Raw genomic sequence first — 65590 nt, 5'->3', positions numbered from 1 at the left:
ACATCCCATTAAAACTGAACATCTTATGTGCATGTTTATTTGTGTGTTAATAGTACTTTAACTTATGATTCTATAAGCTTCCTATTGTGTTCTCAATAAGCTTCATATTGGCTTCTGTTATGGCCAAATATCAACTCGGAAGATGATTGCATAAATCTCGCCTTAATTCAAGGAAAGGACCGATCTCCGGGATCGTCCTCGCCCATTACGTGGACCTCGCCATCTATGTGGCCCAGGAAGTGAGGACCAGCAACAGATGGACCCGGGTCAGCAGAAGGGTCCTCGCCCAGTAAGGGTCCTCGCCCAGTATGGACCTTCGTCATAGGCATGTGTCGGCCTCGCGGCCCAATGACTGGCGGTCCGTCTTCAAGGAGTCCTCGCCCTCTGTGATGAAGCCTCGCCTAATGCTTACCTTCCTCGCCATCAGCATGGTCCAGGGCACAAGGCCCGGCACCAGGTAAGACCCGGTCTTCAGCCAAGTTCTCGCCCGATATGGAATCTCGCCCTTAACGTGGGTCAAGTCACGCGGCCCAGGTCTTCGATGGGGTCCTCGTCCTCAGCTATTGAGTCCTCGCCCAATACGCTTCTTCCTCGCCCAGTGCGGAATGGACCAGATACGCCTGCTTCTCAGGCCTGATTATTATTGTTTTATCTTGGGCCCAGGTCCACCATTAGCCTCGCCCTAAGAGAGGACGGAGGGCTAGCCCATACAGCTGAGTCTGAGGAGGTCCACCTGGGCTAGTGCTGGTCAGCCCACCTAGTTCCATGCTCCTCGGAGGAGGCTGGGCTCCAGAAGCCCACGTCCGTCTGATCTAAGGCGGTGGCCCATCGCTGGAACCAAGGAATGAGAAACCTATTCTGATTAGGTTACTTGTTCCCCAAGAACTACGTCTGGCTTGATCCCTATAAATAGGGTACGTAGGCACATTGTTTGGGGAGAGGTCGCAACCCTTGCAAGAGCGAATACACCTTCGATCTTGTGAGAAAACCCTAATCCCCCAAACGATCTCAGCCAAAACCAAAATCACCACCCATACTCCGTCGTCCGCCGTCATCGTCCACCACAAGTTCCAGCAACCCTCCCCGAATCTTGTTATCACCAGATTCCTCCGTTAACAATTGGCGCTAGAAGGAGGGGCTTTTTGACATCTATTGGAGGAAGGATGTCACATGAGATGAAGAACGACGTTGTCAATCTATGGAAGGGAAGGAAGACCTCGGAGACTCCGGCTACCAATCAGCTACCGTCGCCTCTCTTGACGTCCGGAACCAGCTATCAGGAACATCTTGAAGGAAAGGATATTCTGAGGACATGGAACGCTGGACATCAGAATTATTATCAGGAAAGTTCATATTCTCCTTCTCTAAATTTGTGGTTATATTTTCTGTTTTGATATTTGCGTAACAGTCCTGGAATCGACAAGATCACTCCCAAGACTCGGGGGTGGCAATGGTACGTTCCCTCCGACCACGCTATCATGTAAGCATGCTATTAACAACAAATTTAGAACCTTTTGTATATCTTTTTTCGAATCTATATATTTGTGTCTTGTTTGGAGCGTCAAGACCAGGGACAACCTCCCTGCTGCTTTGGAATCCGTCTTCATGTGTAATCGAGACACATGTTTGACACCCTCGGGATGCCTGGACAACCATCTTCATAAGATGGTTCGAAAGAATTCCTATGCCCTGGTGGCCCGTACTTCCGGTAAACCATCAGGAAGACCCTCAGGGGTGCAGCTTTGGAAAACCCTCAGGGGTTGGAGTTTTTATTCGAAAATATTTTTTATTTGTTCGTCCCCAAGTGCGGTGGAGGGCGACGACCCACCTACTTGGATGCCTGGGATCTAAGTGGATGATGTCCCTACTGTCCCAGAGGTTTATGTTCCCCAAGTGTGGTGGAGGGCGACGGCCCACCTACTTGGATGCCTAGGATTTAAGTGGATGTTGTCCCTACTGTCCTAGATGCCTGGGATTTAAGTAGATGATTTCCCTACTGTCCCGGAGGTTGTTCGTCCCCAAGTGCGGTGGAGAGCGACGACCCACCTACTTGGATGCCTGGGATCTAAGTGGATGATGTCCCTACTGTCCCAGAGGTTTATGTTCCCCAAGTGTGGTGGAGGGCGACGACCCACCTACTTGGATGCCTAGGATCTAAGTGGATGATGTCCCTACTGTCCTAGATGCCTGGGATTTAAGTAGATGATTTCCCTACTGTCCCGGAGGTTGTTCGTCCCCAAGTGCGGTGGAGAGCGACGACCCACCTACTTGGATGCCTGGGATCTAAGTGGATGATGTCCCTACTGTCCCAGAGGTTTATGTTCCCCAAGTGTGGTGGAGGGCGACGACCCACCTACTTGGATGCCTAGGATCTAAGTGGATGATGTCCCTACTGTCCTAGATGCCCGGGATTTAAGTAGATGATTTCCCTACTGTCCCGGAGGTTGATCGTCCCCAAGTGCGGTGGAGGGCGACGACCCACCTACTTGGATGCCTAGGATTTAAGTGGATGTTGTCCCTACTGTCCTAGATGCCTGGGATTTAAGTAGATGATTTCCCTACTGTCCCGGAGGTTGTTCGTCCCCAAGTGCGGTGGAGAGCGACGACCCACCTACTTGGATGCCTGGGATCTAAGTGGATGATGTCCCTACTGTCCCAGAGGTTTATGTTCCCCAAGTGTGGTGGAGGGCGACGACCCACCTACTTGGATGCCTAGGATCTAAGTGGATGATGTCCCTACTGTCCTAGATGCTTGGGATTTAAGTAGATGATTTCCCTACTGTCCCGGAGGTTGATCGTCCCCAAGTGCGGTGGAGGGCGACGACCCATCTACTTGGATGCCTAGGATTTAAGTGGATGTTGTCCCTACTGTCCTAGATGCCTGGGATTTAAGTAGATGATTTCCCTACTCTCCCGGAGGTTGTTTGTCCCCAAGTAAGGTGGAGGGCGACGACCTACCTTCTTGGATGCCTAGGATTCAAGTAGATGATGTCCCTACTGTCCTGGATGCCTGGCATTTAAGTAGACGAGGTCCCTACTGTCCCGGAGGAGGTACGTCTGAACTCTTTGTATTCTGAACTCGTTTTCAGCGAAAGGTCGCGACTCTTCAAGGGAAGCCGACCGTTGAGTAACTCGGAGAAGCTTTGAAACGAAGAAGAAGAACCTCGCCCCCTGCTACAGGCGAGGACAAAGGAAAAGACGAAGTAAGTAAGCAAGAATAAGACGCAAAGACCAGAGGCACAGTCCTCGCCCGTTGAAGAGTCCTCGCCCTGAATGCTAGCGAAGCAATGTTCGGATGCATGAGGACGGCGACTGCATATGAGAACAAGGGAGAACTTCACCTTTTGCTAAAGGCGAGGACGAGGACACTCGGATAAGGGAGATGCGTGAAGTGAGGATGAAAGTAAACAAGGGGAAGGACAGTCCTCGCCCTTTTAGATTTCACGAGAAAGAATATTGAAGTCCGCGCCCCATCAAGGTCCTCGCCATATCTGCCTATCTCAAACGTAGGAAAGCAACCAAAAACAAGAAGAGTCCTCGCCTGATATCCTAATGATGAGTGGTCAAGGGAGGGGTGAATCCTCGTCTTCATTTATGAGCATACAAGGAAGAATAAAAATAAGAGGCTAAGACCCTCGCCCGAGGATGGATCCTCGCCCTGTGCAGCTATCTTAAAGATGAGTGGTCAAGGGAAGGATGAACCCTCGAGGTGCAAGCAGGTATAAATATTCTCAAAAAGACATGGCGAAGACGATGAAGCAAGATAAATTAAAAGCACGGGACTACAACAACAAAAGAGTTAGAATTCAAATACAACTGGCAAGGCCAATTACAGAGAGCTCGCACTCCAAATGTATTTAGGACTGTTCAAAATAAAAAGTTCATTCTTTCTGATGCTCAGTGGTGATGGCCTCACCGTCGCCCTTGTCTCCTGCCTCGCCCTGTGTGGTCTCGCCACCTTTCTTGGCCAACGCCTCCTTCTCTGAAAGGATCTTCGTCTCAAGATCCTTCCTCGCCTTCTCAATGGCGGTAGCATTAGCCTCTTTGAAGCCCACCATGAAAGCAGGAGTAGAAGGGGCGAAGAACGTCGTCCAGTCGTAGTCAGGGTCCGCAGCCAAGAAATTGATAAGATATTCCGAGAACCCAAGGCGGTATGCGTCGCTCAGCTCCTTGGATTTGGAGGCTTTCTCGCCCTCAAGCTCAGACTGGAGACCTGCGATGGTAGAGTTGGCGAGGTTGGCGGCTGAAGTTGAGGACTCAGTGAGTTCATTGAGGGTATCCTGAACATTCCTGATCTGGGCATCCCTTGTCTTGATATCATCTTTGTATTTCTTCTGGAGGTCTTTCAGACGATCCGCGGACGTTGTTGCCTCGCTCTTTAGCTTCGTGTTCGCCTTTTCCAGCTCTGCTATGTGAGCATTTTTGGCGGCAAGGACGTTGAGGCCCTGAAAAAACGCCTCGCCCAATCCTAACTTGAAGCCATGTTCAGCTTCATCAGCTTTCTTTGACGACCAGACTTTGACGTCCACAGCATCATAGTTGTCTTCGGCCAAAACACTGAAGGCGACAGACACAACAGAGGGGGTCGACTCCTCGCCCTTTCTTGGTTTCTTTTTTGAGGCTGCAACTTCCTCTTCGTTCCCCCGTTTTTGCTTGTTCCTCGCCCTCAATCCTTTCTCCGGTGGAGGGGTCTGGTTCCGGCGAAGAGTAGGAGTGGCATTCACAGAGATAGTGGGGCGAGGCTGTGAAACAGGAACTTGCCTGCCAGCAAAAGGGTTATTACCAAAAGGAAGTTCGGCCATCTTTCCTGAAAAGAATCCAAGTGCAAACATTAGGCGACGAATATATGATTGGCAAGGGACATGTATTAAGGAAAAAAAAGTAAAGCGTGAAAAAAGATAAAGGGCGAGACGCAAGTAGGCAAAGGGCGACGCTTCTACCTTTACCAGTTAAGGACGCTAATGACCTTTTAAGGCACTCTAGAGCTTTCTTCGACCTATTCCTCTTATCGAATTTTATCAGAGGGACTTGGCCAAAACCCTTGTGATAAAAGCCATGTTCGCGAAGCGATTCCGGAGTAACAATCTCGTCGAGCTTCTTCTGGGCGGCATCAAGGTTGTCAATAGCCTGGGCACGAGTCAAGAGCTCGCCCTCGAGGTCGGTTTGTTGAGGTTTATCTGATAAGGAGTTAAAGTTAGGTACAGATGATAGGCGAGAAGGTGAGAAGAAGGCGATGAAGATTATACTTACAAGGGTTAAGATTAAAAGACACCCTTTGGCGAGGAATGTCGTAGAGGTAGAACTAATCTGGCTTCCAGAATTTCATGTTGCTAGGATTTCCAACGGAGAAGCCTTTCTTGTGATGGCAAGGGTGGAGCGTTAGATAGAAAAAGCCATAATCGTCGCCTGTCTTCCTTAATGAGAGAAAGTGATCCATCTCAAGCATTGAGGGTTCAGGGAACCCAAGGCGGCGATACAATATGTAGATACCTATGGCAAGCCTCCAGCTGTTGGGACCGACTTGGATTGGGACGACGTCATAATGGTTTACCAACTTTAGCAACCACGGGTGCATAGGCCATCCGAAACCCAGCTCCGCAAGCTTATTAGTTACCACCATGCGAGGACATGGGAGACCGTCAAAGTTGAACCTGTGCATCCTCATGAAGCGGCGAGGCCTATACCACTTGCCTTGGAGATTGTAGTACTCAATCATCCACATTATTTCGTCCGAGGAAATTTGCGAAGAGAGTCCCGCACAGGTTACTGTCTTATTGACATTGCGCTGTCGATTCCTCTCTTTCTCTGGGACGTCTTCGTCAAAGTCAAAATCATAGTCGTAATTGAAGGTCTCTGGAATAAAAGGGTTATTGGCAGGCGAAGGGCATTCCATCTCATAACGAATTGGCGAGGCAGATATAGCGTCTGCATCATCCTCGCCCTCAGATAAGTGTTTACTACGGCTTGATTCCCCAGTTTCAGTTTCATTATTGTCCTCGTCCTCTATATCTTCCTCGCCCTTTGAGTAATCAGCGTAGGCATCTCTGACCACTTGAAGCTGCTTCCCCTCGCCAACTCCCAAGAGGGGGCGAGAATGACCGGAACGTTCGAGGTTTTTGAAGAGGGAATCTGGAGAATCATCATCCATCTGGGGATTGTACACACTATCTTCGTCGCTCGAAGAGATGCTGAGAACTTCGAGTGGATCTGGCCGACGAGAAGGACTCGCCTCGTCCTGATGAGCCCTCAGCCACGCCTGATCTAAGTCGTGGTCAGCTTTTGGGTCGACGTGAAGAGATGACCACGAATCGACCTGAGCATTAGCATTGGGAGGAGATTGTTGAGAGTTCGTCATCTGAAAGAGAGATGGCGGGAAAGGAATCAATAGTGATATTTAGTATGGGGCTACAGATAAGGAAGAAAAGAGGAAATAAAGTCACGAAGGGCGACGACGCTGGTAATAGGTCCTCGCCTTAAGTAAGCATGTTATCGATTTGATAAAGCCTTCGCCTGCAATTACTCTAACTCTTGCGAGCAACATTTATGTTAATAATTGGGAAACCCTAGGTGCCTACGTGGACAAATAAAATTGGATTTGAAAAGGAAGTAAGTGAACATGCGTACCTGCAATTTCTGAAAGCGGTAGAAGGTGCGAGGCTTTGAGAAAAGCGTCGCCTGATGCTACCAATTCAGGAGAATAATCCAGCAGCACTTCGTGTGTATACTTTTGGAATGAAAGGAGCTGCTCTTATATAGAGGAAGGATGAGGCGGGAAAATTACTGACATCAAAGCCACGTGGCACGCCCCGAATGGCCAGTTTTCTCACGCTTCGAGGTAGGACTTTTGAATCCTGTTGGCGTCTCTTGTGTAGCCAATGTGATTTTTCCACCATTTTTGCAAGAATCTCTGAGCCAAGACGAAAATTTTGATATATGACGGGCAACAACAGGCGAGCACTTACCATCTTCCTCGCCCGATGCTTCTTTAAACCCTTTCGCACTTATGTTACAAGGAACTGGGGGGTAGTCGTTATAGCCAAATTTTGAGTCATCCTTCGAAGATAACGTCTACCTCAGCGGATGATCATCCTCGCCCTCAGCAGATGATCGTCCTCTCACTCAGCTGATGAGCTTCGTCTACCTCGACTGATGATCGTCCTCGCCCTCAGCAGATGATCGTCCTCTCCCTCAGCCGATGAGCTTCGTCTACCTCAGCTGATAAGCTCGTCCTGAGCTGATGATCGTCCTCGCCCTCAGCAGATGATCGTCCTCTCCCTCAGCTGATGATCGTCGTCTACCTCAGCTGATAAGCTTCGTCCTGAGCTGATGATCGTCCTCGCCCTCAGCAGATGATCGTCCTCTCCCTTAGCTGATAAGCTTCGTCTACCTCAGCTGATGATCATCCTCGCCCTCAGCAGATGATCGTCCTCTCACTCAGCTGATGAGCTTCGTCTACCTCGACTGATGATCATCCTCGCCCTCAGCAGATGATCGTCATCTCCCTCAGCCGATGAGCTTCGTCTACCTCAGCTGATGATCGTCCTCGCCCTCAGCAGATGATCATCCTCTCACTCAGCTGATGAGCTCGTCTACCGCAGCTGATGATCGTCCTCTCACTCAGCTATCGATCGTCCTCTCACTCAGCTGTTAACCATCTTTTCACTCAACTGATCGTCTCGCTCAGCTAAGCCTCACCTTCAGCTCGACCCCTTAACGGAGTCCTCGCTTGAGGGGCGTCCTCGCCCGTTGCTGATTCTAGCAATTAGCTAACCGGAGTGGAAGACTTATACCATCCTCGCCTTCAATGAGTCCTCTCCTGGAGTCATGTCCGGAATGTGATACTTGATTATCTAAATGACTTGGCTCTTTGATGGAGTCCTCGCCCAAGGATGGAGCTCGCCAGAGTACTATTACAGGAAACCAGCCAACTAACCATCTTCCTCGCCTGAAGCTTCTTTAAACCCTTTCGCACTTATGCTTCAAGGGCTTAGGGGGTAGTTGTTATGGCCAAATATCAACTCGGAAGATGATTGCATAAATCTCGCCTTAATTCAAGGAAAGGACCGATCTCCGGGATCGTCCTCGCCCATTACGTGGACCTCGCCATCTATGTGGCCCAGGAAGTGAGGACCAGCAACAGATGGACCCGGGTCAGCAGAAGGGTCCTCGCCCAGTAAGGGTCCTCGCCCAGTATGGACCTTCGTCATAGGCATGTGTCGGCCTCGCGGCCCAATGACTGGCGGTCCGTCTTCAAGGAGTCCTCGCCCTCTGTGATGAAGCCTCGCCTAATGCTTACCTTCCTCGCCATCAGCATGGTCCAGGGCACAAGGCCCGGCACCAGGTAAGACCCGGTCTTCAGCCAAGTTCTCGCCCGATATGGAATCTCGCCCTTAACGTGGGTCAAGTCACGCGGCCCAGGTCTTCGATGGGGTCCTCGTCCTCAGCTATTGAGTCCTCGCCCAATACGCTTCTTCCTCGCCCAGTGCGGAATGGACCAGATACGCCTGCTTCTCAGGCCTGATTATTATTGTTTTATCTTGGGCCCAGGTCCACCATTAGCCTCGCCCTAAGAGAGGACGGAGGGCTAGCCCATACAGCTGAGTCTGAGGAGGTCCACCTGGGCTAGTGCTGGTCAGCCCACCTAGTTCCATGCTCCTCGGAGGAGGCTGGGCTCCAGAAGCCCACGTCCGTCTGATCTAAGGCGGTGGCCCATCGCTGGAACCAAGGAATGAGAAACCTATTCTGATTAGGTTACTTGTTCCCCAAGAACTACGTCTGGCTTGATCCCTATAAATAGGGTACGTAGGCACATTGTTTGGGGAGAGGTCGCAACCCTTGCAAGAGCGAATACACCTTCGATCTTGTGAGAAAACCCTAATCCCCCAAACGATCTCAGCCAAAACCAAAATCACCACCCATACTCCGTCGTCCGCCGTCATCGTCCACCACAAGTTCCAGCAACCCTCCCCGAATCTTGTTATCACCAGATTCCTCCGTTAACAATTGGCGCTAGAAGGAGGGGCTTTTTGACATCTATTGGAGGAAGGATGTCACATGAGATGAAGAACGACGTTGTCAATCTATGGAAGGGAAGGAAGACCTCGGAGACTCCGGCTACCAATCAGCTACCGTCGCCTCTCTTGACGTCCGGAACCAGCTATCAGGAACATCTTGAAGGAAAGGATATTCTGAGGACATGGAACGCTGGACATCAGAATTATTATCAGGAAAGTTCATATTCTCCTTCTCTAAATTTGTGGTTATATTTTCTGTTTTGATATTTGCGTAACAGTCCTGGAATCGACAAGATCACTCCCAAGACTCGGGGGTGGCAATGGTACGTTCCCTCCGACCACGCTATCATGTAAGCATGCTATTAACAACAAATTTAGAACCTTTTGTATATCTTTTTTCGAATCTATATATTTGTGTCTTGTTTGGAGCGTCAAGACCAGGGACAACCTCCCTGCTGCTTTGGAATCCGTCTTCATGTGTAATCGAGACACATGTTTGACACCCTCGGGATGCCTGGACAACCATCTTCATAAGATGGTTCGAAAGAATTCCTATGCCCTGGTGGCCCGTACTTCCGGTAAACCATCAGGAAGACCCTCAGGGGTGCAGCTTTGGAAAACCCTCAGGGGTTGGAGTTTTTATTCGAAAATATTTTTTATTTGTTCGTCCCCAAGTGCGGTGGAGGGCGACGACCCACCTACTTGGATGCCTGGGATCTAAGTGGATGATGTCCCTACTGTCCCAGAGGTTTATGTTCCCCAAGTGTGGTGGAGGGCGACGGCCCACCTACTTGGATGCCTAGGATTTAAGTGGATGTTGTCCCTACTGTCCTAGATGCCTGGGATTTAAGTAGATGATTTCCCTACTGTCCCGGAGGTTGTTCGTCCCCAAGTGCGGTGGAGAGCGACGACCCACCTACTTGGATGCCTGGGATCTAAGTGGATGATGTCCCTACTGTCCCAGAGGTTTATGTTCCCCAAGTGTGGTGGAGGGCGACGACCCACCTACTTGGATGCCTAGGATCTAAGTGGATGATGTCCCTACTGTCCTAGATGCCTGGGATTTAAGTAGATGATTTCCCTACTGTCCCGGAGGTTGTTCGTCCCCAAGTGCGGTGGAGAGCGACGACCCACCTACTTGGATGCCTGGGATCTAAGTGGATGATGTCCCTACTGTCCCAGAGGTTTATGTTCCCCAAGTGTGGTGGAGGGCGACGACCCACCTACTTGGATGCCTAGGATCTAAGTGGATGATGTCCCTACTGTCCTAGATGCCCGGGATTTAAGTAGATGATTTCCCTACTGTCCCGGAGGTTGATCGTCCCCAAGTGCGGTGGAGGGCGACGACCCACCTACTTGGATGCCTAGGATTTAAGTGGATGTTGTCCCTACTGTCCTAGATGCCTGGGATTTAAGTAGATGATTTCCCTACTGTCCCGGAGGTTGTTCGTCCCCAAGTGCGGTGGAGAGCGACGACCCACCTACTTGGATGCCTGGGATCTAAGTGGATGATGTCCCTACTGTCCCAGAGGTTTATGTTCCCCAAGTGTGGTGGAGGGCGACGACCCACCTACTTGGATGCCTAGGATCTAAGTGGATGATGTCCCTACTGTCCTAGATGCTTGGGATTTAAGTAGATGATTTCCCTACTGTCCCGGAGGTTGATCGTCCCCAAGTGCGGTGGAGGGCGACGACCCATCTACTTGGATGCCTAGGATTTAAGTGGATGTTGTCCCTACTGTCCTAGATGCCTGGGATTTAAGTAGATGATTTCCCTACTCTCCCGGAGGTTGTTTGTCCCCAAGTAAGGTGGAGGGCGACGACCTACCTTCTTGGATGCCTAGGATTCAAGTAGATGATGTCCCTACTGTCCTGGATGCCTGGCATTTAAGTAGACGAGGTCCCTACTGTCCCGGAGGAGGTACGTCTGAACTCTTTGTATTCTGAACTCGTTTTCAGCGAAAGGTCGCGACTCTTCAAGGGAAGCCGACCGTTGAGTAACTCGGAGAAGCTTTGAAACGAAGAAGAAGAACCTCGCCCCCTGCTACAGGCGAGGACAAAGGAAAAGACGAAGTAAGTAAGCAAGAATAAGACGCAAAGACCAGAGGCACAGTCCTCGCCCGTTGAAGAGTCCTCGCCCTGAATGCTAGCGAAGCAATGTTCGGATGCATGAGGACGGCGACTGCATATGAGAACAAGGGAGAACTTCACCTTTTGCTAAAGGCGAGGACGAGGACACTCGGATAAGGGAGATGCGTGAAGTGAGGATGAAAGTAAACAAGGGGAAGGACAGTCCTCGCCCTTTTAGATTTCACGAGAAAGAATATTGAAGTCCGCGCCCCATCAAGGTCCTCGCCATATCTGCCTATCTCAAACGTAGGAAAGCAACCAAAAACAAGAAGAGTCCTCGCCTGATATCCTAATGATGAGTGGTCAAGGGAGGGGTGAATCCTCGTCTTCATTTATGAGCATACAAGGAAGAATAAAAATAAGAGGCTAAGACCCTCGCCCGAGGATGGATCCTCGCCCTGTGCAGCTATCTTAAAGATGAGTGGTCAAGGGAAGGATGAACCCTCGAGGTGCAAGCAGGTATAAATATTCTCAAAAAGACATGGCGAAGACGATGAAGCAAGATAAATTAAAAGCACGGGACTACAACAACAAAAGAGTTAGAATTCAAATACAACTGGCAAGGCCAATTACAGAGAGCTCGCACTCCAAATGTATTTAGGACTGTTCAAAATAAAAAGTTCATTCTTTCTGATGCTCAGTGGTGATGGCCTCACCGTCGCCCTTGTCTCCTGCCTCGCCCTGTGTGGTCTCGCCACCTTTCTTGGCCAACGCCTCCTTCTCTGAAAGGATCTTCGTCTCAAGATCCTTCCTCGCCTTCTCAATGGCGGTAGCATTAGCCTCTTTGAAGCCCACCATGAAAGCAGGAGTAGAAGGGGCGAAGAACGTCGTCCAGTCGTAGTCAGGGTCCGCAGCCAAGAAATTGATAAGATATTCCGAGAACCCAAGGCGGTATGCGTCGCTCAGCTCCTTGGATTTGGAGGCTTTCTCGCCCTCAAGCTCAGACTGGAGACCTGCGATGGTAGAGTTGGCGAGGTTGGCGGCTGAAGTTGAGGACTCAGTGAGTTCATTGAGGGTATCCTGAACATTCCTGATCTGGGCATCCCTTGTCTTGATATCATCTTTGTATTTCTTCTGGAGGTCTTTCAGACGATCCGCGGACGTTGTTGCCTCGCTCTTTAGCTTCGTGTTCGCCTTTTCCAGCTCTGCTATGTGAGCATTTTTGGCGGCAAGGACGTTGAGGCCCTGAAAAAACGCCTCGCCCAATCCTAACTTGAAGCCATGTTCAGCTTCATCAGCTTTCTTTGACGACCAGACTTTGACGTCCACAGCATCATAGTTGTCTTCGGCCAAAACACTGAAGGCGACAGACACAACAGAGGGGGTCGACTCCTCGCCCTTTCTTGGTTTCTTTTTTGAGGCTGCAACTTCCTCTTCGTTCCCCCGTTTTTGCTTGTTCCTCGCCCTCAATCCTTTCTCCGGTGGAGGGGTCTGGTTCCGGCGAAGAGTAGGAGTGGCATTCACAGAGATAGTGGGGCGAGGCTGTGAAACAGGAACTTGCCTGCCAGCAAAAGGGTTATTACCAAAAGGAAGTTCGGCCATCTTTCCTGAAAAGAATCCAAGTGCAAACATTAGGCGACGAATATATGATTGGCAAGGGACATGTATTAAGGAAAAAAAAGTAAAGCGTGAAAAAAGATAAAGGGCGAGACGCAAGTAGGCAAAGGGCGACGCTTCTACCTTTACCAGTTAAGGACGCTAATGACCTTTTAAGGCACTCTAGAGCTTTCTTCGACCTATTCCTCTTATCGAATTTTATCAGAGGGACTTGGCCAAAACCCTTGTGATAAAAGCCATGTTCGCGAAGCGATTCCGGAGTAACAATCTCGTCGAGCTTCTTCTGGGCGGCATCAAGGTTGTCAATAGCCTGGGCACGAGTCAAGAGCTCGCCCTCGAGGTCGGTTTGTTGAGGTTTATCTGATAAGGAGTTAAAGTTAGGTACAGATGATAGGCGAGAAGGTGAGAAGAAGGCGATGAAGATTATACTTACAAGGGTTAAGATTAAAAGACACCCTTTGGCGAGGAATGTCGTAGAGGTAGAACTAATCTGGCTTCCAGAATTTCATGTTGCTAGGATTTCCAACGGAGAAGCCTTTCTTGTGATGGCAAGGGTGGAGCGTTAGATAGAAAAAGCCATAATCGTCGCCTGTCTTCCTTAATGAGAGAAAGTGATCCATCTCAAGCATTGAGGGTTCAGGGAACCCAAGGCGGCGATACAATATGTAGATACCTATGGCAAGCCTCCAGCTGTTGGGACCGACTTGGATTGGGACGACGTCATAATGGTTTACCAACTTTAGCAACCACGGGTGCATAGGCCATCCGAAACCCAGCTCCGCAAGCTTATTAGTTACCACCATGCGAGGACATGGGAGACCGTCAAAGTTGAACCTGTGCATCCTCATGAAGCGGCGAGGCCTATACCACTTGCCTTGGAGATTGTAGTACTCAATCATCCACATTATTTCGTCCGAGGAAATTTGCGAAGAGAGTCCCGCACAGGTTACTGTCTTATTGACATTGCGCTGTCGATTCCTCTCTTTCTCTGGGACGTCTTCGTCAAAGTCAAAATCATAGTCGTAATTGAAGGTCTCTGGAATAAAAGGGTTATTGGCAGGCGAAGGGCATTCCATCTCATAACGAATTGGCGAGGCAGATATAGCGTCTGCATCATCCTCGCCCTCAGATAAGTGTTTACTACGGCTTGATTCCCCAGTTTCAGTTTCATTATTGTCCTCGTCCTCTATATCTTCCTCGCCCTTTGAGTAATCAGCGTAGGCATCTCTGACCACTTGAAGCTGCTTCCCCTCGCCAACTCCCAAGAGGGGGCGAGAATGACCGGAACGTTCGAGGTTTTTGAAGAGGGAATCTGGAGAATCATCATCCATCTGGGGATTGTACACACTATCTTCGTCGCTCGAAGAGATGCTGAGAACTTCGAGTGGATCTGGCCGACGAGAAGGACTCGCCTCGTCCTGATGAGCCCTCAGCCACGCCTGATCTAAGTCGTGGTCAGCTTTTGGGTCGACGTGAAGAGATGACCACGAATCGACCTGAGCATTAGCATTGGGAGGAGATTGTTGAGAGTTCGTCATCTGAAAGAGAGATGGCGGGAAAGGAATCAATAGTGATATTTAGTATGGGGCTACAGATAAGGAAGAAAAGAGGAAATAAAGTCACGAAGGGCGACGACGCTGGTAATAGGTCCTCGCCTTAAGTAAGCATGTTATCGATTTGATAAAGCCTTCGCCTGCAATTACTCTAACTCTTGCGAGCAACATTTATGTTAATAATTGGGAAACCCTAGGTGCCTACGTGGACAAATAAAATTGGATTTGAAAAGGAAGTAAGTGAACATGCGTACCTGCAATTTCTGAAAGCGGTAGAAGGTGCGAGGCTTTGAGAAAAGCGTCGCCTGATGCTACCAATTCAGGAGAATAATCCAGCAGCACTTCGTGTGTATACTTTTGGAATGAAAGGAGCTGCTCTTATATAGAGGAAGGATGAGGCGGGAAAATTACTGACATCAAAGCCACGTGGCACGCCCCGAATGGCCAGTTTTCTCACGCTTCGAGGTAGGACTTTTGAATCCTGTTGGCGTCTCTTGTGTAGCCAATGTGATTTTTCCACCATTTTTGCAAGAATCTCTGAGCCAAGACGAAAATTTTGATATATGACGGGCAACAACAGGCGAGCACTTACCATCTTCCTCGCCCGATGCTTCTTTAAACCCTTTCGCACTTATGTTACAAGGAACTGGGGGGTAGTCGTTATAGCCAAATTTTGAGTCATCCTTCGAAGATAACGTCTACCTCAGCGGATGATCATCCTCGCCCTCAGCAGATGATCGTCCTCTCACTCAGCTGATGTGCTTCGTCTACCTCGACTGATGATCGTCCTCGCCCTCAGCAGATGATCGTCCTCTCCCTCAGCCGATGAGCTTCGTCTACCTCAGCTGATAAGCTCGTCCTGAGCTGATGATCGTCCTCGCCCTCAGCAGATGATCGTCCTCTCCCTCAGCTGATGATCGTCGTCTACCTCAGCTGATAAGCTTCGTCCTGAGCTGATGATCGTCCTCGCCCTCAGCAGATGATCGTCCTCTCCCTTAGCTGATAAGCTTCGTCTACCTCAGCTGATGATCATCCTCGCCCTCAGCAGATGATCGTCCTCTCACTCAGCTGATGAGCTTCGTCTACCTCGACTGATGATCATCCTCGCCCTCAGCAGATGATCGTCATCTCCCTCAGCCGATGAGCTTCGTCTACCTCAGCTGATGATCGTCCTCGCCCTCAGCAGATGATCATCCTCTCACTCAGCTGATGAGCTCGTCTACCGCAGCTGATGATCGTCCTCTCACTCAGCTATCGATCGTCCTCTCACTCAGCTGTTAACCATCTTTTCACTCAACTGATCGTCTCGCTCAGCTAAGCCTCACCTTCAGCTCGACCCCTTAACGGAGTCCTCGCTTGAGGGGCGTCCTCGCCCGTTGCTGATTCTAGCAATTAGCTAACCGGAGTGGAAGACTTATACCATCCTCGCCTTCAATGAGTCCTCTCCTGGAGTCATGTCCGGAATGTGATACTTGATTATCTAAATGACTTGGCTCTTTGATGGAGTCCTCGCCCAAGGATGGAGCTCGCCAGAGTACTATTACAGGAAACCAGCCAACTAACCATCTTCCTCGCCTGAAGCTTCTTTAAACCCTTTCGCACTTATGCTTCAAGGGCTTAGGGGGTAGTTGTTATGGCCAAATATCAACTCGGAAGATGATTGCATAAATCTCGCCTTAATTCAAGGAAAGGACCGATCTCCGGGATCGTCCTCGCCCATTACGTGGACCTCGCCATCTATGTGGCCCAGGAAGTGAGGACCAGCAACAGATGGACCCGGGTCAGCAGAAGGGTCCTCGCCCAGTAAGGGTCCTCGCCCAGTATGGACCTTCGTCATAGGCATGTGTCGGCCTCGCGGCCCAATGACTGGCGGTCCGTCTTCAAGGAGTCCTCGCCCTCTGTGATGAAGCCTCGCCTAATGCTTACCTTCCTCGCCATCAGCATGGTCCAGGGCACAAGGCCCGGCACCAGGTAAGACCCGGTCTTCAGCCAAGTTCTCGCCCGATATGGAATCTCGCCCTTAACGTGGGTCAAGTCACGCGGCCCAGGTCTTCGATGGGGTCCTCGTCCTCAGCTATTGAGTCCTCGCCCAATACGCTTCTTCCTCGCCCAGTGCGGAATGGACCAGATACGCCTGCTTCTCAGGCCTGATTATTATTGTTTTATCTTGGGCCCAGGTCCACCATTAGCCTCGCCCTAAGAGAGGACGGAGGGCTAGCCCATACAGCTGAGTCTGAGGAGGTCCACCTGGGCTAGTGCTGGTCAGCCCACCTAGTTCCATGCTCCTCGGAGGAGGCTGGGCTCCAGAAGCCCACGTCCGTCTGATCTAAGGCGGTGGCCCATCGCTGGAACCAAGGAATGAGAAACCTATTCTGATTAGGTTACTTGTTCCCCAAGAACTACGTCTGGCTTGATCCCTATAAATAGGGTACGTAGGCACATTGTTTGGGGAGAGGTCGCAACCCTTGCAAGAGCGAATACACCTTCGATCTTGTGAGAAAACCCTAATCCCCCAAACGATCTCAGCCAAAACCAAAATCACCACCCATACTCCGTCGTCCGCCGTCATCGTCCACCACAAGTTCCAGCAACCCTCCCCGAATCTTGTTATCACCAGATTCCTCCGTTAACAGCTTCCTATTGTAATGCATGTATTCTTGCCTTACATCTTCGTAATGTTCTTCTTGGAATCGACTATCGAGGTTACTATTCATGATTTGGTTTTCCATCCTCCCCTCTCCTTTTCGTGTTCCTGAATTGCTGATTTCGTATTCTTGTCGATCCTTCCTTTTTGGGCCTTCCCGAAAATGGGCTTTATTCATCGGCCTCGAAAATGGGCCCAACAGTTCTTGCACTTTTAACCTAAAAGACGGAAGCAGTGAGGCCCTCCGTTTTCAACTCGGGGCAGTAAAGTCTATACCTAAACATAATAGGTGATGAGGAATCTATGATTTTCTTGTTGTAAGCAATAAGATTGTGCCCTTTTAAAGGGAGCACAAGAACGTGCAATGTTTTACCGACCGAATGCATGCATCTATTAGTTTATCAGTTTATCTTATTATGTTATAAAAATATTTAAGCTTCCGTACTTAGGGTCTGTTTGGGAGTGCTCTTAAAAATTGTTATGCTGTCAGAAAAAGTCTGGTAAAATAAGTGCTGTTGTAGAAATCAGATAACTATTTGGTAATTTTTTGACATTTACTTATTTTGAGTTATAATATAAAAAAAAATAATGATTTTGGTGAGGTTTTATAATGAAATCTATAACAGCATTCTGCAAAAGCTGAAAAGCAGCTTTTTCTAAAAGCATGGGAGGACCTGCTTTTTCTAACAGCAGCTTTTCAACTAAAAGCTGCTGTTCGGGAAAGCTGCTTTTAGATTTACCAAACAGTTTTTACCTGCTTTTCAGCAAAAAGCTGCGGTTGCGGTCTGCAACAGCAGCTCCAAACAGTACCTTAGCTATTAGAAATGTTACCTTCCAAAAAAAAAATTAGAAATGTTCAGAGATCAGCAAGAATGGCTCTAGGAGCCCCAAGCAACTAAACATTGTGCAGCAATATCTTGCTGGGCCTGGTAAAATCAGCGGTCTACTTTAATCTAACAGCGATTTTCGCGTGATCACTTTCTGGTGAAACGCTTACGGGAATAATAAAAAACAGAGAGAGATTTCAAAATTTTAACGACGGCAAACAAAGAAAAAGGGATTCCTGGCTGCACGACTCCAATATAATTTATATTTGTTCTGTTTTTAACCAGATGATGCATGAGTTTTAGGCACACAATTCTAAAAATTTAACCGCAAAAAATACTCACTTTTAGAATTTTCTCTCTTATAAATAATTAAATGTAAATTTTAATTCACAAAAAAATTAAAATATTAAAAGTTCTATCCATGAAATTACTGCACTAAACAATTTGTGCTAAAAAATCAAATACCATTTATTTGAAAATAAATGAAGTATATAATTTAGGAATGCATATTACTAATTATTATAGAAAATTGTTTCTACTGTGACTTTCAAATATTTGTCTCGTTTTTCGAATATTTGAAATATAAACACATAATTGTGACCCCTTTTTCTTTTTTCTTTTTTTCAAGAAAAAAAATCAATTCAATAATAAAGAATCATGTGATATCTGGAAAAATGGTCGAATAGAACAAACATACAAAAATCGAATCGCCATCCTCAAGCAACACTTCAACAATATATTGGGATGATATAATTACATGTATTGATCATAAATACAATTATATATAAAGTAATTTTATTAAATCAAAATTAACACTCACAATAAATAAAAGAAACAAACATAAGAAAGCACACAAACTGAATTTGCAAATAAGTGTGTGATCTAACTAGCAAATCCTAACTTCCTACAAAACCTCTCTATTTTTTTTTTCTAGCTGCCATCGTCGGAGATTTCATCAACTTTCACCGATGAAAAACTCTGAATAATTTATTTCTCTTAATTTGTACTCATTTTCTCAATAATATCTCCCACTGAATCTGTTCTTAGATATTGGATCCACTCAATTATCAAAACTTTGTTTCGGTGATACATCAATTGAGATGAGTTGATAACGATTTAGGCAACTGCGATTCAGTTTTAACCATTCCGTCTACATATATTTATATTCGGTAAGATAAGGATCGTGTGAATTGACACCATGAAAAAGGTATGAGTTCAAAATCTTTTGTCTTAGTGCTTTTAATTATATTTGTCTTATTTGTCCTTTGTTTTTGGTTATATATTTCATAATTGAATTTCGTAATTCGTTTATAACTAGATTTATAAGACTTGTTGTATCTTTAGTTTTAATTACTGTGTTCTTGCGAGGGAGTGCCATAGTTGATGACTTTTATATCGTATACTGCGATTTTGTTTGTGGTTAATTAACGATTGTGTCATTTTAGATGACACGGTTTTGGTGCATGACATAATCTTTCGTACTTGATTCTTTCTTTCCTTCTTTTTTTCTCCCTCTTTATTTCTTCCTTTTCGAGAATTTTTGTCTTTCATCTGGGTTTTCTTTTCAGTCATTAATGTTTTATTAGCTAAATTTTTGGGGACATCTCTGCATGACCTTTGGTTAGTCGGTAGACTTTTTTGAATGAAAGTTCACCTTTCTTCTAAGTTTCGCGGATTTCGTTTTTCTTTCGAGTGTTTTTTTTAAGACATCAAAATTGTTATCTAATTTCTTGGGGGACGTTTCGACGTACCTTCTGGTTAGATGAAAGTTTTTCATGTGTGAAAGAAACTCTTCCGATCTTTTCGGTATTGTATCTGTATGTCGGTACATTTCATTGAAGTGAAAGTCTTTGGGACAAAAAAAAACTAAATTTGCAAACAAAAATGTTTAAAAACTTAGATTTGAAAAACGAAATGATAATAAAAGATATTCGGTACATTATCAAATATAATAAATTAAAATAAAGAAGTCATTATTCAAAAGAAGATTATTCAAAAAAAAGGGGGGATTTCCACCGGGAAACCGTGGAAGCACCGGCGGGGGGAATGTTAATTAGGTTCAGACTTCAGAGAGAAGAAAATTAATTGAACGAAATTGGAAAAACCCACGCGTGTCTAATGTTAATAGTATTAGACACGACCATAAGTAAACGTCCTTGTTTGTACGCAGATCTGTGGCATGCATTGATCTATAACATACTTGCATGTTACGTATTTATGTGCGTGGTTATCGTGGTCAAATGCATTAGATATTTGTTTTGTATAATATCAACGTTTTTAATCATAAAGTGCTTATTTTTCAGAATTAAAATGTGCTTTGATAACTTTCAGAATTATCCAAAAAAGTTACTTTCAAGTTTCTTGCTTTTTATAGGTACCCCTCTCTTCTCTCACCTCAAACACCCCCCCCCCCCCCCCCGGCGCCGCCGCCGCCAACGCCATCGATCTTGAGACAACTGAATACGCAGATCATCATTTGGCTTGAGGTTTGCTTTCGAAATTTTACCATCATCTTGCTTAGTTTTTTGTTGCTTATTCATTGTTGGAGAACTCTGTTGTCATTCATACTGCCACCAAGAAAATTAGTTAATTAAGATATTACAAATACTCCCTCCGTCCCCACCAATCAAAACAGAACGATCTGGCAATTCCAAACCCCCACCAAAATCATTCGACCGAGTCAAGGATTGCCAAGGGAGTGGAGTTTGCGTTTCTCTATACATCAAACCGGGTCGAATTTACGAAAAAAGAAGGACATTTTTAAAGGACAGATCAAAAATTTGAAGACGACTCTTTTTGTGTGAATATACTCCACAAAACTAAGGTGTACTTTTTCTAATTCACCATGTTACTTGTTTATATGATCTGTTGGTAATTTAGATTTTGCATCAGATCTTAATGTCTTTACTTTATAAAATACTCATTGCAGTTTGTTATTTGTTTGCGTAAAATTGTATTCTATGCCACTACGACGGGTTTAGTGTTAACATGTTGTTTATTACGAATTTTTAGATATCGGTTAGATGACGGTGGTTCTACGGTGGTTCGCGGTTGTGATTTTCTTGACTAAAATTATGGCTTAATTTACGATTTTAGTTTTGAAGTTTTGTATTTAATTTTTTGATTTTGATTATCTGTATTTAATTTCTTTAATTATTTTGTTTGTAATATAGGCAAATTGTTTCATGCAATTTTTTCTTAATTAGTGTTTGGCTATTTTTAACTTTTTAAATTTTGAAATTACCCTTTTTAGTAATTGTTATATTAACTATATTGATTAATGTTTTGCATAGATTTTTGAACTTTGTATAATAGTTTTAATTTCCTTATTTAGTATCTCCTTTATCCATTATAGCTGGTTCTTTTGTGTTATGGAAATTTTTTGAAATTTTTGTATATGTCTTTATTTTCATTTATTCAGTTATGATGTTAATTGTGCCTTATTAATGGTTTTTTTGTACCATTTATGGGAGGACCATGATTGATGGCATATTTTTGGCTTGTAAGAGGCAATTTTGTGCCACCTTGTTGGCTGCAATTTTGTGCCACCTTGTTGGCTTAATTATTGGATATAATATCTTTTATTTTTCTATAATATATATAATCTGTTATATATATCGATTTATATTCATCTGTTTTTCTTTGTTTATATTTTCAGGATGCTTTAAAGAAGACGGGTTTTTCTTTTCTGACATTAAAGTTTTATTGTCTAAATTTCTCCGGTCATCTTGCATGTCCGACGGTTAGATGATAAGCTTTTTTGAATGAAAGAATTATCACGGTGAATTGCCGAATCGTATTCGTTGAGATTCATTCTCATTATAAAAAAAAATGTGCTTTGAAAACTTGTACGCACGGATAACAGAGTTTTTGGCAGTCGATTGCCGGAATCTTTTAAATAGCACGTCTATTCTCAGCGGTTGTATAAATATTTAACTGTCATCGATTATAACAAGATCTAATATATAGTAACACTTTTTAATCGTTGGACAGTAAAAATGTGCTTAATAAATGCTGGAAGAGTACTCGTCCAGCAGTTAAAAACCTCTAGCCATATTAAAAAAATATTATAATATTGCCTATTGTATATTCACTCAACCACAAAAAACTATATCCCAGCCAATTATGTAAGAGACTGTTATCCATCGATTACATGGTCTTCAATTCTATATATTATTTTGTATACCATTTATAAAAGCTTGTTGGATCCAAAGATCATTACGCTAACTAATTAGTTGAGAAAATATGATTATATTAAAATAACTGGCCCAACTTATATTTTTTTACGCCTAATAAGAAGAAAAAGTATTGTTATGATACACGGGACTTTTTATTTACAGAGTATAATAGAGAGCACATCTCACGCATCGCACGCAAAGGAATACACTGATCCCACTTTTTTACCCTCGTTGTCTTCGGATTCTTCTGCTTCGGGTTCAACTCCAGTGGTGCTCGTGTATCCAGACGAAAGAAGTGTTCAATTATTTAATATGCACTATTAATTATATCCATTTTTCGGTAGAAGGATAAGGAATAAATTCAGAAACAAACATTATTATCCAAATTTCAACCATAGGATAGACAATAAAGTAAATTATTTGTGGACCATAAATACAAGAATATAAGCTAGAAAATAATTGTACAAATTTGCTTGTGCCCTTTCTTTTTAAGCTACGAGGATGCAATTGGTTCTGGGACATCCGATGCTCTTTGATAAACTTGTAGTAGCTCATGGACGGCAATAATGCCCCGAGGCTTTGGTGGTTCATGTACGCAGTTCGATTTAAAATTATTCTTGTTCGGCACTGCCTCCTGAGGCCAGTTAAAGACTTGTATATAAATATATGTGTGTCTTCCGAAAAATAGAGTTTACTATTGGGTATTGACTATAGATTGATGAGAATTTTCAACTTAAATACAAATTTATTAGAGCATATGTAATGAGATAGATAAAATGGGTAGTTAAAATAATGCCCTAAAGCTCTGGTTTTCAAAGGATGTTGTAGAGTGAAATCGATCATCAAAATAGATAGAGCTCGTCTCAAGTTTCGATCTGGTTACTCATACTCTTAAAACGGACACCAGCAACATGATCAAAAAGTTTTTTAATCTTCAAAAACTCAAGAACACAAAGAAAAAATACGGATATCAGTTGTATTTTATGTGTTTTTTAAAGGAAATATACGAAATAAATACGGTCAACTAACGTTTTTAACATTTAGATGGACGGGTTGATAGTATCGTTAACGGATCATAAACTGAGTAGTACCACTTCTAAGTCAAAAATACGAAATGGTACCATTTAGAGAAGCCAATTATACAACGGTATCATTCATAATTTCTCAATTTAAAAAGCGCTTCGATATGCACTCTTTGATCATATTCTGTTCAGTTGATTGTTAAAGTTAACGGTTGTAGGGGCAAAATAGTAGTTTCTTTTGACACATTTTCAGCAGATCCAGGTCCCTGTAACCGTTAACTTTACAAGTCAACTAGACAGAATATGGTCAAAGGATGTATATCGAATCGCATTTTAAATTCTAGAGTGTGAATTGATAAAAAATATTATTTAACATCAAATCGAAAAAGCACTTAAACTTGCAAAGTGTAAATTACTCGTAATAAAAATTAAGAGAAAAAGCCTCGGTCATAATTTAGAGCTAAACGAAGATAAAAATACTCACCGCCTAAGCAAATATACTCGCTGACCTCTGTTATTGAAATTATGACCCAAATCATTAAAACGCACCACGTCCAGTAATCGGCCATTCGACCCTCCGAGTCAAGAACGATACTTGTATGATGTATCAACATGTTTTGATACTCCAAAACCGACAGAATTACCATGAACTTCCATGTGCTTTTCTTAAACAACAGTATTTGCACCGTCATGTACATATACATTACATATATTTTTCAATTTCACAATGTCAATCACTTTGATTTTGTCCCCGTATTTTAGAATATACTAATAGAATGTTTTTTGTTAATTATATCTTCAAATTCCTTTTAAAAAAAATTAAATACAATGACATGAATTATGAAAAGAATAACAAATTTAAAAAATATATATAGTCATTAATCTTAAAATACGTTCACAAAAATCAGAATGGAAAAATACTTTGAAACATAAATAATATTAATACTTCATAATTAGTAGAATTAACAAAAAATATTCACAGAGCATTATCTGTTCCGACATCAGACATCAGTGAACCAGCAATGGACCCCCGTTTCCCGTAAAAAATAACCAGTTTGTGTGTTCATTTATCAAAATCAACCGTTCTTAAACAACTCACCTCTCTGGACTGATAAAATAAACAATTTTTTCTCCTGTTTTGTCCGCCCCTGAAGGGCGTACAGAATACAGAACAGTACAGTGTATTCTCCTTCTATTTTGCGTTGTATTATTATATTATTATCATAAAAGTATAATATCAATTTATATTATAGTATAATATCAAAATATATTATTATATATTATTATATATTATTTATATTTTGTTATATTATGGCCTGTTCGGAAACTTTAATTTCATTTGAAAATTTGGATTTGATCAAATAACATGTTTATAATTATATCATATATTATATTATATTATATTATCGAAATAATATACGTGTCTGATCGTATTATAAACATAGAGTTAAGTTAAATGGAGACCACATTTTTTTCGGAGACCCGGAGACCACCTATGTTCTGCTAGTAAAATAATTCATAAAAACATTGCAAAACGTATAGTTTTGCAAATCATGTGCTACGAAATCATTATTTCATTTAAAATCTTGAATATCATATAAGTTTTATATATAGAGCATTACAAAATGTTTTGTTCTATGAAATATGTTTAGTTTGCAGAACATTTATTCAACTTGCAGAACATATATAATCTATTTATTAAACATAGATGATCTTCAATAATTTTAATAAATACATGATATTTGTAGAACATATTTTGCAAAATAATATATTTTATAGTGTTTTAATTGCAGAACATACATGGTCTCCGAGGTCTCCGATTAAATAGCGGTCTCCATAGAACTTTTCTCTATAAACATATTAGGAAAATCTATATTCATTTTGTACACAACGTAATAGAATATAAGAGTTTTTTTTTAATCAAAATATAAGAGTTAAAACTAATCGGTTGAAATATCAATTCAATACTTATCAGGGCTGTCTAGTTTGTGGGGAGAGAGAAGGAATAAGATGAGACGTGCATGGCTGGGTCTTAGGAGTTGAGAATTGATTGGTTTTTAAATAAAATAATGGTAAAAATTAAAGAAATATTAATATTATATCATCAATACCCTTAGTAATAAGCGAAACCACGTTTCGGTGTAACATCGGTACTAGAGTATTAAAATTTGGTCATCATATATTATATTTAATTATTATTATTATATCATTATTAAACTACTTTTAAAAGTATTATACTATTATTAAAAGATATAAGACATATATATTAATGACGATTTTTTTTACATAACGATTATTCATAACATAGAATTCTATCCCAATATAATTAAATATTTTAATTTTTAAAATCAAAACAATTTAACTTAAAAATTAGCTCTATAAAATCCTTATAAAATAAATATGAATTCTCTATAAAATTTCTATCAAATAAATATAGGGAGTCAACGGATCTATTGTGCGGATCTGAGAACATAAAATAAATTAAATATTTAAATAATGATTTTTATTTATAAAACATATATAAGTTATTTAACTTAAAAAAAATTTCAGACTTCTATATTAGTTTGTCATACAAACAACTAATACTTTTACGTTTAAAAGAACTCCAACCCACATTAAAATTACCTATTCTAACTATAAAACAATTACGGATTAAATATATGTAACACAAATTAATTACAAATTATAGATATATCGAACAATTTAACATAGGAACTAACCGTATAGAATTTCTATCAATTAAATATGAATCAACTCAATAAAATTCATATCAAATAAATATAAGGAGTCAGCAGAGTTTTTGTGTGGATATGAGAACATAAAATAAAAAAAAGGCTAGAAAACTCTATTATTGTTTTGTTTTATTGTTGTTTCATTATTTATTGCGAATTTTATCAATAAAATATATTTAAGTTGTATAACTTTAAAATATCTTTCGACTTCTATATTAATTTGTCAGACAAACAACTACCACTCCTAGATGTGCAAGAACTCCAACCAACCAACATCACACATACCTATTATAAGTCTAAAAAAATTAAATTTCAAAAAAAAAAAGTATAAAACAATTACAATTAAATAACATTACACATACTTATTATAGATCTAAAACAATATAAATGATTAATATAAATTTTAATTCGTTCCGTGCTCTTCAGAAGATTGCGATAAAGATGAATAAGGCGGTGGTAACACTGATTTGACAAACATAAACTCGAAGAGAACGAAGTCATTGTTCATATTGCAACATATAATAAAAGAATCGAAATACAAGACATCCGTCAATTTGATATAAAATTAGTTTTGGAAAGTTAATTAACTTTGTAAAACTAAAATATTAATTTGTCAAACAACTACAACACCACTCTTATATTTACAAGAACTCCAAATATAATCATATATAACGTTTGACTATTAGATTGAATATAACAATTATGACTTAAAAAATTAAATTTTATTCGAGATTAAAGACGCTATAAACGAACTTATATGTGTTGATCTTGAATATTATTTTCACAATTCAAAAATCATCAAATAATATAATGATTTTACTAAATAAAACATATTGTTAGAGTTAAGTTCCATAAATTCCACATTTAAGATGTAGTAAATACCGGTCATAATCTTTTAGTTTAGTCGTAAATAATATTTTTAATTATTCAAATTTATATATAATTTATCATCTTTAAGTAGTTTTAAATATAATTATCAATTAATCATTGACATTTTTCAACTCCAACAATTATTAAGATCATTATTCTCTTATGAGTTATATTTTAGAACATATACAGTGTTTAGTGATTTATAAAATAATTGTTTTATTTTTTGATTGCAACGATTACATCCGAGAATATAATCTGCAGATTGTCGGATGTTTACAAATATTGTAGACTAAACGAATTAAAATTAAAACGAATAGATTATTTTTAAATAATTTTGGACTCCAATACTATTTATTTTGTGAACTTCATAGAACGGGGACTCATATTGTTATGAAATAAATTTAAAATAAGATCAAATTTTAATATATAGAAAGTCTTCTTTAAATAACAATAATTTAAATATTATTTTAAAAAAATAATTTAAATAATTATAATAAAAATATGATAATGTTATTAAAAAAACATTAACCCTCCAATAAATAATAAGTTTTAAAAATTTATTTAAACCCGTGCTTGGCACGGGTCATCAACTAGTATTTATTATGAGTATACCAAAAGATAGAAAATAATCATAAATTGGGAGCCGCATGGGCCTGTGCTGCGGCACTTGTTGCACCCTCTCAAAACCGACCCTTATACTTATAGAAATGTTTAAATACAAGATTTTTAGTCGATCAGAATATAATTAATATATTTTAAAAAAATTAATAAATAAATATTTAATAGTCATGAATTTTTTTTTTATTTATTTATTTATTTTTTTTTGTCAGGATCTACATACTCGTAGATGAGTTGTATCATAGATACAATAACTGCAACAAGGATTTCTTTCATCCAATAAAGTTTATCATCTAACCGAAAGATACGAAAGTATCTCCGGACGTTTAGATAATAAGACTTTAAAGTCTAAATAAGAAAACCCATAAAGTCCCCTTCCATGATCCTGAAAATCAAAACAAGCAAAGAGAAACATAAGAAAGATAAATTAATGGAGTAGAAAAAGTATATATATTAGGAGAAAAAATTAATCCAATTATTTCATATAAATCTTAACAAACACATAACATCTTATTAACAAAAAGTTATGAACTTAGAAAAATATGAGATAATAATAAAAAAATTAAAAGTCTAACCAAAGCGAGAACTTTGGTTAGACACACAAGTACTAAAATATTCATAAATCATTCTAAGCTTTTCTTATGAGAACAATAATAACATAAATTAAAAATTTCATATTTTTGTCGGTAAATTAATCATTCTCGTTTCGATAAAAATTATAATATAAAAATATATTACTAATATTTAACCTCTAAATTGCAAAATACGAACATTAAATTATAAATATAATAAAATAAATATTCCATAAGTAGTACATATAAGCTTACTAGTAGTATTTGATATTTAGATTTATATATACACAAAAATTAAGATAGAGCTAACAAGCGATAAGTGCAATTTAATACAATGAATAATACTCTAAATAATTATCAATAAAATAATATACTAATATATACTAATATACTAATATACTAATTTCTCAAAAATAAAATAATATACTAATATATACTAGTCATCAAAAATGACCCCAAAATACCTCTTATAGGCACAATCATGCCATCAATTATGGCCCCCAAATGGTACTCAGACTATTAAAAGTCACTAAACAAGCCATAAGGCTTGACTGCATATATTAAAAATCATTTATGAACAATAAAATTATATGATATTATTTATTCAAAATTCAACATGTATTCAAATTCAAAATTTAAAATTTAAAATTCAAAATTCAAAATTCAACATGTATTCAAAATTTGAAACTTAGAAACTAAATAAAAGGAATCTGTTCCCAAATTAAGAAACTAACTGATTACAACATATAAATAATAGTTGACCGACATTTAACATATTTAAATAGCAGTAAATACACATTTAAAACATATAAATCATAATAATTTCTTGCCTAAAATATCATTATTAGCATAAAAGAAAATAATGCTAAATTTTTAGTATTTCCAAAAACCATGATATGAAAATTGTAACAATACTTGAGTAGAAAAATAAAAAACCGACACGACCCGATACCCAATACGGTCATCCCAAACATCAAACAAACAAAAACCAATCAAATACTTAAGTAAAAAATCCAACCGCTGTAGGCTTTTGCCGGTGGGAAGCATGAGAACCAATTGATCGATATATACAAATATTTGAAGACTAACAATTGTTTGTCAAAAATCAGTAAAATAATCATAATAAAGTAATTAAAATGCATGCATGTAAATTACGAGTGATATAAAGAAAGTGATGGAATCATCGCTTGCCTTGAGTTGTTGAAACGAAGCGGCTTTGACAATCACATGATGAGCAATATTTCCATCGGCGCTATCTCCGACCAAAAAACGTATGAAAGTTGTTTGCACTTGTTGACCATGTGAAGGATGCAAAATATACATATCTAAGGAGAAACTCATGATTGAGAGACGACCAACCATAATAATAACAAAACCCGTGAAAGACTAAAGGTATAGTATGTCCATTCATTTTTTTGAACTTGACCCCGTGTCAAGCCAAAAATTATATCGGATTCTTGTGTAAAAGTTCTGAAGGATCACCAAATGTGTGCGGAGATTGAAGAGAGAGGAGAGGGGCGGGGAGGGGGAGAGAGAGAGGTGGAGAGGGGGAGAGTGATAATATCTATCTGTTCTTTATTATCATCTAAAGCTCTACTTTTTATTATTCTTTCACTTAATAGTCATGAATTTTTAAAACACTGATGCCACCTATTTATTAATAAATCATCTATCCTTTCAAAAAAGAGAGATCATTCTAATTCAATTTTTATCCACTTACACCGTTCAGCCGTACACGTGTGAAACAGTCATTACCAAGGCTACCAACCATGTCTATAAAATCACTTGTCCAACAATCCAACGGCTCTACTTCATCCTGACACGCTGTTCCCGTACCCGTGATGTGGCGCTTTTATCCCACCAATCACTCGCACAAACGTTGGTTGTGCGAATATTAATTTGAACCATGGAATGGACCTCACTAGAATATTCCCCAAAAAAATTAATTTCTAAATTCCATTAATATTTTCTTAATTTAATTTCTTTTTTTAAAAACGTTCTTATCGTTTAATCTCTCTTCTAATCCCGTTCCTCGAAAACTGGACCTATATAAACCCCTCTTCCATTAACACAATGAGTCTCAATTTTGTGGCGATTCGTGCGCGTTATTTCTTTTACTACACACAACGAAACAAACCTATACACACACCTATAGATACAAACCTTGATAAATCAATGGCGTTCAACAAAATGTTGATCCAACGTCTGTTTAATATATCCAAAGTGTCGCACCAGACGCTGACAAGCTGCCGGATTTCATCCTCCGCCGCCTCGCATTTACCTCGAAATGAGCAGGCGATTGATCCCGGAGACAGTTCGATTTTCCGGCGGTTGATGCGGTCTCCGGCGGCGGAGATGCCGTACTTCGCGGCGGGGGAGAGGCTGATTGAGAAGCTGCGGGGAATGGAGATTGGGAGGGATCGGATTCGGCTGGACGGGTTGAGTCCACCGGCGACGGCGGCGGCGGGGAGGTTGACGGCGGAGGACGCGAGGAAGCTGATGAAGGTGGCGCAGGTGGAGATGGTGAAGGAGAAGATGAGGAAGAGTGGGAAGAGCTGTGTGAGCTATGATGAATTTGTCAAGATTTGCGTGGAAGGCGCGTGGAGTGAAGAACAAGGGTTCGAGATTGCGAAGATGCTTGATGAGTCAGGGAATGTTCTTGTGTTGGACAAAGTTGTGTTTCTTCGTCCTGATCAGGTATAATTTCGGTTCGATTCGATTCTGATTCTTTTTTTAAGTTGTTATGAATTCGAATGTTAGATAATTAGATATGAGATTGATTAGAAAGGGGGATAGTAGTGTTAATTGAGGAGTTTTGTTGATTTTGGAAATTTGAGAAAATTGAAAACTAATGGTTTTTTTGTATGATGTCCCCTGGGATGTGCTTGTTTTTTTCTCAACAGGGAAGAGTCACATACTCATGAATGTTGTTACTCCAGATCTCTATAAGATGGTGACTCTTTTATAGAGTTTGTCAACACCCCAAAACTTTGGAGAGGATTCATTTTTACCGGCTAAAGAACCGAAGAACCTAACAAATCCCCCTCCTATTAACAAAACTTGCTTACAAAATCTCTGCCTTTTTTCTTTGTGTAGAGAGGGTTCCCTTTTTTTTTTTTTCAATTACAAGATAGCTATATGATATTCTGATATTTGCAATAGAAGATTGAGTTTAATTAGGGGGTTTACAAGTATATATATTTCCTGAAAACAAGTTTTTTTTTTCTTGTTTGCTAATAGTTGGTGTTACATTGGAGTAGGGGGGAATTCAGAATAACCAAGTGTCTATTATCCACAGGGTTACCCATTTTGCAGTATTGTGAGAACATAGTCTGTGTTTTGGTGAAAACTAAAACATTTCTATAAATAGTAGTAATGTTTTATATTTTTTGCAAGGCTGGGGTAGAATGTAGGGAGATTAGCAATTAGGTATTAATGGAAGGAGAGTGTATGCCTCTTTTGGAAGATCCATATAAGTAAGAAGTGTAGTGGGGGGAATTTGTTTTACCACAATGTCTTGTACCGTTTTTCATTTCCAGGTAGCAAAAGCCATTCATGGCCTGATGCCGGTACCTGTAGCCCACCCAGAGGATCCCAGGAGAAAGGAGCTTGAAATATTAGAGGAGGAGAAGGCAATTATTGACAAAAAGGCAGAATCATTGGTTCGTAGGGAGCTCTGGTGTGGGCTTGCCTTCCTAATGGTTCAGACAGCCGGTTTCATGAGGTTAACGTTTTGGGAACTGTCATGGGATGTCATGGAACCTATTTGCTTCTATGTTACATCAATGTACTTTATGGCTGGTTATGCGTTCTTCCTTAGGACGGCCAAGGAGCCTTCTTTCGAAGGTTTTTTCCATAGCCGATTCAGCACCAAGCAAAGGAAGCTGATGAAGGCCAACAAATTTGATTTGCAAAGGTACAATGAGCTGCGAGAAGCTTGTTATCCTCAGCCATGGCCAAGGGAAAAGTCTGCTATTTTCGGAGTGCCTCATGATGATTACAAATCTAAGAGCATGGAGAGTCCTGCTTCACAACAATATAACCTCAGATAGAATATCATATCTAACAAATTATCAGGCAAAAGAAAAATGCCATACCCTATTTTTTTTTTTTTTGTTATGTTCCTTGTTGGCGGCTTCTGTAACATTGATCCAGAGAGGAATTATCATTTGCTAAGTATGAACCTTATTAACATTTCCCCAAGATGTGTGGGTGATTGTATGCACAAATATACTAATACCAAAACATGAAGTTGCTAATGGTATAGCAGAATATTACCCTTTGTTTTCATGTTTCAAAACTACCAGATCATTGTTGTACCAGTTGCTCAGTAACTGTTGTCTACGGAGTTGTTTACCAATGGGTTTTTTATGTTATGATAAGAAATGTTAAGAGGAAGTGAAATAGTTTCACCATGTTTTCTTTGTCAATTTTGATTAGTTCTTAAGCATGATCCCCCTTAATTTTTACTTGTATTAAGAATATATTAAGCAGTTTCTAACTTCTTAAACCCAGAAGCCGGACTTTTAATCTCCGCCGAACACCCCCTTCTGCTAGACGACTTGACCTTGTTTGAAGCTGGAGAAGATGACACCATTTGGTTGTCGCTTTCCCAGGACTATCACCTTCCCAAGTTATTGCCTACTGACCTGGATTTTTTTAGGTGTTTGTTGTACTAGTTTCTTCAAAGACTTTCTTTGAATTATTTAAAAATGATGTAATCATTCTTGACTTGGGGTGTATAATTGGTACACGAATCCTTCTCGTCCCTTTCGTGTCTGTTTCTGCATGTAGTCCAGGTTTAGAACCCGAAACCAAGCAACCATCACCGTTCAATGTTCACCTCTAGCTGGTCTTAATATATAAATTTAATAAATAGCTGTTAACCATATTAATAATTAATAATAAATAATATATTTAGGTACTGCAATGTACGTTTATTGACTGTGACAAGCATGCCCTCCCATTCCAAAGGCTGGCCTAGGCTGGCAACTACACGTTTATCACGTAGTTGCATAATTTCATATAAACAAACGCGTGCAAATAAGATTATAACGTGTTTCTTCAAAAGACGTTAGCCTGGTGATGACGACGACAATTATGATCATATGGATTACTAATTTGGTTAAAGATAATAATAATACTTAATATGGTTGGATTTATGTTCATTTTAATTCACATTTGCAGAGGACAAGTGAAACTAGGCAAAAGAAGAAATTCTATCGAAGGTGACAATGAGTTTTATTCACATCTCTGTTAATAGCTTGCGTTTTTTATGAAAGTACAAACTACTCATGCATATTACCTTGACATGTTTATCTATTTCCCAAAAAATTTATCCAAAATTAATACACTCCTAAATAAGTACAATCTGTAATGTAAGGTCAGTTTTATAAGATCAATTTTATGATACAAATCAAGATACTGTCCGGGTTTTACTTTTTTTTTTTTTTGTTTCTGTTTTTCCCTTCCATAAATTAACATTATTATCTGTATTATATTTTCTTTGTTTTAAAAAGCTATCTTCTACTTATATAATTTCTGGAAACTTATTTGAGAAACATGAGCAAATATGGTTTTTTATTTAAAATAAACAGATTAACTATGAACCCCGTCTCCAGAGTCCAAACAACTATATATTCAATATTTAATCATTCACTACATTTTTATTAAATGTGATTATTCATACTTCGTCCCGGCCCTCAAGTAGAAAGTTTCTTCGTTGAATCGTTAACGCTAAATTTTTATAAAACTAGCACAAGCTAGTTAGCTCCAGACTGATAAGAATGACACTCAAATGGCCAACTCTTTTTGTATAATTATGATTTGTTATCTCTTAGCAAGACTTCCGTGCTGCCAATTTAGCACAACACTTCTATTTTATGCTCCGTTTATTATTCTAAATAAACAAAATTAAATTGTGCCTACATATCCTATATTTCATTTCTATCCTGTCCAAACAAATTTTCATCTATATCGGGATATATAATATGTACTATACACGTACACATTATGCTTCTGACTTAATTTAGCTCGTTGATCAGTAGCTTGATTGCGAAGTGCTAACAAATTGGAAGATATAGATAATGTTGTTAGCTCTTCGTTTCATAAATAATCATAGTTTCGATCACAATCTTATAGGATAAACACAGAACTAAGATTTATACATGTGGAGATTGAGAGAGCAGCATAAATCATTATTATACTTCGTGCTTATTTTCAATCTAGTCATTTAACTTTATTTATTTTTGTGAGAGTCACTTAACTAAATACTATGGTTAGAGCAAGCGCCCTCCTATAGCTCCAAGTAATCTTGCAGAGAACATCCATGCAGACCGTGACAACGCGGGTCAAATCCCGGGTCATTTTCGAAAATAAGGTCAAGTCTCGAACTTCAAATCCGAAAATAAGTTGAAATAAATTGGCTCAACCGCAACAATTTAGATAATTCACAAGCCCACCACAAGCTCCCAAAAGATCATAATTTGTTAGTGCAATTGGTAGTAGTACTTATACTTATAAACTGATCAAATGTCTCCGCTCTTCTCGTCTCGATGTGAAACTGGAATGTTACACAGACATCCTTAAATTAATGCATGAAACTACGGTACAGAAGTCATAGAAATAATTTAATCTTTTTATTTCAACATGGATCCAAGATTATATAAAGACAGCAAAATTTCAAAATAGCTTAAGTAGATAAATGTTGAAATACTACCTAAAGACCATATTTAGCAGTTAAATAATTGTGAAAATGTGATATCTACCTGGCATGTTAGTTTTAATTTGTGGGAGTGTGAATAAATGTTACTCCCTCTCTCTCTCATTTAATTTTATACGTTTTTTTTCACTGCTCGACACGCACTTCAATGCTCTTATAAAATAGAGATCTATAATTTATTTTTTAATTTTTTTTTTCTGAATAAAAATATAACATTCAAACTTTTATTTAAAAAAGAAAAATTTTAAAAACAAGTTATAAACTATAATTTACAGGAACATTAAATTCCATGCCGCGTCTGTCACCCAATATATATTCACGTGGACGGAGGGAGTATGACCTAAGAAAACTAGATCATGTGTACAGTGTTGATGCCACTTCTGATTGAGTATTGAATATGTAAATGATATGAGTGGTACTGCCATATTGACATGCTAGTTTGAAATGATTTGATGGACATGTTATAAACGCAGTATTAAACTCAGTATTAGAGCATGTTAAATCATTTTCATAAGAAAAGTTGGCATCTAATCTAACATTAGCCAAACACAAGCACCTGAAAAAGAAATAGTCTTGATAAACGTTTAGAATAATAAGCGGTGCATAAAAAAAAGTGCTGCTAAAAAATCATTTTATGCGGTAAAACTGAACCCAAATAACTTCCACGAACGGTGTGATTAATGGGATTACTAAGAAAATGACCACATTCACAATTTGAAATTCTGAATTTTAAATAAAATTCATGTTTCTAAAAATTATCTTGAAGAGTATGTTTGTGTTCGCATGAGCCCCTCTCCTTACGGGCGTAAAGGCACAAAATGACAAAATGAAAAGAAGAAGGCCCAAATAACACAATTCAAAATAATGTTTTTTGGAGCAGCACAAATGTAGTAGAAACTCAAAACTGTGTTCTGTTATTAATTGAGGTGACATGTACGTGGGCTCTGTATGCTTGGGATATATCTTATTGGGCTTATGAACTATGTATGCCTAAAATCACCTGATTCGGCCAGCTTGGGCATTTTGCGTTGGACTATATTCATGTCTTTTTACGGGAGAGAGAGATCATATACTCTTCGAAAACATTTTTAATTTCAAACCATCTTCAACCAAAAGAACTCAATTTTTAAAATTTTTAAGAGAATTGGACTTTTTATAATTCGAATTCTTTTTATAGATTTAGAACGAATTCGGAATATTTGGATCCAATGTCAGAACATACTATTATACTACCAACGAAGAAATGTTCGACAATTTAATCTTAAAATTTTAATCTATATATTTGATTATGAAAAAGATGCTACAATATTCTATCATCCGTCGAAAAACTAGACATCATATTCAATTGAGATTTTAAAAAAAATTATTCATGAAATTCGAGAGTATAAAAATATATCAGAATATTGGAATATACAATTAAAATTTCAACTTATACTACAAGATCTGGCAGTATTTGATAAAAAATTTAAATTATGTTTAAAATCTGATAGTATTTAATTGAGATTATTAAAAATTTATTAATATATGATTTTATTTAAGTGTTGACGAAATTTTTAGAGTTATTAAAATGATAGATTTTATAGGATTGTCCAGTCACTTCAACTTCAATGTATTAAAGATATTTGAAATTTTATCAAAATTCATGAGATATTGAAATATTATGCTTTCTACATACTCTCGACAACTCTACAAATTTATTGAAATATCAATTGAATAAAACTGTAAATAACATAACAGAATTTATTTATTTTTGTCGAGAAACATAACAGTAATGATTTTTCTTCTCTCATGCTTGTTTTCATTGGATTTATATATGACTGGTGTCTGGTTGTCATTTTAAAGTACTCGCATATCTTCAAAAAAAAAAAAAAATGCTCGCAAAAAATCTAAAATAAAAATGAATATGCTTAAATAAAAGTGGTAAAACATGGAGAATGAAAAGTCAAGCTCGCATTCTGAGAATAAAACGACTGAGGAAGATAAAAGTAAGAAGCGATCCTAGAACATTCGGCTCTGTTATATATGTTGTGTGTATGTATATGATCACCTACCGTCTGTAATTTCGGTTCATCAAGGTAATCATTTTCATCCTATTTCATCAATTTCAATTTCAGTTTCTTGTTATCTTTTATTTTATATACGCATCTATGTTGGTGATAATAAGTTGGGGTATTTATTTCTTGTGATTTTGATTATCTTTATCATGACTATATAATCTAGAATTTCGATTTGATTGCGGTTAAATTGGATTTTCGGGTCCGATTCGGGTTTGCTTTGTGTTGGTCTATTGAGTAGATTAGAGTTTTTTTTAAATTAGATTTGATATATATACAATTGGCGTTTAATTTGTAGCATATTCGAGGGATTGGGTTTTCGGGATTGGTACTGAGCTGTGTTTGTTTCAGTATTTGGTTCTTAGATACTTTGCCTGTAACTTGTGTTTTCGATTAAGCATATTTGAGGGATGAGCTATCGGAATTTATTTCTTATAGTGTTAAGAATAGTAATCTTGTACTATAAAGGGACTGTTAAGTTGCGATGACGATACTAATTTTGGGTTTTTTGTGATAGCCTACTCAGGAACCTTAGTTTTAAGTATTGTGATTAAATGGCAAATGATGTTGAGGAGTCGAGTAATAGGCCTCCTGTAACGCCGTCTTCTACGGAGAATGGCAACATTGATGCTGGGGATTTTGAATGCAATATATGCTTTGATTTAGCTCAAGATCCAATTGTGACTCTTTGTGGGCACCTATTTTGTTGGCCATGCCTGTATAGATGGCTCCATCATCACTCTCATTGTCAAGAATGTCCAGTTTGTAAGGCCCTTGTGGAGGAGGATAAGTTGGTTCCGCTTTACGGGAGAGGGAAGACGCACACTGACCCTAGATCCAAACCGATTCCTGGGACTGAAATTCCTAGACGGCCAATGGGGCAAAGACCCCAAACTGCACCTCCTCCGGAAGCAAGCAACTTCCCAAATGTTGGTTTGGGTCACATCGGAGGTTTTGTTCCCATGGCAACTGCAAGGTTTGGAAATTTCGCGTTTTCTGCTGGTTTTGGTGGATTATTGCCATCTATTTTTAATATTCAGGTTCATGGTTATCCAAATGGTACTGGGTATGGTGCGGGTTTTCCCCATGGGTTTTCTGGTGGGTATCACGGGTTTCATGGTCCTAGGGCTCCTAATACAAATCAAGCAGTTCGGGAAAATAATGTTTTAAAAAATGCCTTTATTATCGTTGGTCTCCTACTGATATTTTCTTTGATTTGGGGCTGAACATAGTGTTGTGTTACAATTTTAAAGTCTGTAGAATTGTCTAATCATGTTCTGTTCCTAGAGGTTGTTCATATAAAACTTTGTCTATGTTACTGTCAAAACTAAACAATATCCATTAAGCCATGCAATAAACTACTTGCTTTTCTTGAGCTGTGCAACTGTTAATGTTTTTGTTCTGGTGATACTTCTGTTTGCTGTAGAAATTAAACCTTCTTCTTCGAGTTATAATGAGCCCTTTTGCTTGACCACGATTCCTAGTAAAATTTTGTCATGCCTACAAGTAATGTCACCTTTTACAGTTATATTCTTTTTTTTTTTGCCAAGTGACTTTATACATTTTGCCAAAAGGGGTTGGTTCTTACAGTGTTATGCCTTATACAATAGATTAGGGATGGAAAACATAATAATACATGCAAAATGGTTCGCTCTATATGTTCAGAGAATGTAAAGCCTTATACTAGCCATCCTGTTTGGTTGTGGAAACTTATTATGTACTGTCGTACTCCTTCAGTCCGGTTTTTCTTGTCCCCCTATTAGATCCTACCTTTTATTCAATCATAATAAATAAGCCTTATGTTGCTAAAAATTTGTATTGTTTCTTTAGAAAAATTAACAAGTTAAACATTTAATTTACCATATTAACTTAATGTGGACAACATTTTTGGGACAAAGAAACAAAGAAATGGGGACTAGAAAACTGGGATGGAGGGAGTACAATCTAAGCATGAGAAACTTTGGATTCCGATCATTGGGCAATGATACAATTCAACTAAATTGATACGTACACCTTAGAAGATCACTTAATTTTTGTCTAAAAATTCTGTCCATTATCAGACGGCATGAAGTCATAAACAATTCAGGTAGTCTCTTGTATAGTTGTATTGTTTTATCATTCTTTCGACTTCTAAGCTTCTTTATAATGTTCTTCCATGCTCATATCTGTTATGAATGTTGGCACGTCACCAGTCACCACTGCAATATGGATTTATTGTAGAGTTAGTTTCCTCTTCGATTGTATAATTTCTGTAATTACTTTATTAACAGGGTATATTAATTATCAACTGAAATAGAAGATTCATATTGTGGGAAAGGTTTCCAACATTATTATATATCCCTACCTTAGTTTTGGCACTCCAGACGCTTTTAACTGATGTAACAAGGGGATAATTATTAAGAGCAAGCAAGAAGGATGATTAAAATTTAAATGATACATGAGCTTATCTATATTGTTATTCGGATTTTACCTTGTTTGTTTGTAATAAGCTAAATTCCAGACTTAGGGGACTGACAGAGAAGGTTTATGCATCAGTTTCTTGTTTCGTGTTATTGTTCAATACCTTGATAGGTAATGTAGCATGAGTTTTCGCACCGACTGTACACAGAAAAAACACTGGACAGACATTATAATGGGGCCGTTTGGTTGAGCTTAAAATAAATGTTTTTTGCTTAAAATAAAAAAATGAAATAGAAGTCAGAAGCAAGTTAAGATTTATAAGTGATTAAAGTGTTTGGGAAAAAAGTAGAAGTCGTGAAACAAAAGCTAGTATTCTTAACTTCTTTTATGTGCTTCTTGACTTTTTACACAAACGGTACGAATAAGTGCTTATAACTTAAAAGCCCAGAAGCTGGGCTTTTAAGTGTTTGTCAAACACCACCAATATCAGTTCCTACCAAGATTAGTACTTCAGGCCCCAAAAGTGAGAGAGCCAACTACTTTTTATAAAAGTTGTAGAAGAGGTTAACCACGTCTGAGAAACAAGACAGGTAACTTACCTTGGACTGTGGTCAAATTAAAAAGCACTGGATCATATATAATCTGGAGGTCCTGGTCCTTGAAACTGTTTGTTATGGAGGGTTTATCCAACAAACAGTTTTAGAGAGGTTAGATCTATATTTTATCAACATTTTATTAGAGGCTCGTTCGTGTTGCCTTTATGTTCTTAGCACCTTGCAGTAGGGGTGAGCATTCGGTTCGGTTAACCGAAAACCGAACCGAATAACCGGAAAAAGTTCGGTTCGGTTAACCGAATTAAATAATTCGGTTCGGTTTTCGGTAGGAAAATTTCAAAATTTCGGTATTTCAGTTTTTCGGTTTTTAAACTACGGTTAACCGATAACCGTTCGGTTAACCGAATTGTTAATACTTAATAAATTATTAATATTTTAATTAATACCATCTAATTATCTATACATAGAATCATTCAGTTTAAACTTTAAAACCAAAATTGATTTGAAGCTCGTTACATGAACCGAAGCTTCTTCACTTCAATCTCCGCGTCTTGTAAGATTTTAATTGTTAATCAACTAATCAAGGTAAAATAACAGACTCTAAATCATCTTTAGTCCATGAATCATCTTTTTGTTTGTGTATATATATTTGGGTTTGTGTATATATATCTGGGTAACTGAGTCTGTATGTTAATTAGGTTAGTATGTTGATATTTGGGTTTGTGGATCTTTGTGTGTATGTCAGTTAGATTACTTGGAATCTTGAATCTGATATTGAATCTTGGAGTCTAAAACATCTGTTGGCTACTGCTACTCCTTGCTCATGTGCTGCACTCGATGGAAATAACCATTAGTCCAGAGAAAGTGTATGGTATGTGTTACAGAGCTGCATCCAAAGTCTATGCTTATATTTTTCGGTTTTAACATTTCGGTTAACCGAATTAAAATTTGGTTCGGTTCGGTTTTTACCGAATGCTCACCCCTACCTTGCAGTAGCCTTCAGAACTCATTTTTACATGCCTCCCACAACATATATCTATTTCAGTAGTCGATGTTTCCTTGTAATTGCTTTGCTGTGTAACGAGTATCGATAGTTTCAAAGTATAGTAAGAATAGAAAATTGAAATCAAGTCAACACAATTGAGATGGGTTGGGGTCCTTGAGGAGTTGAAGAGAAGAATAGCACGTTAAGTTATAGTACTTGGATCCGATGTTCCAAATGAAGGGGGATGAGTAAAATGTCAGGTAGCTCATAGCTGACTACTGCGCTGACTCCATTTCAGTCCACAAACAAGTCATATTTTAATAATTCAGCTATGGAGAACCACAGGAGTGGACTTCCTCTATTTTCTGCTAACAACTAGGAGTGGACTTCCATGCTTTAAAAGTTCGATATACAGCAGATCTCTGACCGAATAAAATATATGCTCAACATATATGGGGTTTGGGAACAATATGTACCTCTCTACAGTTAAAGAGTTGTGAAATATGAAAACATATTCATTCATTCGCCTTATAATAAAATAAGTGTTTATTATATATAGGTAAAAAGTTATTTAAAAAATTATGTATGGAATTTTTTGTGACATTTACAATTAATTTTTGATATTTACAAGTAATTTTTGTTTTTGTTTACAATTAATTTAATATAAAAATATTAATATATTTATCTTTTAAAGTTCTGCTTTATATTTTTGTGAATTCAAATTTTGAAAATAAAAATAAGTCTTTATATTAATACTTTTGTTTGTAAAACGAAAGTTGAATTATAAATTCTTCGCATATTTTTGACTTGTAAACATTTTTTAATTTATAAACTCAAAAACGTAGATTTTGAATCTAACCAAACACCATCGTTATATTGAAATACAAACATCCAAACAGTGTATCTAATTCTAGAATCACTGAATATTTCTCCTTACAAAATGCAACATAAAGTTGTAACATATGATGAACAAGGTTAATGTACACTGCAATCTGCAAGCTTGTTCTTCCAAAAAAAAACATGTTCGAGTAATTTTCTGACGTTGCGAACCATCAATCTCCGGAACAGAACAACCGGTTAAGACGAACGATATTAAAATCACCATGTGAAATATGAAATATGAGAAAAAATCATCAGGTGCTCGCCTAGATAAAATATTCATCTATTATTGCTCCGTTTTTATTGTTTCATTGTAACTTGTAAGCCATTATTAATAGAGCATGTGATTTGCACATGCAACCAATAATTCTATTTTCACATGTTGCAGTCAAGTCATTATCTGTTATTAACTTCTTTTTTTCTTTTCTTTTTATCTGCTTCATTAAATAAGGGGTTGGGTCGTAACAGTCGCGGATAGGTTGTACCACAAAGTCTAATCTACGTTACAGTACTAGTTTGTCGATAGCTCAGTGGATCAAGATATCTACTTTATAGCATGCTTCGGAAAATAAACGCAATATCGATATACAAATCATTTTTCCAGGCTTCAATTCAAGTGAAACCCGGAAAATTATAAAACCCAAGGGTTATTTACTAAATAATAGTACTACTTTCTAGTTTCTCCCATCTATATTTTTTGGAATTTAATTTGAAGTGTTTCTCCAAATTTTTATTTTTATAAAGATGGCACGTCTTGATTTCTTGAATTAATGTTATCCAGTACTAATCTATTTAGCTTTGCTTATTTCTCTATCGATTTTTATAGGGATAAATATCAAGTTGGTGACTCGTTTCGTCCAAATATATCAATTGAGTGACTGATTCCTAAATTCACTCAAATGAGCCACTCATTAGAAAAATTTGTATCAAAAATATCACTATTTCGTTAGTCGAAATTTTAGAAGTACTATATATTGAGTTTCGCACATTTTTTATTAATGGTATTACATCTAAATGAAAGATTCGGAGTTCTAGTATTTTAGATAATATTTTTAGATTTTTAAAAACTTATCTCCTATTTATTTTTATTTAAATCAAATAAAACAATCAAAAAATTAAAAATAAATAGTTGATAAAATTTTAAAAATCTAAAAATATCAGCAAAAATAGTAGGACTTGGAATCTTTCATTTGGATGTAATACCATTCATAAAAAATGTGTGAAACTCAATATATAATATTTTCAAAATTTCGAGTAATATTTTTGATACAAATTTTTCTAATGAGTGTCTAATTTGGATCAATTTGGAAATCAGTCACTCAATTGATACATTTGGACGAAACGAGTCACCAACTTGATATTTATCCCGTGAAATATAAATGAATACTCCCTCCGTCCCCCTGAGTTGTATACATTGGGGGACGCGGCACGGACTTTAATGCTCCTGTAAAGTGTAGTTGTGTAATTTATTTTTATAATTTTCTTTTTCTGAATTAAAGTTTGGATGTTATATTTTTATTCAGAAAAAAATAATATCAAAAATAAGTTACAGAACTATATTTTATAGGAGCATTGAAATGCGTGTCGAGCAGTTGAAAAGAAACGTATACAATTAAATGGGACAGAGGGAGTAAAGCGTAAAGTTAGTACTTAGAATTATGAAGATGAAAATAATATCAGCAGCACCACTTTGATAATATGGGTAGAGGGTCGTTGGTTCACATGAGCAGGAATACGAGTGACGAGTGTGTGCATCTATGATATATTTTGAGTGTGAAATCTACTTTACCTCTGTCTTTATTGTTTTATGAGAACGGCAATTCATTGCGAAATTATATTTTAACAATGCATAGACAATATAATATAAGTTGATTTCCGACTTCACAAATGAAGGTTGATTCTGATTTTCTATTTTACTTAATCATGAGATGCCACTATCAGACTAGCAGGCAGATAGTAATACCTTCACGTATTTGCATATGCCAATTAATTGCACATTGTTTTTAAGACATGTTAGATCATGCCCGTTGCCCACGCTGGTGTTTTGCTAGAATACGAGCAATTGAGGCCGAACCATGCACTTCTGTAGTTCTGTACTAAATGAACTTTGTGGTATTCATGTTGTCAATTCAGAAGTGAAACCTGCGGCTCGTGCAAGGAGTGTTGGTATAGTCAAAAACTCTCAACTCCTATACTCAATTAATAGGAGTATACAACAAATCAAATTGTATTAGATAGTCAACAACTCTTCATTATAAATTAATATATCATTAAATCTTATAAAAATTTATTTATAATTGTACATGTAAAATCAAAATAATGAATGCATTTGAATGTATTAAACTAATTAAGTTTTTTATGAGAAGATGAGATTGAACATTTATTTTAAGATATATCATAGCTTAAATTTTAATTCAAATATATAAAAATTGAATTTTATATTTGTCTGGCCATGCGAATACGGGTCTCTCTCGACGGCGGCTTTCACATTCCTACGAACCTGGGTCTTGATGAACCCGTGCTAGGCAGGTTGGCCCGAAAGAACTACGTGGTAGCTTGAACTCCTATATATAAAATATGTAGGTCTCTTGTGGCTTATAACCTGATTCTTGCGGATAACGTCTAAGAACACTTTCTCTCATTTACTCAAGGATCAAATCACAAGATTAGCTACAATATTTGTAACTCTTCGTCCTGCGTTTTTCACAATATTTTTCCTACTACCATAAAAGTGTCCACATTTATTGTTAAATCATTTTCTCCTATTAAGATTTAGATTAGTCGGTAAGTAGTTTAAATATATTGTATATGTAAGTATTTATCTAGTTATATAGTGAAAATCATCCACCGTATCGTACGGTATTGGGGTTATTGATGATCTTAAGTTTATGCCTGCAGACTGCAGTACACGTATATGCCGGAACTTAATTTCAGAAAAAAAAAAGCCGTATATGGCGGAAATGCGTAATTTCATCAAAAATGTACAAATAATGAAGTCACAGTAATCCCTATAAACAAAAAATAATCAAACGTATGCTTATATCTTGAAATTATACTCATAATCTCACATCACAGTAAAGAAAATCAACATCAATCTCCAAAGTCCAAACGTCTGTATCAACTTTAAAAATGATGGACTTGCTTTTGATAATCAACAGTAAACATGCATTTTCTTTCTTGGCCTTGTACATGTGATGGAGCCCTCCTCATGCAGCTGCTGAGTAATAATATCTCAATCTTAAATTCATGGCTCCCTCTCATTTCTAACCAATTCATTCAGCCACTTTTCATTTCTAACCAGTTTTTTTTCGAGTTTTCAAAACTAACCAGTCTAAATGAGTGGAGAAAACGCGACCCACACCAGAAATATATTCCAGTAAGGGTCGCGCTTTGAAAGAGCGACCCAAACACAAATATATATGTGTGGGGCGCGCTTTCAAACCGCGACCCATATGGGTAATTTAAAAAAAAAAATCAAAAATCAGAAAATATTATTTGAATTGGCGACCCATATTATTTATATTATAATATTTTATAATATAATTTATATAATGATATAATATAAAAATATTTTATATTATATAGTGATACATTATTTGTGATATTATATTTTATATTATTATATTATGTAATGATATAATATAATATTATAGATTGTAATATTATATTTTTTAATTTAATTTAATTCGGAAATATTTTTTCCTTTATCTAATTTTAACCTAATATATTTTTATTTACCTAATATTTATAGTTTATTAATTATTTATCTAATATTTAAAGTTTTATTTACCTAATATTAAAATGTGATGCAGAGAATAATTTTTTGAGGAGTGTGCAAATAATTTTGATTGTATGGTCACATCTAAGGCAGTAGGTTTTTTAGCTTTTTATTACAAAACATTGATTTAACACTGGACAAAGCTGCCAACTTCATTGAAATCATTCAAGAATTCAATAAGCCAGCCTGTTGTTACTGCTCAAATATTGACTTTTTTGCTGAGAGGACGTTTTTCTGCAAATCCATTAAGTAGAGAAAGCAATCTGCATCAAATATTCAAGCCTGTTTTCACTGCTGAAAGATGACTTCTTTTGTGAGAGGACGATTCTGCAAATCCATTATTTGGAAAAATCAAATGCATCCACTATTCATGCATGTTTTTACTGCTGAAAGAATCACTTTTCTGGTGAGAGGACGATTCTGCAAATCCATTAAGTGAAGAAAGCAAATGCATCCACTGTTCAGGCACAGTGTTTTCTTTTGAATTGTGTCCTTATAAGCAGCATTTTGTGTTCTTCATTATGCACCAAAACCAAATCAGAAAAACAAACACTACAAACTCCGATGATATCATTGTCTTCAAGCTCTCTCGTTGAATCAAGCAACCACTTCTGTAATTGTGGTGTGAGGGCTAAAATAAGAACTTGTTGGAATGATGAGATGATGGCTCAGAGATTTTACTGCTGCGGTTCTCCAATTGTAAGTAAAGTTTTGGAATATACAGCATATGTTTACATTCTTTGTGCTTAAAACTGTAAAATATTTCGCTGCAGACAAATAGCTGTTATTATTTCAAATGGATTGATGATGAGCCTTTGGAGGATGATGCTATAATTACTCGATTGAATGATGAGCGTCTACATCTGCAGGCCACTCTTCACGCTTGTGAGACAAGGGTGCAAGAACTGGAGAATGCAATTATCCTGGAGAGAAGCAGGAAAATGCATAAGGCATTGACTTCCGTAGTAGGATTACTTTGTTTAATGATCGCATTGTATGTGGCTTTTCTCGTGATTTAAATGTTGTGTGGTTAAATTTGTCGCAATTTGGTTTAAAGCACATGTAATGACATATTGTGCTTCAGTGCATGATCTAGTTTTTATTGTTAATCTGTATTTTTCTTTTCAGTCCTTGTTTTTTATTGTTATTGTTGTTAATCCATTTTCGTTAATTAATTTAATGTAATGGTGTTAAAGCAATAAATAAACTTAAAAGAAACAGAAGCATTACATAAACTAAAACGAAATTACATATGATTAAAATGAGAACATGACTTAAGTTCTCAATCCTTGGTGATGTCTACAATATAGTCGGAACCATATTCTTCATAATCATCTTCATCATCCACAGCGTCAACATCTCCCCAAATTGCCCAATAATCAGCTTCATCACGTGCATCAAGTTTAGCCTGCAATGCATCGCATTCTTGCTTAATTCCAGCCATGTATCGATTGTAGCGAGCATCAGAAACTACTTTATCCAACGGACGAAGTCTGTCTTCTAAAAGTTTATCAACTTCAGGATAACGTCTCCCCTCGTCCTCAACCTCCTGCTCTGTCGGCACCCAATCTTTGCCGTTTCGGGCTCTCCTAGTAGCGTACTTGCGTTGCAAATAGTACGCATGATCCCGCTTGATCTTCAACGTTTGTGGTGGTTTGCTTTTAGGAGCTACTGCAGGTCGTTGGTTGTTTTGGTTGCTGCGCATCCCTCCCAACAATAGCTCTGGTTGTTGTCTTCTATGTTGTTGCTGTTCCAGGCGTATTTCGTAGCCAGGGGACATTGGCATTTTACCCTTTTCCATCTTCGTGCAGTTGAAGTGATGTTTTTTCGTAGTTCAAATGTGGAAACTGAGTTCAATGTATGTGTAGAAGACAGAGTGGAGGACCTATTTATAAGACAGGTCGCCAAGGAATTATTGTTAGGCAAAAATTGTAATCCAACTGTATTCATTAAATGCATGCTTTGATTTCTTTAAATGCATGCGTATTTTGATGGAAGATATGGTTCACATGTGTACAGTAATAAGCCTGACATTTTTAAAAGTTTGAAATAACAACTCTCTGCTGCAGTGTTGTTTCTTTGCAGTCTTCTTTTGCAGTGTTGTCTTTATTTTGTTTAAAGTGGTGAGAAGACAACTCATATTTACATTTTTGAAATGACAAGGGAAATTCAATAGAGGCCTATACTGCTAAAATGACTACATCAGGCACAAAAGCACGATAGATAAATTTACATACATAATGACACCTAAACTGAAAAGCAGCAACAACTACCAAGTGTTCATACATAAGCAACAAGTACCAAATAAACATACATAAGCAAACAACGCAACTACAAACTACAAACTGAAAATACATAAACTCAAAAGACATAAACTACTTCTTCTTATGCCCTAAGATATGGCTGCCCGTGTGACATCTCCTGCCCTTCCCCTTTGCATCTCTGGGTGGCTGCTGTCTCTGCTCAGGCTGGGACGGCCCCTCGGGTTCCGACTGATCTCGTACTGCCCACGGGCTACTCTCACCAGCGTACGCACCAAAACTATGCATATGTACAGGAGTAGGAGTGGACCTCACCCCTGCCGGTGTAACTGGAAACGCAGGTGCCCCGAACACGTAGGATGGGCTACCAAATGACGGGACCGGGGCCTGTAGCGGAGGTGTGGTGTACTGATCGGTCAGGAATGACATGTCAGGACGATAAACATCTCGATCAGCAAACTGGTATGACTCCTGAAGTGGAGGAGAAACATGTGTGTGCCCACCACTAGGAGAGGTGTCCTCGTCAGCCCCTAAATTCACCGCAAAACCACCATCACCACCTACGTAGTCTTCCCCTGCAGTCTCAGTTGCCACCTCGGTCCAACGGGGCCATTCCCCCGCCCCTGAAGGAGCCCGTGCATCCCTATCTGGCGCAGTAGAGGTGCCAACATGGTGCGACCAGCTACTACTGCCCACGTGAGTGTAGTAAGTGCCAGGCTCCGGCTCAACTGGTGTGACAGGACGCCGACCTCTGCGTGTCGGAGGGCCTCCGTGACCCCTGACACGAGCAATCACCCCCTGTAGCAGACTCTGTGCCCGATTGAGATCGGGAGCAGCAGGGTCAATGGCAGAGTCCACCTCTAGAAGCTGCTCCTCCTGTTACCAAACATAAACATGCAAAGAGAAGTCAGGCCGAGAATACATTTTAGATGACATAACATATGCAGTAGAACAAAAGTAATTGTGGAAGACAGTAAAAGTAGTTGTTTACCAATGACTGTGTGGCGCCCTGTGTCCCCTGAAAAGCATCCGCTCTACTCCAGAACAATGGGTTAACCATGTATCTACGTGTAACCTGGAGGTACCAAGGCATGTATGCGGGAGAGCAACCATTGCCCAAAATGAATGGCGGAGATGTCATAGCTCGGGCAAGAGACGTATCCCAGTAATGAATGTATACCTCCCTGGCGCCCTGCCAGTCAATGGACTCATTGACGACGCCGTGCAACTCATGATGATTCCTACGTGGGGAGGATGTAGGTATGTCCTGTACGAACCCAAACTGCCTCGTGACCCTGTCAGTATAACACCACTCCACATATGCCATGTACATCAAAGGGGTGGGAGCTGTCCACTGCAAGTACACTGTCTGCTCGGGCTGAAACTCATCATCTAAATATGCATACGGCCACCACAAAAACCGTTCCACACCCATGTTATCCAACTCGTACCGGGTCATACGACTCTGAGCGTCCGGCACCTGAGTACGGGTCACTGAAGCCACCCACCTACAACAAAATGTTTATATTAAGGACGAGAAGTAGTGCATGTGCAATAATTGAATACGTTTATGAGAAGAGTAGCATATTACATACCTAAGCGCAAGTGGGTAAGTGTACTGGGGTTGAGACCTGAGATGTGGAGCTATCGTAGGGAACCGCTCGTATATCCACACCTGGTATCAAAGTACATATATTTGCACATCAAGTTGTATGGGAAGACAATTTGTTAAAACTAAATGACAGTAATGGGATTTAGTGGAAGTAATGCGTACCTGAAGTAATGTGGCATACCCAGTGAAGTCTTTCACTCCTCTGCTCGCATCACACATCTTCCTGTATGTGTTGCAAAGAACAGCACTACCCCAACTATAACCACCCAGGCTCTCCAGGTCATCTAGTAACCGAATAAGGCTTAGCGGCACAGAGTTCCCACTGACATGTGGAAACAACGATCCGATCACACAAAGTAGGTGTGCCCTAATGTGAAAGATACGCTGCGCACCAAAATCCTCAGCCGACTCGTCCAACCGGTGACATGTGCCAAAGTTTGTAATCAACCACCGGATCTTCAAATTGTCCTTCCTCAAATCAGCGGTGTCAGGAGCCAGTCCAAGTAAATCTCGTACCAAAGCCACCTTCTGATCTGCAGTGGAGGTGTACCCGTGCAAGATAAGTGGTCGGCCAGTGGTCCGTAAGCCGAGAATGTGATGAACATCCTCCAGTGTGATGGTGGCCTCGCCAAATGAAAAGTGGAAAGTGTGCGTCTCTGGACGCCACCTCTCAATGAAGGCTGTGATCACCCCCCTGTCATGCCTGACCTTCCCCAGCCTGAAAATCCATCCAAAACCCGCGGCCGTGATGGCAGCCACTATCGAGACATGCGGCCGGTGATTTTTAACTGTGTTCCAATAATCACCGAAGTTGCCCCTCACTACCAAATCCTCCGGTGGCTGCAACAATTAAAATGCAAAATGTGTCAGTAGTTTATCATGAAGCAGACGTTTTATTCTAATAAATAGCAATAAGTCAGGTCATTACCTCTCTGCTGTTCCACACCGCCTCAGACCTGTGCTCATTCTGCAATGTCAACAAGCTGCCATCGATTGGGCCGGGATGGCGAACTACGGGATCCATCTGCGCCAACAAATAAATTTCAATTTTAATTCGAATTTACAAATTCCTAACAAGTACCCTTAATTTCAAACATAAATCTCAAATTTCAAATTATTAAACTATTTCAAATTTCTAAATTTCATATCAAATCCCATATATATATATATATAAATTTCAATTATATTTATATATTTATTAGAATGTGTTAAAAGTGATTTAGTTCGATATATTTTTATTTTTTGAAATTTTAATTCAAATAGTATATTTATATATGTTAATATTTTGTTATGAATATTATATTCATATTTTAATTCCGAATATATTATATTCGTATATTATATAATATTAATAATTTAATATTCTAATATTAATATTTTAATATTATGTTTTCCGAATTTTATGTTTTTTGAATTAAAATATGAATATTATGTTTTCGAATATTATAATATTAATATTTAATTTGAATTTTAATATTAATTCGAATTATGTTAAATTATCCTAAAAATTCGAATTTTAATTCTAAATTCAGATATTAATATTTTAGTTACAATATTAATATTTTGAATATTATGTTTTCAATTTGATATTTTAATTTCAAATTTTAATATTGTAATATTAATATTTTAATTTGAATATTATGTTTTTTGAATATTATAATATTAATATTTTAATATTATAATATTAATATTTTAATATTATGTTTTTTGAATTTTATGTTTTTCGAATTAAAATATGAATATTATGTTTTCGAATATTATAATATTAATATTTTAATTTGAATTTTAATATTAATTCGAATTATGTTAAATTATCCTAAAAATTCGAATTTTAATTCTAAATTCAGATATTAATATTTTAGTTACAATATTAATATTTTGAGTATTATGTTTTTCATTTGATATTTTAATTTCGAATTTTAATATTTTAATATTAATATTTTAATTTAAATATTATGTTTTTCGAATATTATAATATTAATATTTTAATATTATGTTTTCTGAATTTTATGTTTTTTGAATTAAAATATGAATATTATATTTTCGAATATTATAATATTAATAATCCACTTGAATTTTAATATTAATTCGAATTATGTTAAATTATCCTAAAAATTAGTTAAAAACTCATAATTACCCTAAAAATTCCTAAAAATTCCTAAAAATGCCTAAAAATTCCTTAAAAATTCCATAAGAGTTACCATAAAAATTATGTTAAACGGTTTCATATCAAATCTCATATAAAATCTGAAGCATGCAAATTCTAGTATATCATACAACAAATTAATTAAAATCAAGGCATTATACATACAATTATACACAAATCTTGAGAGAAGATTAGGATAATACCTTCAAATTAATGCTAATCGGAGTTGATTTGAAGCTTAAAATCAGACTTTGGCCGACCCTTTTCCTCCCTTTTCAGTTCTCCGGTGACCCTCTCGGACTCCCTCTCCTCTTTCTTCAGCTGCCCTCTTTCTTTCTTCCGCCGCTTCTCAGTTTTTTTTTTCCTCCGTTTTTATGCTTGATTAGGCTGTGGGTAGGGTTTTATGGGGCAGCTTGGGTCGCGGTTTGAAAACGCGACCCGTATGAGTTTTTGGCAGCTTGGGTCGCGGTTTCAAAGAGCGCCCCTTGCTTGGCTTTTTCAGCTTGGGTCGCTCTTTCAAAGCGCGACCCTTACTGGAATATGTTTCTAGTTTGGGTCGCGTTTTCTCCGGTGATTTAGACTGGTTAGTTTTGAAAGCTCGAAAAAAAACTGGTTAGAAATGAAAAGTGGCTGAATACATTGGTTAGAAATGAGACGGAGCCTAAATTCATCCTCCTCCTGCAATTACGTATCTACATATGAACGCTACATGTGGTGACTTAGATGAAGCCTAGCTTTTCGTTTCCCCCTTTCGTGTCAGGTTTCTATATTTAGGGGACAAGTGTGGGCGTGTTAACTGTACCATTTAATGCCCCTTAATTAACTAGGCTACATTAATAAATAAATTAGGATTTAGTCAATTTCACTGCTACTTGTGAGCATTACAATAATAAATCTCTGATCTGATACGAGAACTGTATTGACAGGCAAGGGAAAACTTGAATGCCGCTTATAGCATCACGTTTATAGGTTATGGCCTGCTACAATTAGTTACTCCCTCCGTTTCTTTTTTCTTTTCCTGTTTGTGATGTCGGTACTGTTCATAACATGAGACAAATTACTAATTTACATCTAATCTATAAAACTAAATCTAATCATGAGTGATCTTGTTAGATTCGTATTCACGAGTACTTTAATACAGTGAAGTTTTTATATTTAATGCTACTACGAAATGAAAGATATTAACGATTAAAAGTGTGTGTTGGCAAACGTGAAAAGTACAAACAGGAAAAGTATTTAGAGACGGAGGGAGTACGGTAATAAAAAGATATTTTTCTTTGCCTTGTTGCTTATATTCAGATTTTTCTTCGACTTCTTTGTGAGGTTCAACTAAAACCACACATTTAACCGGTTCAATTTGATACATTCCTGTATTAACATAAAAGTAAGATTTTTTAAAAGAAAATTATTTTAAAGCAATATTTTTCTTCAAAAATAAACATAATAAGTTCAATATATTTTAAATTGGGCAATAGAGTAATTTTATATGAATAAGTTTTTGTCTAGACATGAATTATATATTAAGGTTTATTTATATCCATTACTTGTGGTAAATAAACCCTGTACTCGACGTGGACGGCTTGATTATATTTAGCTTACTACTTTTGCGCTTGGAGTAATGATCTCCATGTTTCGTCTCAAAATCAATACTTTTCACGTCAATCTCACGGATGATTTCGTATAGAACGTTATTAATCTTTGAAATTGAAACTATATTTTATTCACCAAAAACTAATTAGTGGAATATTTAATTGAGAAATTACAAAATTGCACAGAGAAGGAAGAATACGTGTGCATCAAGGTTTGGACTATCAAAAGACGGTTATAAGAAAATGTATACAGCGTAGCAGTCTGCATCTATATGGAAAAGTACCAAGATGAGAAAGATAACTTTGTTATATATAAATTCCTTCGATACGATTTAGAGTCCGTTTAACTGAACTTGTGATTTATAACCTAACTTGACTTATAATTTAACGTAATTTATATGATAAAGTGGGAATTATACTTGTTTAGATATTTTAACGTAACTTGACATACAATTTAACGTGAGTACTTATGTGACTTATGAGTTATTAAAATTAAAATAATAAAAATTAGAATTTTAATTATACGATCTCATAGTATATAGCTAACGGGATATCTTTTCTCTCGAAAACTATATGCCATTTTTTGATAATTATACCTTCGTATATTAGAGTTGCATAATCTTGACTTAAATAATCAACCTTGTATTTTCTTCAGTTCACTTCATCTTCGTATATTAGAGTTGCATAACTTTGGGTTAAATAATCAACCTTGTATTTTCTTCAGTTCCCAAGTGAACTTTGAGCATCTTCTATGTTGTGCAAGCATTTTTCCCTAATGTGTTAAATCCTTTTGAGAAAAGAAACATTAAATTCGCTAATATTTGAGGACGAAAAATCTTTATTTATTCCCGGGAATCATTCTGATGAACTGGGCCTGGCAATGGTATCCAAATGTGCGAGTATAATACAGCCAAATTCCGACCATAATGAATACTGTCAAGGCAGTTAGTTCGGAGCTTGTATAAAAAAACAAGTAACATGCTTTTATTATCACTTACAACTTACTCTTTCAAACTCAGAATATATTCCACTTATTTGATTAGCTAGCACCTAGCATTCTATATTATCACCACCTATACAAAACCCCAAAACTCCTCTCAATCCATGACAGACAATACATAACAAGAGATCAAAGGCTCCTCTTCCCTTTCCTCTGCAGCTTATGATAATGAGCCCTGCAATGTCATGCCACTTTTTTCATTTCCTCATATTAATCATCCTCTGCTCAACCACTGGATCCTTGTCCACTAAACATTCCCATTTCAGAGAAGCCCCACAATTCTATAATTCTCCAACATGTCCTTCCCTTCATTACAACAACATTAGTAACACTGAATTGAGCAGCATTAATGTGAGTACCCAAATGATTTGCTCTGTCAATGCGGTTCATATAGCGATGACCCTCGATGCCGCGTACCTCAGGGGATCAATGGCCGCGATCCTGTCGGTTCTGCAACACTCCTCTTGTCCGGAAAACGTGGTGTTTCATTTCGTGGCTTTGGCTACCACCGACGGTCTTAATGTCACGATTGCTAAATCCTTTCCTTACTTGCAATTCAGAGTGTACACTTTCGATGACTACGCGGTATTAGGCCTTATTTCAACTTCGATTCGGGCTGCGCTGGATTGTCCTCTCAATTATGCCCGGAACTATCTGGCTGAAATCCTGCCTGTTTGTGTACAAAAAGTTATTTATCTTGACTCTGACATTATACTTGTCGACGACATTGCTAAGCTGTTGGAAACTCCATTAGGTGATGAAGCAGTTGTGGCGGCTCCAGAGTATTGCAACGCCAATTTTTCGTTTTACTTCACTCCAACATTTTGGTCAAATCCATCGCTTTCGTTAACGTTCGCGGGGCGAAAAGCGTGTTACTTCAACACGGGGGTGATGGTCATTGATCTTCAGAGATGGAGAGACGGGGATTACACGAGGAAAATTGTGGAATGGATGGAGCTGCAGAAAAGAATGAGGATATATGAATTGGGCTCGTTGCCTCCGTTTTTACTAGTGTTTGCAGGGTACATAGCCCCTGTGGATCATAAGTGGAATCAACATGGCTTAGGAGGAGATAACTACAGGGGATTGTGCAGGGATTTGCATCCGGGACCGGTTAGTTTATTGCACTGGAGTGGTAAGGGAAAGCCTTGGGTTCGGCTCGACTCGAATCGCCCGTGTCCCCTGGATGCTCTCTGGGCTCCTTATGATCTGTTACAAGCACCCGATCTTCTCGAGTCTTAGTTCAAGGTACATACTAATCCAAAAAAAAAAATGATCTGATTTTTCTCAATTTTAAATATCATTTTTAAGTACTAGTTCCAGCAGAATCTGATAAATCTTGAAACGCTTAACTACGTGAACAGTTCTCCTAAAATTTTAAAGTGTTGGGAGCAGCGCTCGCTCTTGTTGCATATGTCTTGATACACGTTTGATATGTGAACAGGTTTCTGTTGTGATTACGGGGAAACAGAAAGAGATCGGAACTGAAGCTGGAAAGAAGAAAAATGAAATTATTGAAATCTAAGTCAATTCGATAATCGTAATTGGCGGTAAAGCAACATAACATAAAGGCACGGTGAGTTCAAGACATATATCAACTACCACTTCTTTACACTTTTTAATCCTTTTTGTAATTGTATTAGTGACGCTCTAAGATATTGTTGCTAGTGCATTCGATGATAAAATCGGATTAAAAATTATAAGCGGGAGGGATTTGTACATGTACATTATACATATACAGAGAGACTTTTACATAATCATATATATTTGATTTGAATCCAAGCTGATACGTCTAATGTCTGTGCTTGAGGCTACGTTATTTTGTGAATTATTTAAGGTAATGAGCCGAAGGAGGAAACGGTAAACATTGCGAAGGCCTGCAGACCGTTTCTTTTATCATTATCGATCTGTATATTATTGTTAACTTTAGTGTTTGTTGAGAGTCATGACCAAGCAAATATTGCCCGCCATTTTGGGGAAATGTAGCATGGACAACCGAATATACTGTGACTTCATTAGATATTGGTTGTTAACTTTAAATTTGGAATAAAAGATCAATAATTATTGGATTGAAATCGGCGTTTGGAACTTTTTAAATTCATACCCTTTGTCCTAAAATAAATGTTGTTCTGTGACTTTTTTCACGTTATTTATTATGTATTGAAAATATATTTTTACACATTATTTTTTAATTTTTCTTTTTTTAAATAAAAAAGGAAGATATTAAATTTCTCATTCAGAATTTTTTTTTCAAAACCTAATATATAAAAATATATTCTCTTTATATCTCATATTATGTGTGAAAAGTCAAAACGAGATTTATTTTAGGACGAAAGAAATATAATTTTTGTTGCCGGGGTCTGGAGTTTGCCAACGTTTTGGTTTGAATTTGAAATCTATTCGTGAGGCACATGTACTTTATGCAACTTGTCTGGGCAAAGGCCAGACATAATTGCTGTAAAATTAAGCTCGGCGTAACAAGGGGCCATTTCATCATCACTAATTAAAGCCACCGCATTGCTAGGTAGGAGAGAACGTTCGCGCTAATTAAGTTTTGATTACAACAGGCCATGTAATATTCAATTCAATTAAATAAAGACGAAGAAATTTAAGCTCTCGTATTCTACTACTACAAGTATATCTAGCTAGGTAGTCAATGTGATTAAAGATTTGAGTATATAATTGGGGTAAAGAAAGATATGACGTGCATGCTTGATCTTGGGCTACCAAGGAGGAATTAAAACAAAGTGTCGGCGAGTTATTTTTGGGTGTGATATGAAAACGAGAGTTCAAGGATAGCTAGGTCATCATGCACATGTACAGAGGAATGAATATAAAAGTAATAAAATTATGTCAAAAAACAAAAAGAGAGACTTCTTCCATCTATGACCTGTAAACACGTGGCCTTCCTCGGACTGAAGAAAGTAAAAACACAGTTACACAATTGTCGGCAGAGTTGAAAACAATCTTCAAAATCGGGGATCATATTGGAGCCGTAAATTTCTTAATAAAAAAAAAAATCATAAGTAATAAATAGATCGATAATTTTATTTAAAATATTTGAAAATATAGAAAGGAAAATGCTTGGCACTTTTTTCCAACAAATTTCCAAATTTCTCATGTCACTTTTTTGATTGGATATCAACTATGAAGTCATTAAGTAGACATGAAACTTGCAGTTAAATTAATCCCACCAACACATCACTTATTTGAAAATATTTTTAGATAAAATAATTTGTGATATCTAACATATTATATAACTGTCTAAAAAAGTAAAATAACATACAAGTCTGAAAAAAATATAAGCCACTCAAAACTTCTTAAAAAAAGTTTTTTCTTCTTAACATAGATGTATAAACAAACATGTAAAGGAAAAAAATATATATATAAGTAATTTTTGTTTAAAAAAGTCCTACTTCTTTTCGCAACTACATTTTCAAATTTTTATATCGAAGTTAGAAAAAAAAAACACAAAAACGTTAGGAAAATGGATAAAATACCGGGAACACTAATATTTAATTAATAGATTGAGAAGTGTGAAATATAGTAATGAATGAGATTAATTTTCATATGATGAAAATTATTGTATTTAGAAAATTTTAAAATGTACATATTGAAGAAATCTAAAAAAACATATATAAATAGATGGGATAGATATATACTAATTGATATGTTATTGTTGAATCGTGCCGGTTGGAGCTGCAAAATTTGTATAATCAATTATACAATTTGGTTTGCCTAAAATTTAAAAGTCAATCATGATTTCACTATAAATAAATCTCTTAATTTCATCTTTTTAATATTAATACAATATATGTGTGAGAGAGATCCTACTCCAGCACGAATCAATTAAATACAAACAAATATAATAATTAAGGAGTTAAATCGCGTTTTGGTCACTCAATTGACCGCAAACTTGCAATTGAGTCATCAACTCAAAAAAATTTCAGTCACATCATAATACTCTTAAAAATTTTCATTCTGGTTACTGGCCGTAACACTTTGTTAAAAATTTGACGGAAAAATGACTAAGCGTCTTGACTTACCTTAAATAAATCCACCGTGGCATGTACAGTCAGTTGAAGTGGCATTTTGGTCACTTAACTGACTACAAACTTGCAATCACATCATCAAACTCAAAAAACTTTTATTTAGGTCACTTATAATAATATTCGTTAAAAATTGAAAAAGGAAAAAATTAAAAACTATCGTGCAACACCTTTTTTTTTTCTCTTAAAGATTTCGAAACTTATTAACTAATGAAACAAATACACACACATAAAATCAATAGTTTCACCCACTAAAACTTAATCTTTGTTTATCACTTATCGTCTTATATATCTTAAGGCCAAATTGAAAAAACTCATTAAATTTTTGATGGATTTTTCCACAATGACCAAGAGATATATAAAATGAAAATAAATTAATAAGTATGAAGTTTTTGTAAGTTAGTTTCATCAATGATTTCACTCACAGAAACTTCATATTTTTCAATCTATTGCCATTTTATATATCTTTTGGTCATTGTGGAAAAATCCAACAAAAATTTAATGAGTTTTTCCAAAATGGCCTTATAAGATATACTCCCTCCGTCCCATATTAAGTGACCTCGTTTGACTTTCACGGAGATTAAGGAAAAAGTAGTGAAAGTGAGTTAGTTGAGTTGAAAAGTGGATAAAGTGGTGGGATCCATCAATATTTTAATAGATAGTGGAGGAAAGTAGTGGGTGTAATAGTGTTTGTTTAATAAAGAAGAGTATAAAATAGAGAGATAGTGGGTGTAATAGTGAAAGGTAGTGTTCAAAAATAGTAAGTATGATAGGTTCATTCTTTTTGGGACGTCCCAAAAAGGAAATGAGGTCACATAAAATGGGACGGAGGGAGTATAAAACAACAAGGGACAAACAAATATTAAGTTTTTATGGGTAAAACTATTGATTTTATGTGTGTGTATTTGTTTCATTTGTTAATTATAAGTTTCGAAATTTTTTAGAGAGAAAAAGAAGGTGTTGCATGACAGCTTTTAATTCTTTCTTTTTTCAATTTTTAACGGATATTATGATAAGTGACCTAAATGAAAGTTTTTTGAGTTTGATAACCCGATAGAAAGTTTGTAGTTAGTTGAGTGACCAAAATTCCGTTTCAACTGACTGTACATGCCACAGTTAATTTATTTAAGCCAAGTCACGAGTACTTAATCAGCTTTCTTTCAAATTTTTAACGGAGTGTAACAGCCAGTGACCTGAATAAATTTTTTTAAGAGTATAATGATGTGACTAAAAATTTTTTGAGTTGTATTATCCAATTGCAAGTTTCCGGTCAGTTGAGTGACCAAAACACCATTTAACCCAATAATTAAGGGGTTAATTATCAAGTTGGTCACTGAAGTGAGTTTAATGTATTAAGTTGGTCACTGAACTGAAAACGGTATCAAGATGGTCACTGAAGTCACCGTAAATATCAAACAAGTACTTTGAAATATGAGTTCAAACATTAAAAGTACGATATATGGAGTTTTACATATTATTTTTAAACGTTACCACAACCAACTAAAAGGTTATGACTTCTAGTATTTATGATAATATATTTAGATTTTATCAAGTTTATTCATTATTTATTTTTATTATATAGTTATTTTTTTAAAAAATAAATAATAAATAAACTTGATAAAATCTAAATATATTATCATAAATACTAGAATTTATAATCTTTTAGTTGGTTGTGGTAACATTCAAGAATAATGTGTGAAACTTTATAAATAATGTTTTTACTACTTGAACTCACATTTCGAGGTACGTGTTTGATATTTATGGTGACTTTAATGACCATCTTGATACCGTTTTCAATTCAGTGACCAACTTGATACATTAAGCTCACTTCAGGGACCAACCAGATGATTAACCCAATAATCAAGCAGAATGGTAGGGATTTAGCGTCTGCAATGGGCTCTAAAGTAGGCCTAGATATGATTTTGGTTGGGCCTGGTAAAATTAGATGGGGTTTAGTGAGATACTGATGGGCTATGAAATAGTAAGCATAGTCAGCATACACTGTATTCGTTTCTTCTAATTCAAGGCCTTTGATCCATTATGAAAAGGGCCATTGAGCCAATACGAACAATATTACGAAAGCCCATACTGTTTGCAAGATTATAATACCTTTCTTCTTTCTTATTTTGCATTTGAAGTCAAACTACCGGTTCATTTATCGCCTTTCTGTTGGGAAGTTCAGATTTCGAATTTCATCGAGATGGATATGTGTTTAATTATGAAAAAGGTTCTGATTATAGTTATCCATCATATTTGCTACCTTGTAACTTTTTTAACCGTAACGTTAAAGTTTTTTAATGTAACAACAAAAATGTGATATATATACTGTGGCTTTCTAGCATGTTTTATAAATAATTTTTACTTTACAAGCGATTTTGTGGACATAGGAGGTTATCATTATTTAGTAGACCGAGCAAATAATGATGTTCAATCTAATGCAAAAGTAGTTGTTAGTAGGGCTGCACGTTCAATCCACTCATTCGTACAACCACCCGCAACAGATCCGCAATAACCGCAAAATGTGAGTGGTCGTGGATAAAATTTTTAATAACCATTAATTTGTGGTTCGACTGCGAATTTTATTTTTCTAAAATCGCAAAAATCCAATCCCAACCGCCAATCATACATTATATAAATTAAAATATTAAATTATATATATATATATATTTACATATAAATATTCACATAAATAAATTAAAGTTACTAAAGTAACGAAACTTGGACTCTCCGAACTAGATCCAATAAGTAAATTTATCCCCGGACTATCCGATGGCAAAGGCCAAAAAAGTAGAAACAAACAAAACCCTAATCGATATACACTTAATGACTTACAAAATATAATCTGTTATTTTTTTTAAATTTTTGACAGTTAAAATTTATGCTCACCACAACCAAGTTACATCCCAATAAAATAATCATTCACAGATTTATTATTAATTAGAAATTCAAATGAAATATTTATTAAGTTAGTACAAAAAATATAGGCTAATACTACCAATATTAGTATTTTAATTATCATTCCTTCTAAAAAAATTTGATCGCATAGTATTTTTCAAATTTTCGATCACTTTTTTTGCAAGATTTAGATATAAATTTATTTTTTTATATTTTTTTCAATATTGTGAAACTAATTATTTTTTTGACATATATACCTACATGCATGCATCGAAAGTTCTAAGTTGAATCGAAAATGTAGAGTATGCCGTTCGAGTGAATTTAAAATAAATGCTTCTTGAAGTTAAAAAAAATGAAGTAGAAGTTAGAATCAAATTAAGACTTACAAGTGATTAAAGTGTTTGGAAAAAAAGTAGAAGTCATAAAACAAAAGTTAGGATTCTTAGCTTTTAATAAATGCTTCTCGACTTTTTACACAGTACCAATAAATGCTTCTAAATTGTAAATACAAAAGTGAGGCTTAAAAGCTCCACCCAAGCACCCACGTTATTCCGAAACTATAACTTAGCAGCATTCCTTATACTTGAAGAAATAGAACTTATTCTTATCGAATGCAGATTGCAGGGTCTATTCCACTGTCTTTATAGTTTATACTATTAAATTTACGAACCCTAATAAATTCTTATGTTCAAATATATACTATTTTGCAAACAAAGAATAAATAGGTTTTATTTCGGTATATTTAAATTAAATATTATGGTTGGCATAATATTTGAACCAGCTGGTTACTCGAGTTAATCTGAGGTGGAAGTACTGGCCCCGGATGTCGCACAATAATAGGGTTCCCTGGATCGAGGATTGCAGCTTATTTGAGCTCGGCGACAGAACAGGGGCTGCCACAATTTTTGTCTTCGTAAAAATACCCCTCGTTTTTCACGATGATGAAATGTCTCATCTCCATAGTTGGAGTATTAAAGCTGCTTCCTGTTTGCCCTTACATCAAATTGCTTATCAAACTGACAGCTGGTTTGGCATAACTATTGTTTATCGTGTAATTTAAGAAAAGTGATTATAGTTTATAAGTGAGAACTAATGTGTAAATGAAAATATTTTTTAATTTAAGCATTTTTAATTTTTAATTTTTATAATTTATTAGGTATATAAATTATTAATATAATAATAACATATCATAAATTATATTTAAAATATCATATATTTTTGTAAAATTAATTTTAAAAAATAAATATATGTAGTAAAAAGACCAATTTTTAAATTATCGAATTTTTCAATTTATAAATTCGAAGTTAGTTTAAAATTTTTTCAAACGAACAATATGATTAAGCTGATTCTAAGCCAGAACGCTTATGATTTTTTCAAATAAATGATACCAATAAACTCATTCTAAGTCGGGAGTGAGCTTGAAAGTTGAAACCAGACATACGAATATATATGTCTCTTTATGTTTTCATAGCAGAAATTATACATCCCAAGTATCCTACAGAGTTACACATAAAGATTGCGTACGTATTACATATATATTTATTCCAACACTTCATGTTTTTTCAAAAGTTTTCGACTTTAACTTGTTACACAGTTTTTCTGACTCTGATAACCTTTAGTTTAAATCCTGTTGCGAGTTGAATCAGAAAAGAGGCAACATTAACATCAATTTTAACCTAGCTAATACTCCCTCCATCCCATTTTAAGTGTCCACTTTGCAAATTTCACACATCTTAAGAAACAATTAATGTAATGTTTTTATCATTATCTTCACACACCTATTCACTTTGATTTTTATAAATATTAATTACATATAGCACCATTTCTATTGTGTATTTGACTTTTCTTCATATTGGAAAGTTGGTTGTATTTAATACTATATTGGAACTAGTAAAAATTTACATGGATTAAAGAGTATGACACATATTTTGGGAAATTTTTTTTCGGCAAAGTGGACACTTAAAATGGGATGGAGGGAGTATATTAAAAGCATTAAAAGCGTATGTGTTTGTGTGTGTGGTGTGAGAGCACTTCGAGGAAACGAGATTGATACGAGAACATAATAACACATACTCCCTTTGTCCCAGTCAATTGTATACGTTTTTTTTTCATTGCTCGACACGCTTTTTAAGGCTCTTATAAAACATAGTTCTACAACTTATTTTTAAAATTTTCTTTTTTTGTATAAAAGTATAAATGTTATACCTTTATACAAAAAAAGAAAATCTTAAAAATAATTTACAAAACTATACTACATTGAAGCATTAAAGTCCGTGCCGCGCCCCCGTCCCCCAATGTATACTATTGACCGGGACGGAGGGAGTAGTATACGTGATAAATTGGATAGCCCAGTGATGAGTTTATCCTCTGTTGTCCCGGGACACCCATAAGCCTAAGCCGAGACTTAAAACTGTATGTATCCAACATTAAACTGAAGATCATATCTGTTTGTGTAATAAGTTAGAAGTTGTCTTAAAGTCAGAAATAAATTAAAATATGACTTAACGTCAGAAAGTTAGTTTGAGGTACTTTTTTCAGTGACGTTTTGAACTTTTTTTGATAAAAATTATCCTAAGTCATCATATTTTATCCATAAATCAATTTTATTTATATTTTTATATTTTTAATAACTTTTAAATTATTTATAAATCAAAATTATCACATAAATCACATTAAATAATATGTCATGTTAAGTGATAAGTTGGAAGCAGTATAGAGAATGATCATGATAGCAGAAATTACGTAGTTATATATATATTATTTCTGAAGACTATCTTTCTCATTAAAAGTTGTAACTACTTGAGAAATTAATGCTTTCAATTATATTTCAACCGAATGAGTTTTGATAGATTAATTATATATTATTTCTGACGACTATCTTCCTCAATATTGAAGGTTATAACTACTTGAAAAATGCTTTTAATTATATTTCAACCGAATGAATTTTGGTAGATTAATCATTATGTCTTGCTTCATTAAGGGTATATATTTATATGTTGTAATAGTTGGTTCGAAATTCATTTTAATAAGAATTTGTTGCGTTCCATTAAAGTACCGAGGATAATAATGCATAGTCAAGTATGGGGACCCCCGCGAAATTGCCATGCAATTTCCTCACCAGGAAGCAACGTAAATCACTCACCCATCACCTTTCGTCATCTACCAAGCAATTTCACTGCAATTCCGCACTCTTTTATATTTATTCTATCCAACCACACTATATATACGACGATATAGTCATATATATAGTCATCCATCCATTATACGATACTTATATTATGGAACCTAGTGATGTAGTCCCAAAGCATTTCGGTTGTTTTTCTCCTAAGAGTCTCAAGTTAAGCCTAAACAGCTTTAAATCGTCAAAGCACTCAAGTTCAAGTAATTTGAGCTCCCCTAGATCTCCCGTATCTCCCAATGTCACACTTGCACCAAAAATCGAAACGACTAGCAAACGAGATCATTTTCTAAACCAAGTATTTTGTCGATTCGATGGAAACAATGACGGCAAGATCTCCGCATTGGAGCTGAGATCGTACCTCGCTTCCATCGGGGAGTACATTTCCCACGAGGAAGCTCAAGGGGTGATCGATGATATGGACAGCGACGGAGATAATCTAATCGATTTTCAAGATTTTAAGCGAATGATGACGATGAGGAAAGGCGAAGACGAAGGTGATGAGGTTATAAGTGAGGAGGATGAGGATATTAAGGCGGCTTTTGAGATGTTTGAAATGGAGAAAGGGTGCGGGAGGATCACACCGAAAAGCTTGCAAAAAATGTTGAGTCGATTAGGTGAAGATAAATCGTATGATGAGTGTGTTAGCATGATCCAAGTCTTTGATGTGGATGGTGATGGAGAGCTCGATTTTGACGAGTTTAATCAGATGATGGCTTAGAATCTGTTGCTAGCTATGATCAGATCGAACAATTAAATCCAGCTCGCTTCTTGTCATTTTAGTTTATCGTATTTGTGTGAACAATTCTATGTGCGCGCAGTCTGTTTGAGATTAAGAAATGAAATCAATAATTGAAATTTGTGACTGCAAAAATTAGGTCACAAATTAGTTACTACTTACTCCATTCGTTTTTCAGTTTTAATAATGAGAGCACTAACGGGCAAATGTGCAGGTTCCAATAATTTATTTTGAAAAATAAATAATATATTATAAGAAAAGTTTTTTTTATTTTGAATAAATTATAAGAAAAGTTATATAGATTTGAGGGGGAGCTTTGGAGTCTCATTCTTCATTTCTAATTTTTTTCTCTTTTATATATAATATTTATGAACATCCGGCAACATTAAGATAGGTTTTATAATATAATCAATCAATATATATAAAAATTATTGTATTTCTGTTGCGGTTTATTGTATCTATGATACAACTCATCTACGAGTATGTAGACTCTGATAAAAAAAATTAATATATATAAAAATTATTTTTATATATTGAGGTACACCATACTCTACGACATAATTAGTAAGAAGTTGATTTCACAACTAAAAATATTTACTATGTTCTTGTAACACCCCCATCTTAAATTAAGACGAGGAGTTACCTACAAACCCAAAACCTGCAAACAGAGCGCTAATATATTCGAAACAATAATAAACAGGTCTAATAATTCCTAAAATGATGTAAATCCTCCAAAACAATTAAATCCGAATAATGCGAATAAATAGAATCTCTAACAATAAAATCCGAATAAATGCTAGAAGTCCATAAATCCTAAAAATGCGAAAAGAATGGGCTGCTCTCCATCACACAGTCCCGAATCCCCCTAAGTACCTGCCAGAAGAAGAATACGGCATGAGCCAAATGCCCAGTACGGATTGGAAGCATTTATAAAACCAGAAACACTTAAAATATTTTGACAGTAATATAAATCAGTTATTTTTTTAAAATAACAGGCTGAAGCAACAAGGGGTTAGGATATTTCATACCGAGA

The 65590-nt window shown here is 37.0% G+C and overlaps 7 protein-coding genes across 8 annotated transcripts; 4 read left to right on the top strand and 3 right to left on the bottom strand.

Annotated features, from left to right (window-relative positions):
* Positions 1–2869: 2869 nt before the first annotated feature.
* Positions 2870–9989, bottom strand: LOC135151246 (uncharacterized). Its single transcript, XM_064089055.1, has 2 exons — positions 6625–9989; positions 2870–4807 (listed from the first exon to the last, which is right to left on the bottom strand). The coding sequence occupies exon 2, from the start codon at positions 4800–4802 to the stop codon at positions 3882–3884; it is 921 nt and encodes a 306-aa protein (XP_063945125.1). The 5' UTR covers positions 4803–4807; positions 6625–9989; the 3' UTR covers positions 2870–3881.
* A 764-nt stretch (positions 9990–10753) lies between these two features.
* On the bottom strand, positions 10754–14991 carry LOC135151677 (uncharacterized). Its single transcript, XM_064090727.1, has 2 exons — positions 14509–14991; positions 10754–12691 (listed from the first exon to the last, which is right to left on the bottom strand). Exon 2 carries the CDS (start codon positions 12684–12686, stop codon positions 11766–11768), a length of 921 nt encoding a protein of 306 aa, XP_063946797.1. The 5' UTR covers positions 12687–12691; positions 14509–14991; the 3' UTR covers positions 10754–11765.
* A 14752-nt stretch (positions 14992–29743) lies between these two features.
* On the top strand, positions 29744–32007 carry LOC108215316 (calcium uniporter protein 2, mitochondrial). Its single transcript, XM_017387765.2, has 2 exons — positions 29744–30414; positions 31257–32007. Exons 1-2 carry the CDS (start codon positions 29791–29793, stop codon positions 31767–31769), a joined length of 1137 nt encoding a protein of 378 aa, XP_017243254.1. The 5' UTR covers positions 29744–29790; the 3' UTR covers positions 31770–32007.
* Positions 32008–36352: 4345 nt separating this feature from the next.
* On the top strand, positions 36353–37869 carry LOC108211178 (uncharacterized). 2 transcript variants are annotated; one of them, XM_017382704.2, is made up of 2 exons: positions 36353–36513; positions 37010–37869. In XM_017382704.2, the coding sequence occupies exon 2, from the start codon at positions 37047–37049 to the stop codon at positions 37716–37718; it is 672 nt and encodes a 223-aa protein (XP_017238193.1). In that variant the 5' UTR covers positions 36353–36513; positions 37010–37046; the 3' UTR covers positions 37719–37869. The 2 variants fall into 2 exon arrangements, with proteins under 2 accessions (XP_017238193.1, XP_017238194.1); XM_017382705.2 differs by having other exon boundaries at positions 36359–36513; positions 37019–37869.
* Positions 37870–47341: 9472 nt separating this feature from the next.
* LOC108210821 (serine/threonine-protein phosphatase 7 long form homolog) lies at positions 47342–51479 on the bottom strand. Its single transcript, XM_017382239.2, has 6 exons — positions 51311–51479; positions 49890–49985; positions 49124–49801; positions 48945–49024; positions 48341–48857; positions 47342–48225 (listed from the first exon to the last, which is right to left on the bottom strand). Exons 2-6 carry the CDS (start codon positions 49983–49985, stop codon positions 47464–47466), a joined length of 2133 nt encoding a protein of 710 aa, XP_017237728.2. The 5' UTR covers positions 51311–51479; the 3' UTR covers positions 47342–47463.
* A 2233-nt stretch (positions 51480–53712) lies between these two features.
* LOC108210399 (probable galacturonosyltransferase-like 1) lies at positions 53713–55281 on the top strand. The gene is made up of 2 exons (XM_017381662.2): positions 53713–54944; positions 55141–55281. Exon 1 carries the CDS (start codon positions 53859–53861, stop codon positions 54936–54938), a length of 1080 nt encoding a protein of 359 aa, XP_017237151.1. The 5' UTR covers positions 53713–53858; the 3' UTR covers positions 54939–54944; positions 55141–55281.
* An 8577-nt stretch (positions 55282–63858) lies between these two features.
* Positions 63859–64718, top strand: LOC108210400 (probable calcium-binding protein CML41). The gene has a single exon (XM_017381663.2). The coding sequence runs from the start codon at positions 63919–63921 to the stop codon at positions 64537–64539; it is 621 nt and encodes a 206-aa protein (XP_017237152.1). The 5' UTR covers positions 63859–63918; the 3' UTR covers positions 64540–64718.
* The last annotated feature ends 872 nt before the right edge of the window (positions 64719–65590 follow it).

Source organism: Daucus carota, chromosome 3, assembly GCF_001625215.2.
Source record: "Daucus carota subsp. sativus chromosome 3, DH1 v3.0, whole genome shotgun sequence".
NCBI classification, from domain to species: Eukaryota; Viridiplantae; Streptophyta; class Magnoliopsida; order Apiales; family Apiaceae; genus Daucus; species Daucus carota.
The sequence above is the reverse complement of the archived record's forward strand: the minus strand, read 5'-3'. Positions and strand labels throughout refer to the sequence as shown.

Coding starts and splice junctions, on each gene's coding strand:
- LOC108215316 (XM_017387765.2), top strand. CDS start 29,791: ATGAGTCTCAATTTTGTGGCGATTCGTGCGCGTTATTTCTTTTACTAC. Junction 30,415..31,256: donor TGTTTCTTCGTCCTGATCAG/GTATAATTTCGG, acceptor TTTCATTTCCAG/GTAGCAAAAGCCATTCATGG.
- LOC108210821 (XM_017382239.2), bottom strand. CDS start 49,985: ATGGATCCCGTAGTTCGCCATCCCGGCCCAATCGATGGCAGCTTGTTG. Junction 49,025..49,123: donor GGTATGCCACATTACTTCAG/GTACGCATTACT, acceptor CTTTGATACCAG/GTGTGGATATACGAGCGGTT. Junction 48,226..48,340: donor AGGGCGCCACACAGTCATTG/GTAAACAACTAC, acceptor GTTTGGTAACAG/GAGGAGCAGCTTCTAGAGGT.
- LOC108211178 (XM_017382704.2), top strand. CDS start 37,047: ATGGCAAATGATGTTGAGGAGTCGAGTAATAGGCCTCCTGTAACGCCG.
- LOC135151677 (XM_064090727.1), bottom strand. CDS start 12,686: ATGGCCGAACTTCCTTTTGGTAATAACCCTTTTGCTGGCAGGCAAGTT.
- LOC108210400 (XM_017381663.2), top strand. CDS start 63,919: ATGGAACCTAGTGATGTAGTCCCAAAGCATTTCGGTTGTTTTTCTCCT.
- LOC135151246 (XM_064089055.1), bottom strand. CDS start 4,802: ATGGCCGAACTTCCTTTTGGTAATAACCCTTTTGCTGGCAGGCAAGTT.
- LOC108210399 (XM_017381662.2), top strand. CDS start 53,859: ATGATAATGAGCCCTGCAATGTCATGCCACTTTTTTCATTTCCTCATA.